The sequence below is a fragment of the Nicotiana tabacum genome, chromosome 3 (assembly GCF_000715075.1).
Source record: "Nicotiana tabacum cultivar K326 chromosome 3, ASM71507v2, whole genome shotgun sequence".
NCBI lineage: Eukaryota > Viridiplantae > Streptophyta > Magnoliopsida > Solanales > Solanaceae > Nicotiana > Nicotiana tabacum.
In genome coordinates this window covers 67,478,441-67,550,529 of record NC_134082.1, presented here as the reverse complement: position 1 = coordinate 67,550,529, position 72,089 = coordinate 67,478,441, and the positions used below count along the sequence as shown (strand labels likewise).

At 37.3% G+C, this 72,089-nt stretch overlaps 3 protein-coding genes across 5 annotated transcripts in view; 2 read left to right on the top strand and 1 right to left on the bottom strand.

Moving 5' to 3' along the window:
- The first annotated feature begins 18,682 nt into the window (after nt 1-18,682).
- LOC107822868 (homeobox-leucine zipper protein ATHB-40-like) lies at nt 18,683-21,479 on the top strand. Its single transcript, XM_016649444.2, has 3 exons — nt 18,683-18,959; nt 19,367-19,671; nt 21,120-21,479. The coding sequence occupies exons 1-3, from the start codon at nt 18,860-18,862 to the stop codon at nt 21,369-21,371; spliced, it is 657 nt and encodes a 218-aa protein (XP_016504930.1). The 5' UTR covers nt 18,683-18,859; the 3' UTR covers nt 21,372-21,479.
- Nucleotides 21,480-30,962: 9,483 nt separating this feature from the next.
- Nucleotides 30,963-45,185, top strand: LOC107822867 (G-box-binding factor 1). Of its 3 annotated transcripts, none has more exons than XM_016649443.2 (12): nt 30,963-31,118; nt 34,054-34,190; nt 34,321-34,368; nt 34,471-34,557; nt 34,688-34,777; nt 34,917-35,074; nt 35,199-35,253; nt 35,370-35,418; nt 35,499-35,674; nt 36,721-36,798; nt 44,540-44,665; nt 44,801-45,185. In XM_016649443.2, the coding sequence occupies exons 2-12, from the start codon at nt 34,134-34,136 to the stop codon at nt 44,900-44,902; spliced, it is 1,026 nt and encodes a 341-aa protein (XP_016504929.2). In that variant the 5' UTR covers nt 30,963-31,118; nt 34,054-34,133; the 3' UTR covers nt 44,903-45,185. The 3 variants fall into 3 exon arrangements, with proteins under 3 accessions (XP_016504929.2, XP_075105619.1, XP_075105618.1); XM_075249518.1 differs by having other exon boundaries at nt 30,982-31,118; nt 35,529-35,674; XM_075249517.1 differs by lacking the exon at nt 30,963-31,118 and adding an exon at nt 31,136-31,576 and having other exon boundaries at nt 32,835-34,190.
- Nucleotides 45,186-63,023: 17,838 nt separating this feature from the next.
- LOC107774338 (splicing factor U2af large subunit B) overlaps nt 63,024-72,089 on the bottom strand; it is a 10,015-nt gene continuing 949 nt past the window's right edge. Inside the window, exons 2-13 of the mRNA XM_016593833.2 lie at nt 70,822-71,090; nt 70,514-70,621; nt 67,395-67,465; nt 66,620-66,690; nt 66,490-66,534; nt 66,334-66,393; nt 65,234-65,294; nt 65,043-65,155; nt 64,224-64,670; nt 63,985-64,120; nt 63,810-63,877; nt 63,024-63,500 (exon numbers count right to left, since the gene is read on the bottom strand). Of these exons, the coding sequence (XP_016449319.1) occupies nt 63,363-63,500; nt 63,810-63,877; nt 63,985-64,120; nt 64,224-64,670; nt 65,043-65,155; nt 65,234-65,294; nt 66,334-66,393; nt 66,490-66,534; nt 66,620-66,690; nt 67,395-67,465; nt 70,514-70,621; nt 70,822-71,090 (1,587 nt within the window). The 3' untranslated portion in view covers nt 63,024-63,362. The remainder of the gene's footprint in view (nt 63,501-63,809; nt 63,878-63,984; nt 64,121-64,223; nt 64,671-65,042; nt 65,156-65,233; nt 65,295-66,333; nt 66,394-66,489; nt 66,535-66,619; nt 66,691-67,394; nt 67,466-70,513; nt 70,622-70,821; nt 71,091-72,089) is intronic.

Genomic DNA, 72,089 nt, shown 5'->3' with positions numbered 1-72,089 from the left:
ATCACCAAACACCACCCCATCATCCTCCTCAACGCCTAACAAACCCTACTGTAAAACCAACAAAAACGGGACCAAACGAGTTCCCTCCAGCCCCCTTTTCACCGTGAAACCACTCCTCCAACGCCACCCTCATTCCAGGTCAAGCAGCGGCAGCTGCTGCTGCGTTACCCAACCACCCTCTCCGTCTCAAAAACCAGTTCAGACCCTCCGTCTCACCACCGTCCAAAGACCATCGCCCAAACACCATCACCTCGTCCCCAGCTGCTCGTCGAAGCTGCGTCGGCATCCTCACCTTCCCGTCGACCACTCTCCGAACAACCATCCCTCATCCTCCTAGTTTCATCGTAGACCCCATTGCTACGTTGGTCGAGCGGCAGCCATTGTCTTTGTTGTTCGTTTTCAGCATGTCCGTCAAACAGCAGCCCACGATCACCTACTACCCAGCATCGTCCAAAACCACTGGCGTACACCACCAAACAGGTCCGTCAGTAAGGTCGAGTTGAAGTCGAGTTCTAGTCCAAAGTCCAAAAGTTGAGTCGAGGTCCGGTTCGTCGAGTGTGTTCCGGGGTTTTCGTTGTTGTTCCGCGTCCAGTAAGGTCTGGTTTGAATTCCGTCGGGGTCGTGTTTGTCGTCCTGAGTTTGTCGAGGTTCAAAGGTTAGTAAACTTCAAGCATTAGATAAAGAAATGTTACGTTGAATGTTCGAAGATGCAATATATAAATTGATGCGATAATGTTCCGCTTATGTTTTCACCATATGCGTTTTGTTCATTTTTGGTGTTTCGTATTTTTGTTTATTTGATATCATTTAATTAAGTAGGGTTAGTTGTTCCATGACACAGTTTGACGTTAATTTGTTCGCCTTTTCTCTTGCTTAGATCATTCGGACAAAACTAGCATTACTTGTTGTTATTACTTCCAAAACACTCATTTTGTCAGATTCCTTTTATTAAAATTGTAACGAGTTATGAGATTTCAGTTGTAAATAGGCTATAAGGTTTAGTATTGTTAAAGGCACAAAATGGCATCCTTTTAAAATATAAAAAAAAATAATAATAATAATAAAATAAATAAAAAATAAATGATAATAAAAATTAAAATGAGACGAGCCTCGCCGAATAAAAATACAAATTGCGGGGCCCTCATAAAACATACGTATCAAATACTTAGATTCCGGGACGGGCCGTTTAGCAAATTTCACGGCCTTATCCCAAAATAATAATGCGTTGGTTGCTTTAGGCGCGTTTTAATAATGTTATCTCCCTAAACTCGGGTGCACATTTATGTGACCCAAATCCAAATCTCAACGGAGTCGAAATATGTCTTTAGTCACGGGCGCATTGATTGTGGCGTGGCCCGAGATGCATTTCCATGACGTTGCAAATTCCTTTAAAAAATAAGAATGAGATGAGCCTCGCCGAATAAAATACAAATTGCGGGGCCATCAGTAAATACTTGTTTTAAATTACTTAGAATTCAGGAGGGCCGCTTAGTGAATTTCGTGGCCTTCCCAAAATAATAACACGATAGTCTCTTTAGGCGCGTGTTTAATAATCTATTTTCTTAAACTTGGGTGTGCATTTCATGCGACCCAAATCCAAATCTCAAAACATCAAATAAAATGCGTTCCGGATTGTGGGTGCATTTCATGTGACGCAATCCAAAGACGTGTTTTAAGCCATGTTCACATTCTTTTGAAATAACAATAATAAAGCGGCAAAAAGTTAAAATTGGCACATTGGTTCATAATTGTATTTAAAATCAGATAAATAAGCCAAATATAACAGTTGAGCGACCGTGCTAGAACCACGGAACTCGGGAATGCCTAACACCTTCTCCCGGGTTAACAGAATTCCTTATCCGGATTTCTGGTACGCAGACTGTAATATAGAGTCATTATTTTCCTCGATTCGGGATTAAAATTGGTGACTTGGGACACCCTAAATCTCCCAAGTGGCGACTCTGAAATAAACAAACCAATCCCGTTTCGATTGTCCTTTAATTGGAAAAAACTCCCCCTGCGCCCCTCGGGCGCGGAAAAAGGAGGTGTGACAGCTCTGGCGACTCTGCTGGGGAACATTGACCTAGAACCACTGGTTCAGGGTTAAGAATTCGAGCTTAAAATAATTGTTATTATTTGGCTTTATTTATTATCTGATTTTTTACGTGTTTGAGCCTAATGTGCTAAGTGTTGCTTTTACTGCTTTGATATTATTTGAACTGTACATATAAACTGTGCCGAAACCCCTCTCTTCTCTCTCTTGAGGAGCGCACGCTGGTCGTGGCTTCTTTCTGTTAGTGTCATATGCCAAAATAGAACGAGGATTCGGAGGAGTTGCAAAATTGGATGGCCTTTTGGTTACCGGTACACAGCTCCCATCCTTGGCTCGAGTTGTCCGCTCGGGTAAGCCAGGTCTAAACAAATACCCAGGTTATGAACTTAGTATAACAAAGCCACATGTCGGATCCCTAGTAGGAACGTTTATTTGCATCATGTGCATTTGACTTAGGGGACTCAACACAGGGGTTGGGTCCGTCTAGGACAAGCAACCTGAAAATAATAGACCATCTTTGGCATCCTATGTGCTACATGTTATATTTATTCAAGGGTGAATGAGTCATTTGGCGGACCAATGATATTTGCGGACAAATGACACTTCTTATCATGCTGATCACGTTAAATAAGAAAGTTGCACGATTTTTTATTAAGCATGCTATTATATTAATCAAAGCATGGGGAACATTTGTGGAATCCAAGAAGCCTTGGAATTCCCTATGTCCCCCACGCTTGCTTTTTGGGAAAGCACATGGGGAACATTTGTGGAATCCAAGAAGTCTTGGAATTCCCATATGTCCCCCACGCTTCATATGTTGGGAAAAGCGCATGGGGAGCATTTGCGGAATCCAAGAAGTCTTGGAAATCGTTATGTCTCCCATGCCACATTTTTGAAAGAAATAATAAATATAAAAAATAAAATTACAAATAAAAACAAAGCAAGAAAATCCGAAAAAAAAAAATTTATGTTGTCATCATTTTCCACATATAGCAAAATCGTGAAAAAAAGAGAAAATAACAGCATAGAAGTCCTAGTAGAGTCGAAACTCTGACGAAATTTTGAAAATGAAAAAATGTCTTGTTAGTTTGTTATATTGAAAGCAAAGGAAAAATAAATAAAAAAAAGGATCATCATTGTTCTGTCTGGGTTTTTTTTAAAATATTAAAGAAAATAGTTTGTTTTGCCATTAAATGAAAAATAAAAAAGTATCTGTTTTTTTTTAAAAAAATATAATAATAATAAAAAAATGCTTTATTTATTTTACTTTGTTTGTCTATGAAAATGGCGGAAATAAAAATAAAAAGAGTCCGACGTTGAATGTGATTTTATTACTTGTTCCAAAAATAAGTATATATATAATCCAAAAAAAATTCAAAAGAAAGTTCAAAATTCAACAAGATAAAATAGATAAATAAAAATCCAAAAATATTTTGATTCTTCTTTAGAAAATTCAAAATCCAAAAAAAATATTTTGAGAAGCATTTCTTTTATTAAAAGCAAAAATATTTTCTTCTTCTTTAGAATGAAGAAAAAAGAGCAAATGAAATTAAAAAAAATATATCTTAGAAGTGTTTCTTTTAAAAAAAGAAAATCAATAAAAAAAATGCTTCCTTTCTTCTTTTAAACTAGTTCTTGTGACCGAACTACGCGGGTTTGATTCTCACCGGATGTGAGATACGTAGGCAACCCTCATCGGGTCCAACCCCACCTTCTCAAAAAAGAAGGAATGTTTTATGTTTTTCGTTAATTCGTTTGTTTGTTATAAATGAAAATAATAGAATAATAGTCTATTTGATTGTTGTGAAAATAATAATAAAAAAAATATAGAAAATGGAAAAGGGTCCTCTCAAAAAACAGTTTATTTGCCCGAACTACGCGGGTTTGATTCTCACCGGATGTGAGATACGTAGGCAACCCTCATCGGGTCCAACCCCACCTTTTGCTAAAATAGCTAAAAATCAAAAAATTTAATCTTGTCATAAATAAGTCGGGTGATGTCCACCCCACCTTTTGCTAAAAAAGGCCAAAAAACAAATAATAATAATAAAAAAAATACATGTCAAATTTTAGTTTTGTCATAAAGAAGTCGGGTGACGTTGTTTTATCAAGACATAGCTGAATGTTCCCGAAAGGGACGCCGGAAGGCTGACTTTGCATAAACAGCCACCTTTGGGTCATGTTTAGGATTTTGGTCCAGTTGACCCACACAACCTTAAAAAAGCTTCGTCCCCGAGACGCTGAAGGGCCGTGTTTTGCAACACCAAGTTTTATCATAATTTGAAAAAAAAACAAAGAGTCGACGGTCAAGTGAATACCGTTCAAAATTTGTCATAATAAGCCGAGCCAGCTTCGGCCGCATCTTAAACCGTTCTTGCCGAAATAGCCTTAGAGTATCTTTCAGTTGTCGAAAGGTTATTTTCGTAAAAGAATGGACAAGTTTGTAAAGTGTCAAAATAATCCTCCCCGACCTCAAAATTCATGTGAAATTTGGAAGGGGCCACATTTGCAAAAATAATCATTTGGTTGCATTTGTCGAACAGAGAAAGGGAGCTGGAATTTTGTTTTTTTTTGCCAATCTTTTGATTAGAACATGCAATTTGTTCGATTTTCAAGTTTGCGGGTCATCTTTAAATCCTTGAAACCCAGTTTGTTCTAATATGAAAATTGAAAAATGTTTACTGTTGTTTATCTTTTATTGGCACGAACTACGCAAGGTCTGATTCATGCGGGGTCATGATATGTAGGCAATCTCCATAAGATTCGACCAATCTCCATAAGATTCGACCACAACAAAAAAAAAATGAAAAAAAAGAAATGAAAAAAGAAATGAAAAAAGAATGAAAAAGAAAAGCGAAAAAAAGAAAAAAAAAGAAAAACATCGAAAAAGAAAAAGAAAAAAGATGTTATCAATAATGAGGACCGACTGAGTCCATTCTAACCTTTTTTTTCGCAAATAAAGTTAAGGTGGTTGGTTTGTGGTAAGCCAGACAGTGACACCCAGAATCCTTTACTTGCACCTCATGATGCACACTCTGCGAGGATCAGGCCTGATGACGGAAGCATTCGAATCCTATTGGGAACTTGTTGACTAAGGGTAATGATATGGAAGTTGGCAATGGTCATTGCAATACTAAGGCAAAGCTCAGTGGCTACGATGCCAAGTTTGATAAAATGGGAGGACGCTCCGTTCTTGGTTAACAAGAAAGAAGCAGTTGGTGGCTTATTTTGTTGTCATTCCTGTTTGTTCGGATTATTAGGATTGTGATTCGGATTTTGTTTTGTGTCAATATCTTTCCGCTTATCTTTCCGTTTTGTCATAGCGGTTTGTTTAAGTTTTGTCCAGGTTGTTTAGGATTTTATTTCGTTTGTTTGTTATTCAAACCATTTCGCCGGTAGTCTAATACAAAGTCCGGTCTTTTGTTAGTTCCAGTCATCTTTTGTTTATTCCTTTTATCATTTCGTTCAATGCCGATTCTAGGGACATGACATGCGCACCCAGTTTGGGCCTAATCTCTAAAGTTGATCATAAAACCCTGGGAAGGTGATCTAAGCATTTAAAGGAAATAAGGACGGTTTGAGATTATTCAGAGCTCGAGTCATGTGGAACTGGGGCAAGTTAAGCACAAAGAAAACCGTTAAAAGCAAGATTCGCCAAATTGGCATGAGGGTCGGTCATGATAATGAGAGTGTCGCCCAACGGTGCTTAGAAATGACAAAGGAAAATAAAATGTTTAACATAATTGTCAAGTCCAGCACCATCAGAAGAGACTACCAATTTTAATTGTGTTGTTTGCACTTGGCATGTGTTGAAGACTGGAATAACGAAGGCATTTTGTTCTGCTACCCAAACACTTTATCCTTCGTTAGCCCTTTGAGCCTTATTTATTTTCTTTCATACCCCTCGTTCGGAATTAGTAGCAACGAATAAAATACGCAAGCATGGTAGGTAAGAGAAAAGAAAGAAAAGAAAACAACAAAATGGAAAAAGAAGAATAAAAGAAAAAGAGAGAAAGAAAAAAAAAAACGACAAAAGAAAATGAGAAAAGAAAAAGAGAAAAGAAAAAGGATAACAAAAAGCAAAAAAAAAGGGGAAAGTCAAATGAAAAAGAGGAATTGGGAACTACGTTTGACCTGATTCCTCAAAGAGGATACGTAGGCGCTTCACGACTCGGTCATAGTTTTGAAAAATGAAAAAATCAAAAAATATCCCCAAGCAAGAAAACTGGGGAAGAGGTTGCGTTCGTTGTAAATAAATCTGGTTCCGAAAGTTGTAATTAATAACCCAGAATCGATGCACTTTTGAGCCTTTAATACCCTTTCTTTCTAGCCCTATCCAAAACCCACATTACGGTCCAAAGAAAGACCTTCCGATCAGTCTTCAAAAGATGTCAAGTCAGACTAATGAAGAGTCTTGCCGGCGAGCATAACATTCTGTTCCACAGCAAAAGGGACTCTAATCTCCAGCAGAAAGAGTCATACCGGCGACACTCCAAATCCCCAGCTGGAAAGTGATACAAATGAGAGAGTCTTATCGGTGAAAACCTTCACAGGCACCATAAGGCGATGAAAGCTGAGAGAAGAACCCAAAAATGAGAGAGACTTGATAGTGAAAACCCTTCGGGCACTACAAGTCGAATAAGATTGAGAGTCAGAGGGGGAATCGCCAATTGAAGATCTTAAAAGATGATTGACGGTAGAGGATAGGCCACATACGCATGTCATGGCCATTAGAGTCGGTGTCTGCATTTGATAGGGTTTTTATTTATAGTTTCTTTTGTTAAAAAGTCATGTGTTATCTTTCTCCTTTCATAAAAAATTTTTCCCCAATAGAGTCTGTCCGGTCAGAACAAGTATGAAATGACTTCAAAATAGGCCATCAGCTTTCCAAAATGAGATCTGACTAGTACATCCAAGTGGTATAGTCAGCGAGGAACAAGCGCGAGGCCAGTGTCAAAATATATATCCCCAGCAAAAGGCCCATGAACAAAGCAAGGAGAGCAGTGAGCATGATTTGGCGAAATCAATGCTAGACTAAAAGGTCGGGGAAATGCCAGTTTCCAAGCTGTGCCACAAAAGAAGAGGGATATCCCCCAGCAGGAAGGGATTATCCCCAGCACATAATATCATCCCCAACAAGTTGTGGAACACAAAGCAAGGAGGGAGAAAGGGAAAACCATCCCAGCAGGAGTATCACAACCAACCACTATGTTTTAAACTAACAATTTTTGTTTGATTTGAAACAGGTAAAGGAAATGGCATTGATGCAGAAACGCATGCCACAAAGGATATTATCAAACTGGGGCAGAAAATTTTCCTTTCATTTAGAAAATTTTCTGGAAGTCAGGTACCCTCAGCTGATAACATTTTACCCCCAACAGGTAAGTAAATCAAGGGAGGTAGTCTTCGAAGGAAGAAGCTATGCAAAAACAAAAAAAGAAAAAAAATAAAAAATAAAAAAAGAATAATAATAAAAAATGGGGAAGGTAGAAAAGGAAAAGTTCATCCCAATCCCCAGCAAGTATTCGAGGTAAGACATTTTAAGTCTTAAGGATATTTTTGGGTTCATCCGCCCTCAAATAGGATCTGTTGGGTTCATCCGCCCTCAAATAGGATATGTCGGGTTCATCCGCCCTCAAATAGGATCTGTTGGGTTCATCCGCCCTCAAATAGGATCTGTCGGGTTCATCCGCCCTCAAATAGGATATGTTGGGTTCATCCGCCCTCAAATAGGATATGTCGGGTTCATCCGCCCTCAAATAGGATATGTTGGGTTCATCCGCCCTCAAATAGGATATGTTGGGTTCATCCGCCCTCAAATAGGATATGTTGGGTTCATCCGCCCTCAAATAGGATCTGTCGGGTTCATCCGCCCTCAAATAGGATATGTTGGGTTCATCCGCCCTCAAATAGGATCTGTTGGGTTAATCCGCCTTCAAATAGGATCTGTTGGGTTAATCCGCCCTTAAATAGGATCTGTTGGGTTCATCCGCCCTCAAATAGGATCTGTCGGGTTCATCCGCCCTCAAATAGGATCTGTCGGGTTCATCCGCCCTCAAATAGGATATGTTGGTTTCAGTCTTTACATTTCTTGACCAGGCGCCCACCTGAATAACGAGAGGAATACATTTTCTGTCTTTTCATTTCTGTTCAAGGTCACCCACCAGTATAATGCGGGCATATCATTTTTCATGTCTTTACCAGGCGCCCACCTGTATAACGAGAGGAATACTTTTATGTCTTAGTTTAAACAAGCGCCCACCTGAATAACGGGAGGAATACTTTTGTCTGTGCATTTCATATTCTAGGCACCCACCTGTATAACAAGGGAATACATTTTGTGTCTTTACCATTAGGCGCCCACCTGTATAATAAGGGAATACATTCCATGTTTTTACCCATAGGAGATGCATTTCCTCCTGGGTTTGTTTCAGTTTCACCCATAGGAGATGCATTTCCTCCTAAATTCAGTTCTACCAATAGGAGACGTACTTCCTAAGTTTATTGCACCTAATAGGAGACGCACTTCCTAAGTAATGCTTTTACCAGTAGGAGACGCACTTCCTAAGAATAGTTCACCAATAGGAGACGCACTTCCTAAAGTTTAGTTTCACCCAGTAGGAGACGCACTTCCTAAAAAAAAACAGTTATCCCCAATAGGAGACGCACTTCCTAAGTTTATTGTACCCACAGGAAACGCACTTCCTCAAAGTTAAGTTTTACCCATAGGAGATGCATTTCCTCTTAAGTTGTTTTTGAAGAAAAAAAAACAAGACCTAGTCTGATGAACCTTCTTCTAGGATCCAAATCTTAGTCTGACGAATTTTTCTCCTAAGATAGAGACCTAGTCTGACGAACCTTCTCCTAGGATCAAAATCTTAGTCTGATGAATCTTTCTCCTAAGATAACCAAAAAACAAAAAGTGACCTAGTCTGATGAACCTTCTCCTAGGATCCAAATCTTAGTCTGACGAATTTTTCTCCTAAGATAGAGACCTAGTCTGATGAACCTTCTCCTAGGATCAAAATCTTAGTCTGATGAATCTTTCTCCTAAGATGCCAAAAAATGAATGACCTAGTCTGATGAACCTTCTCCTAGGATCAAAATCTTAGTCTGATGAATCTTTCTCCTAAGATCACCAAAAAATGACCTAGTCTGACGAACTTTCTCCTAGGATCAAAATCTTAGTCTGATGAATTTTTCTCCTAAGATAGAGACCTAGTCTGACGAACCTTCTCCTAGGATCCAAATCTTAGTCTGATGAATCTTTCTCCTAAGATAACAAAAAAAAATGACCTAGTCTGATGAACTTTCTCCTAGGATCAAAATCTTAGTCTGACGAATTTTTCTCCTAAGATAGAGACCTAGTCTGACGAACCTTCTCCTAGGATCCAAATCTTAGTCTGATGAATCTTTCTCCTAAGATAACCAAAAAACAAGACCTAGTCTGATGACCTTCTCCTAGGATCAAAATCTTAGTCCGATGAATTTTTCTCCTAAGATAGAGACCTAGTCTGACGAACCTTCTCCTAGGATCAAAATCTTAGTCCGATGAATCTTTCTCCTAAGATGCTAAAAAAAACATTTTTGAAAAAAAAAAAGAAAAAAAAGAAAGAAAAAAAGAGTCATTTTCCTAAACCCAGGCGCCCACCTGTATAACGAGAGGAATACATTCCAGTTTTTATTTCAAGTGTTGAAATTGGGAGCCCGCCCATAATAACAGAGGCATACATTCAGTTTTTACTTTCAAGTGTTGAAATTGGGAGCCCGCCCATAGAACAGAGGAATACATTTCAGTCCTTACATTTCAAGCATTGAAGTTAGGCGCCCACCTGTATAACAAGGGAATACATCCTAATCTAGTATTTAGTTCACTCTCAGCACTGCATCAGTAGTATCAGTGGGCTACGATTTTGCTAACGACTCACAAACCTTCCCAGTGCAAACTGGGTTAGGAAATTTTGTTTGTTTTGTTTGTTTTGATCGTCAGGGGCCTGTCTGTAGAGCAGAAGATTGTTATATGTCAAAGATTGAAGAAGTTAGGGGCCCGCCTGTAGAACAGCGGGATCATTCAAAGTCAAGCCGTAACCCATTGGAAGGCAGAAAGCCACAACAAAAATCCCCTGCACTCAATCCAAGATAGAAGCAACAAGAATCTCGCCCCAAGAATGCGAGTCAACAGTCTGAGAGGGTCAACAAAAGCTAGTCACAAAAACAAAAAGAGAAAAAAAAAAGAAGAAAAGAAAAAAGAGAAAAATGAATGAATCCGAAGCACGAATGTGGAGAACAAATGTGATCTGCTCAAGAACTAGCGCCTACAACTAGCAAGTATCAAGGTTCAAATCCAAAGTCTGTATGAAGCACCATTCAAGACTCAAGACCAAGTTTCAGAAGACTTAAGAGATAGGAATCCTTGTAACTAGTAGCTGATAGGCTTAGTTAGTCTTTTTCAGTTTTCAGTTTTGTTGTAACGACAGGACCGCGGACTGGAACCTCAACGGAACGACACCTCGATCGGCTCTCCACCTCGGTACCCTCTACCATCTCTCTCATTCCCGAACTACACGTGGCCTGATTCCTGTATAACCAAGGATATGTAGGCAGCTCAGATACCAGGGCTCGGTCACATTCCCTCCCTTTCCTTAAGTGTAGTCCGTCCAAGTAATGGTCGGGTCAAAAACACGTCCGGTCGTTCTTTGTCGGAAAACTCTTCGTGTTTCCAGTCAAAGAGGGGCAGCTGTAAGCACGTGATTTTTGACCCTCCCCGAGAATTTTCACATTTTTAGCGTGAATATGTGAAATTGGGTCTAGTATAGTTATTTTAACTATTTTTACTTTATTTCGTTGCAAAAGAAAAATTTCAAAAAATATATATATAAATTTTAGTTTATGTATCTCTCATAAACTTGAAAAATACAAAAAAATTGTACTTTATTTTGGTACTTTATATAAATTCGAAAATTACAAAAAAATATATATAGTTCTATTAATGTTTGCAGACGTTATAATTTTGAAAAATACAAAAAATATTACTTCATATTTTATCTTAATATTTAAAAAACGAAAATTACAAATAGTTTTATTAATATTTTGTAGCTATTTTAAACCTTGAAAAATATTTAAAAAGATATAGTTTTGTTTAAATACTAGTATTATTTTGGTAGTTATTTTGCTTACATAGGACTAGTTAAGCAACGTGTTCCTATTTCTCGGGTCCGGGCAAAAGAATAATATTCGGGTTCAAACTACCCGATTTTAGGCCTAATTTTCGGACCTAGCCCATAATAAACCGTGTCCAGGACACATGGGGAACCCCACCACGCGTGGGGGACATATGCCTCGAACCCCACCACGCGTGGGCTCATTTTTCTGGGCAAAACCCAGTGCAAAACACGGACAAAAGCATAAAAGGACAGGGGGGACCAACGAAAAGAAAAAAAATTTGAAAAGGAGGGGACTTTGGAAATCTTAAAGAAAGAAAAGAACGGGCAGGAGGATTTTTGAATTGAAAAGGAGGACTTTTTGGAATTTTTGAAAAACAGACTACTGTTCATCGTCTTTCTTCTTGAAAGAGAAAAGAAGAAAACCCTACGGTCCCCCCCTCCCAGTCCAAACCCTCTGTCTCACCACCGTCCAAGGACCATCGCCCAAACACCATTAACGACCTCACGACCACCACAAAACCATCACCAAACACCACCCCGTCATCCTCCTCAACGCCTAACAAACCCTACTGTAAAACCAACAAAAACGGGACCAAACGAGTTCCCTCCAGCCCCCTTTTCACCGTGAAACCACTCCTCCAACGCCACCCTCATTCCAGGTCAAGCAGCGGCAGCTGCTGCTGCGTTACCCAACCACCCTCTCCGTCTCAAAAACCAGTCCAGACCCTCCGTCTCACCACCGTCCAAAGACCATCGCCCAAACACCATCACCTCGTCCCCAGCTGCTCGTCGAAGCTGCGTCGGCATCTTCACCTTCCCGTCGACCACTTTCCGAACAACCATCCCTCCTCCTCCTAGTTTCATCGTAGACCCCATTGCTACGTTGGTCGAGCGGCAGCCATTGTCTTTGTTGTTCGTTTTCAGCATGTCCGTCAAACAGCAGCCCACGATCACCTACTACCCAGCATCGTCCAAAACCACTGGCGTACACCACCAAACAGGTCCGTCAGTAAGGTCGAGTTGAAGTCGAGTTCCAGTCCAAAGTCCAAAAGTTGAGTCGAGGTCCGGTTCGTCGAGTGTGTTCCGGGGTTTTCGTTGTTGTTCCGCGTCCAGTAAGGTCTGGTTTGAATTCCGTCAGGGTCGTGTTTGTCGTCCTGAGTTTGTCGAGGTTCAAAGGTTAGTAAACTTCAAGCATTAGATAAAGAAATGTTACGTTGAATGTTGGAAGATGCAATATATAAATTGATGCGATAATGTTCCGCTTATGTTTTCACCATATGCGTTTTGTTCATTTTTGGTGTTTCGTATTTTTGTTTATTTGATATCATTTAATTAAGTAGGGTTAGTTGTTCCATGACACAGTTTGACGTTAATTTGTTCGTCTTTTCTCTTGCTTAGATCATTCGGACAAAACTAGCATTACTTGTTGTTATTACTTCCAAAACACTCATTTTGTTAGATTCCTTTTATTAAAATTGTAACGAGTTATGAGATTTCAGTTGTAAATAGGCTATAAGGTTTAGTATTGTTAAAGGCACAAAATGGCATCCTTTTAAAATATAAAAAAAAATAATAATAATAAAATAAATAAAAAATAAATGATAATAAAAAATAAAATGAGACGAGCCTCGCCGAATAAAAATACAAATTGCGGGGCCCTCATAAAACATACGTATCAAATACTTAGATTCCGGGACGGGCCGTTTAGCAAATTTCACGGCCTTATCCCAAAATAATAATGCGTTGGTTGCTTTAGGCGCGTTTTAATAATGTTATCTCCCTAAACTCGGGTGCACATTTATGTGACCCAAATCCAAATCTCAACGGAGTCGAAATATGTCTTTAGTCACGGGCGCATTGATTGTGGCGTGGCCCGAGATGCATTTCCATGACGTTGCAAATTCCTTTAAAAAATAAGAATGAGATGAGCCTCGCCGAATAAAAATACAAATTGCGGGGCCCTCAGTAAATACTTGTTTTAAATTACTTAGAATTCAGGAGGGCCGCTTAGTGAATTTCGTGGCCTTCCCAAAATAATAACACGATAGTCTCTTTAGGCGCGTGTTTAATAATCTATTTTCTTAAACTTGGGTGTGCATTTCATGCGACCCAAATCCAAATCTCAAAACATCAAATAAAATGCGTTCCGGATTGTGGGTGCATTTCATGTGACGCAATCCAAAGACGTGTTTTAAGCGATGTTCACATTCTTTTGAAATAACAATAATAAAGCGGCAAAAAGTTAAAATTGGCACATTGGTTCATAATTGTATTTAAAATCAGATAAATAAGCCAAATATAACAGTTGAGCGACCGTGCTAGAACCACGGAACTCGGGAATGCCTAACACCTTCTCCCGGGTTAACAGAATTCCTTATCCGGATTTCTGGTACGCAGACTGTAATATAGAGTCATTATTTTCCTCGATTCGGGATTAAAATTGGTGACTAAATCTCCCAAGTGGCGACTCTGAAATAAACAAACCAATCCCGTTTCGATTGTCCTTTAATTGGAAAAAACTCCCCCTGCGCCCCTCGGGCGCGGAAAAAGGAGGTGTGACACCAGAACCAGAGGAATCATTCGTATCAGGTTGGATCGGGAGACCCCTTCTTGCAGTTGACTCCAGCTCACGGGCCCTGGGATCTCGGCATCAAAGTCAATGACACCCTACTTGGCATTTTCCAAGGTTTTCCTCCTCATGTTGTACATAGAATATATTTTTTCAACAATGCAGGAAGCTACTCGGCGCTGACGCTCTTCCTTAAGCTAGTCAACCTCGGTCGAAAGATTATTTCGCTCAGATCTAGCGGCTTGAAGGCTAACATCAAGGTCACGGATAGTGGAGTTATAAACTTTATTATGCTCCATGATCTTCTTATACTTCTCCTCCATTCGGGCATGCTTCTCCTCCACAGAAGCAGCCTCTCCAGCTATGCAGTTCAAGGCTGCCTCCAAATTATTTATTCTTTTAGTGGAGGTATCCACGCGATCGGCAACAGCAAGAACAGTATTTTGGACCTCGACCAAATTTACCTTGGCCTCTTCCAATTGTACCTTTAACATGGTGGCCTCTTGGCTGAGGGTCACCACCTCTTGCTCGCTTCACTGCAACTGAGCCTCCAACTCAACGGCCTCAAAAACTTGTGCTTCCAGTGCAAGGAGGTGGGCAGCAATTTGTTCCCGTTCGGCCAACATTTGATTCTACTCGGATGTGAGTTTTTCTTTATCAAAGATTAACCTCTAAAGTCCTTCGGAAGCAAGGAAGTTAGCCCGCATAGCAAAAGTTCAAATTAAAAATCTTGTCATAGCAAAGATACAAGGAATAACAAAGGGAACAAATATCTTACTATTGTTGAGTTGTGCATAGCATTGTTTACCATACATTCTCCCGAAAGAGAATGTATTTTATTCCTATCTTTTTTCGAAGCCAAAGGCTTCAGATAGTTGGCAAGTTCCACCAGCTGGGACAACATATGGCATTCAATAGAAACCGAGAGAGAGACATTCCTCCACTTTCGAGGATCTGTGGAGGGGGTCGAATAGTTATACCCCGAATTACCATTAACTGGGGACTGGAAGGAGGGGCATCATCCTCTCGGATGTCTGTGGCTGGTGAAGATGATGTAGCAGTTGTTGGTGGCGAAGGAAAGGTTGGCGAAGAAGGAGATAGAATTGATGGCGTTGTAGGTTGAAAAGCAGCTGCGGCAAAAGCAGTGCTAGTTATTGGTTGCTCAATAACCAAAAAAGAAAGAGGCTCGGTACTCATCCTCGCAGTACCAGAAGTAGCGACTGGGGCTCGGACATGATAATTGGCATCTTCCACCATATCAAACTCCCTCCAGAGCAGTTGGGCGTCGTCATCGATTGGTATTATTAACTCAGCAGATTGAGTATTCAATTGAGCTGATGAAGGTCGTCGACTTCTATGTAGAGAATCCCCTTCATCACTACCTTTACCATTATTATCGATCACCACAGTGGTTGTAGCAAATCGGACATGACGCTCTTCGCCTTTTTATGTTTACCCTTGGTCGTAGAGGAACGTCACCTTTTTTGTTTGTTTGTTCTCCGGACGGGGACTCCAAGAGGAAGAACCTACACCGGAAGCAAGTCCGATGACACCTGTTCGAGTGAAGGCCTCCTACAGCAACCTCACTGTATTTGCGGGGTCCACTAAAATATCCTCCTTGGGGACGATAACAGAGCCCTAAAGAAGACCCGAATTCAGTAAAGGAAAAGTTAGTCAGTTCTTGTATATGTGAGATAAAAACAAGATAAGTACGAGAATCAACTTACCACAATTTTTGGCCGTCCACCCGTATTTAAGGGCCAGTTCTTTCCACCAGCGAAACTTAGACGTGGTAATATCCAAAAAAAATTGGACCTATAGGTCCAAGCTTTCAACCTTTGGTGGTGCCTACCGAGTTGCTGAAATAATGGAAAAAGAAGGATCAGCAATAGCATGATTTAACCAAAAGAAAGCATAGACGTTAAACTTATGTGTACGATTCCATGATTAAGGAAAGGATGGAGTTGTGGCTAGGTTGATATCGCTGGTGGCAACTACAACCAACCACTCCATCCCGTCATTGTCGTTGTCGTTATCCATGCTGGTGAGCAAAGCATGATGACCATGCTTTCTAAAGTTTATCATTCCCCCACAGAAAATTTTGGGGGAATAAAGATTCATCAATCGAGCCAGGGAGAGTTTTGCCCCCCATCTCCTCGCATAACCGACGAAGATAAGCTACCGTCCGCCACACAGAAGAGCTCACTGAGCCAAGCAGACTTGATAGCGGAGGCAGAACTTCAAGATTACGGAGTTAAGTTCCTCGCTCAATGAAAATGGGCTCAAAGTAAAGGGGTACATGTAAACGCACGTAAAACCATTCTTGGAGAAGGTTACCCGCTCCGCTAGGTCAGGAGCAATGATTTTAAGTCATGGAAACCACAGTCTTCCTTTACAGCAGGGATGCTAGAAGGACAAATGGAATAAGGGTATACACCAATAGCTGATGTGCGGGACTTAGCAGAAGAAAATTTCTCTTCGAAGTCTTTAGTCGTAATAAGCCTTTTGCTGATGCTCACTGTAGGAGGAGGAGCATCATCAGTGTTTTCTTTATTCTTTGAAGAACTAGAGTTTTTAGAGGAGGAGGCCATAGTTATCATAAGAAAGTAAGGGTTTATGTGAAGAAAGAGGTTAAAAATAAGAGTGAGTTGGGTAAAGGAAGATTGAGAGAGTTTGGGAATTATGAAATGTAAAAGAAGAAGATTGATGCGTATAAGTAAAGGAATAGGTAGCTAAAATCGTGGTCAAGATTACCTCGAGAACCGGCGAAAGTATTGCTGAATCGTGGGATGACGCATGTTCGGGGCATTAAATGCGGAGAGACATGCTTTAAACAAGCGTCCGAATTTTTTTCGAGGGAGTCAATAAAGTTTTCACCAAGAAAGGTATCTTTACCAACTTCCCGATAGCACAAGGATATTCCACCGAAAAGTAGGGGGACTATTTGTATTGAGTAAAATAGGTTTATATTAAATGCTCGTATAATAGAGTGACACGTGGAACTAGAGACTGATGGAAAGCGAAACAGGTGAAAGTCAAGACCGGGGGCAATAGTCTCGGCTAGCACCAGGAAGACCCCCCCCCCCAGGGAATGTTACTCATGAAGACAAATGAATACTTGTCACCCGATAACATTCAATGAAAAATATTCTGCAGTATTAAATATATAGTTCGTTCTAGAGAATATGAAATTCATAGCTAGTCGTTAATTATTCTTCAATGGCTCCCATAATTATCATTTAAAAGAGGTTTGATCCTAGGACCTTGTTTTCTAGGTGCCACTGTAAATAAGGATTCCAATAACCATTGTTTGGAGAAAATTTTCTGAGAATCTTATACCATATATTGTTCAAAGCTTAATAACATTTTATCTTCTAGCTAATATCGTTATTACTTCCTCTGGAAGCTCCGCTTCCGGAACCAAGATCTCTGATGTCTTATTTTGATTTTAACGCTAAGTCTTACATTCTTATTTAATTTACTATAATTTTTAGGATCAAATCGATTCTCTTATCTATAAACCACATATAAATTCAACTATATCGTTATATGGGTAAACACTAATAAAGACGAATTCGTAATTTTAAATTAGCAAGTCCATACTATATTTGTTATTTTTGTAAAACAATATGTGCGAACCTAGTTAATATATTTAGAGTCCAAGACATTCCTTCCGTTTCATCTTAACCCTGTTTGGTTAGACACAAAATTCAAGAAAGAAATTAGAAAATCTTAAAACTTATGATCAACACAAAGTATGATATTTTTGTGACTATAAATCATAACATCAGGAGTAAATGAAAATTTTAGGGATCATTTAGTATGATGGATAAGTAAAAATAGTCTTGGGATAAAAATTTAGTATTGCCTTATCACTAATCCTGAGATAAGTTATTTCGGGATTAAAAGTAGTACCGAAATAATTTATACCTATCAGAGGGTGGAATAATAATCACAAGATAAGTTATCCCAGGATAAAGCAGTAAAATTGAAAATCTCAGGATTAATATAACATATCAAACGGTTAATAAGAAATAATACTAGGATAACTAATCACAATATAACTAATTTCAGTATAACTAATCTCAACATAATTTGTTTTCAAACCAAACGACTCCTTAAAGTTAAATTATTTTTAAATATAAAAAAAATTAATATTCTTTTAAACGGACTAAAAAAGAAAAATGTGTTCGCATAAAATTTAAAAGGAAGTAGTAAATATGTCTATATTAGGTTTGTAGAATACACACGCCCTGATCTGTCATAGCTAACGAAAAAACACTGGTCTAGCGGTTGGAATTGATCCCTAAATCCGACACAATAGGTGGTGTTTGAGAAAGATAAGAAACCCTATATTTATAACTAAGATAAAGCCAAAGCTAGCTAAAGCTTGCTTGCTACCATAATAAACCTAGTCAAGTTTCACCATATCAGTCAAAAAAGCCATTCTATGAAATTTCCAATCAAATTCCCTAATTTAACAAATTTTATCTCATTATTTATCTTTTGGTCCAAATTTTATCTCATGGTAAGGTTCATTTGAAAGTGAAGGTTGCTCTGATGGTAAGCAATCTCCACTTCCAATCAAGAGCTTGTGAGTTTGAGTCTCCCCAAGAGCAAGGTGGGAAGTTCTTGGAGGAAAGGATGTCGAGGGTCTATTGGAAACAGCCTCTCTACCCCAGGGTAGGGGTAAGGTCTGCGTACACATTACTCTCCCCAGATCCCACTAAGTGGGATTATACTGGGTTGTTGTTGTTGGTTATTGCTTGAGTATGTAGGACACTCAAACCATTAGAGATGATGGCAATCTTGATAATTGTCAGTAAAAGTAAGGTTCATTTGAAAGGGCTACCTTTATAAATAAAGTCATATATAGGAGGTACTCTCCAAAGTCTTAAGCTAACAGTACTCCTTAGTCTTCACTGCAGCTTTATAACTAATTTAATTAAAAGTTGTCACTGCTGTCTTTCTCCCTATAGCATTATCAAGTTAATTCATTTCTGCACCAGAAATTAAGCAAAAAGCCAACAAGAACAAGAGAAACAGGCAGGCAGAAAGAAGGAAAGAAACCTAATGATAATGAGTAGCAGCATGAATCTTCAGGTGGATGATCAAATGGTACTCATTTCTCAGTACTATCCTGGTATCTACACTCAAGAGTTACCAGAACAAGGTTAGTACAATGACTTTACTTTTATATATAGTATAAAGTTTAACCTATATGTCAGTGTAAAAGAATTTTTACTGTATCAGTGTAACTTAACATGTTATAGTCGTAGGTTGTCTGCTTCATTTTTCTTTCAAGTAACTATAGTCCCATTTATTATGAGAATTTAGTTACTTATCGTGTAACTCTTGTTGTCATGTAATCAGGAGGTCACGGTTTCGAGCCGTGGAAATAGCCTCTGGCAGAAATGCAGGGTAAGGCTGCGTATGATAGACCCTTGTGGTCCGACCCTTCCCCGGACCTCGCGCATAGCGGGAGCTTAGTGCACCGGGCTGCCTTTTTTTAATCATGAACTCTTGTAATTACGTCCAATGCTTTAATTAAAGAGATGGATGTTTTGGTGTGTTTATTAGGAGAGGCGAAACCACGGAGGAGAAGAAAGAAGAGCAAAGGAGAATCAAGTGGGATTATGAGGAAAAGAAAGCTTAGTGAAGAACAAGTGAATCTGCTTGAACAGAGCTTTGGGAGCGAACACAAACTGGAATCTGAGAGGAAAGACAAGCTTGCCTCTGAGCTGGGGCTTGATCCTAGGCAAGTTGCTGTCTGGTTTCAGAACAGAAGGGCTAGATGGAAGAGCAAGAAGTTGGAGGAGGAATACTCTAAGTTGAAGACTGAACATGACACTAACATTGTTGATAAATGCCGTCTTGAAAATGAGGTTTGATTCGTTTTTTTTCTTGAATTTAAGTTCTATGCGCTAATAGTGTAAAATTTCCTTTTATGAAACTAACTACTTAAAAAATAAATCAAACATTTTATTTCACTATAACAGGTTAAATATACTCCTAATATGAAAAAGAAAATTCGAGTATAATTTATGTAAGTTAAAAACAGCTCCCACTTTGGGGAAAACGAAGATCATGTTTGTTAATGAAAAAAAAAAAGACAATTCATTTTTTATGCATAATAGGTCATATGAACAGTGTTCTTTATCTTGGTTTTGCGGTTTCAAATTAAATATAGTTTTTAAGATGCAGAATAATTACGGATGGGTCCTTTTCTCCTTCTGTTTTGCCTGTTCCTTTATGTATGCGGTCCTAAATATTTTCCAATGATTTCATATTTATTATGGCATTTTACTGAATACAAATTATTTAAGTAATTGATAAAAGTTAGTAGTTTGATAATAAAAAATCAACAAGATTTTTAAAATTAAGTTGAATATTATAATATTTATTAGAAATCTTAAGAGTTGTTAAAGTTGTTAGAAATGAAATGATGTTCAAATAAAGGAATGCAAGAAGCAATATGTACATGAGAAATCCGGACCTATGTGTCCAAAAAAAGAATGTAGTAGTAATAAAATAAAAATAGAGACATGCCATGTATTGACAAGCATGGACTATAAGCTGAAAAAAGGCCAATTAGGTGTGTTGCATGTGGACAGAAAAATTGAAGATTGAGAAATGAGTTAAGTCAGAGGCGGAATCAAGATTTCAAGCTTATGTATTTGAGATTCTAATTGTTGTAAGTTATGGGGTTCTAAATTAATAATTTATATATATTTAATAATTTTTTAAAGATGACAAATACAAGATTCGAACTAAAGTTATTGGGTTCGGCCGAACTTGTTTCCGACACTCTAGCTCCGCCCCTGAGTTAAGTAGACGTGTAAGCTATAACAACAACAACAATGCAGTATAATCTCACCCACCAAGTAAGATTTTTTGAGGATAGAATGAGGGGTAAGGCAGCAAAAGATATTAAATCCTCCAATTAACACTCCTCCGTACACCATTGTTTAAGGTGGCTTAGTACAGGCCCTCACATGCCAATATGTCTTTTCTTCACACTTGGACGTGCCACATTATTTTGTACATAAGTTAGGGGAAATATGAAGCGATTTCATTTCAATATATTATACAATTAGAACACCTAAAATATAATTATAAGTAATTGTCTGTAATAAATTGAACTTTACCAATAAAGCAGACAATATGCAAAAACAGGTAAATTTACATTGATCTTGTTAAAAAGTTTACAGTATCATATATATAAATAAGTTGATATAGTATTGTGAGTTTTATATTAGTGCGAATCATAGTTTTTAGCTTAAATTCTATACTATATGACAGCTAGCTGAGTCATACAGAATTTTTGGTGCAGATTTTGAAGCTGAAGGAACAGTTGTCTGAAGCAGAGAAAGAGATACAAAGGCTGCTGATGGAGAGATGTGATGGGCTAAATTCAAGTAATAGCCCAACTACTTCATCACTCTCAATGGAAGCAGCCAATATGGAACCTCCTTTTCTTGGGGATTTTGGAATGGAAGGATTTGATAATACATTTTATGTCCCAGAAAACACTTACTCTCAGGGATTGGAATGGGTTAATTTATACATGCCATATGATATGTGATTAATTTTCAACTTTAGAATTAAGCCCCAAATTTCTGTATATTATTATATGTAGATAGGACCTAACTAATTAATGTGTGTACATCAATCTTTAGTTTTTGTCCTTGCTTTACTAGTGCATTAGTGCTAATTAGTATTTAACTACCTAGCTGGCAAGTAGCAAGATGGATATATATAAGACTTTGGTTATTGACCAAGTGTTTGCCTATGTTGCTTATCTTTTTCGTTTATATATAATTAATGACATCCTTAATTATATGTCATATTTGCGTAAAAGTTGCAGTTCAAAATAAATTCTCTAAAATAATGAGAGCGGTGAGTATTTCTGTTGCTTGTTAGTAGTACGTAATTATCTTCTACCGTAGCAGAAAGCTTGAGAATTGACAGGAAAAGGGCACGCTAGCAAACCAAAAAGTCTTGCTTATATATATATATATATATATATATATATATATATATATATATATATATATATATATATATATATATATATATATATATATATATATATATATATATATATATATATATATATATATATATATATATATATATATATATATATATATATATATATATATATATATATATATATATATATATATATATATATATATATATATATATATATATATATATATCTATAGATAAGATTACATTGATAGCAAAAAAATATGTTGCATGCCGTTGTATATAACTAGTTAAATCCCTGATAACTAGGCACACATAATTCATCCAATAAACAACAGGCAAATGGTAATTAAGGATGTAGATGATGGATGGATGCGACTTTAGTGCAAAAAAAATAGAAGAATTAACTTAAATAGTTCACACCTAACTACTTAAACAAAAAATTGTTGACAGATATATAATATATGTATCATTCTGTATGATCTATTGTATAACCACAACAAGAAAAAAAAAGTAAATAGTGAATTTGATGAGTTATTTGTGTAAAGAGCCCTAAATTGTTTTTACACAAGTAGATCATTTAATGGTTAATTCCATGTAAATATCTAAACTATACATAGAGTGGTAATTTGGTAAAGAAGATATTTGACACGTTTGAATGGGTCAAAAACTCTGAATGCGTAAAAGAATTTAATACTGTTTGGCAAAGCTTTTCAAAGCCAAATGCACTTTTTTTCAAAAAAAAAATATATTTTTTTTTAAAGTTGAAGTGTTTGGCCAAGCTTTTAGAAGAAAAAAAAGTATTTTTGAGTAGAAGCATAAGCTGTTTTTGAGAAATGAAAAAAAATAGCTTCTCTTCAAAAACACTTTTTTGAAAAGCACTTTTGAGAAAAATACATTTAGAAACAGTTTTTAAAAACTTGGTCAAACACTAATTGTGTTAGTCAAACACAAATTGTGGTAGTCAAACACAAACTGTTTCACACTAAAAGTATTTTTGAAAAGGGTACTTCGCAAAATAAACTGTGATTTTTGGGGAGAAATTCAAAAATAGTCAGATTTACAAGTGGTCATTTAAAAATAGTCACAGTTTCAAAAGTAATCGAAATTTAGTCACTTTTCATGTAAAGATAAATCTGAGCGAAAACACTGTTCAAAACCCGAAAAATACGTCAGTATATTATACTGGAGTTCCAGCATAAGTATGCTAGAACTCCAGCATATTATACTGGAGTTCCAGGATAAGTATGCTGGAACTCCAGCATAATATGATGGAGTTCCAGCATAAGTACACTAGAACTCCAGCATAATATACTGAAGTTCCAGTAAGTATAATTGTCCAATATAATATACTGGGGTTTGGAGCACCGGTGCTCCAGTATATTATACTGGATCAACAAAGTATACCGGTCTAGATCAGCAAAGTATATCGGTCCAGCATAATATGCTGGAGTTCAAACACAGATGCACCGAACTCCAGTATATTATGCTGGACCGGTCTCTGTTGCAGCAAAATAGTGGTTATTTTTCATTGACTTCGTAAATGCTGGTTATTTTTGAATGATCAGTCCGAAAACTGGCTATACCGTACTATTTTTAAGGAAAAGTCGATACAACATCTGCCCATTAATAATCGTAATAGATATTACTCCCTCCGTTTCATATTAAATGAGGTACTTTCTTTTTTAGTCTGTTCCAAAACAAGTGACACATTTCTAAATTTGGAAATAATTTAACTTTAAACTCTTTCATTCTACCCATTTACCCTTAATGAGAAACTTTTATAGTCACATAAATGTCATGGCCCCACAAACTTTTTACCCCTTAAGCTTTTAAGACCACAAGTTTCAAAAGTCTTCTTCTTTTTTCTTAAACTTCGTGCCAAGTCAAACTACTTCATATAATATAAAACGGAGGGAGTAGTACGGATTTCGAAAAACTATGCCGCTCTCAAAAATAGCTAACAAAATTTATATTTTTTATATGATAACATATAATATATAGATTATATTTTTTTAATAAGCAAGCCCTCACCCTTCTCGTTTAGCATAGCGTTTTGGTGCACACATTCTCCTTATTTCAAAGTTTTTATTTATTATTTTAAGAATGTCACATATTACCAACAACGCCAATTCTTGTTTTCTCTCCTTTGATAATCTTTTCCTCGATGAAAGTAGGACTTGCAATTTGCCAACAAAATGCTAACGTTTTTAATCCCGGAGCTTGAAGCAGGGCTCAACGATGAAGTTAAGAGCATTATATATATTTATTTATTTTCAACTAAAAGCATTATATATGAAACTTAAAATTTGAGGTATGTAATAATGGAAAAAAGAAAGGAATTTTTACATTCTTATGCCATATAGTAAACTATATTACTCTAAATGTACATGGTTAGTAAATTACCCTCGTGGCCACCTTAAAAGACTCACAATCCATTATGAGTGTCTTCAATTAAGGAATTTAGTTACACCATTTTTCTTTTCTTTTTTCCTCCTCTTCTCTGTAGTAGATAAAACCTAGACCAACCAGATCCGAGGAAAAAGAGAGTTGACCAGAAGATGAGCTGAAATATTAGCTGGTTCCTTATAAATAAAAATTAGAACTTTTATCTGTAAGGTGAACACCATAAACATTAGTCGTTTTTCTAACATGCCTTCAAAAATTGCAGTCTCGAGGTATCCGAAATTCCTCTAACATAGTGAACCACATGTCCCTGATGGACCAAAATATTCCTCATCGGCATTAATACATTTATCCTAATATTTTAGCCTTACTGCAACATGAATCGTTGAAATCATGGCTTGTTAGGGTAGCATCTTTGACGAATCTACCACTCCACTAATTAACCAACCTTAAAACCCTTTTAGTAAGTCAGCCATTTAAATTTTCCTAAGAATCAGTCCAAATAAAACGAGAACTTGCCTTGGTAACCCAAGTACTTCCAGGGTTCAGCCAATTAACTGTCTTGTTAGAGTGGAAAGTTACGGCAACTAATTACAGGGCTCCACGTTAGCTCCTTGAGAACCAATTCCAGCAAAAGGAAAAATGCACCTGAAAGCAAAAATGCCTAAGGTGGGATTCTTAGGGAGTGGCTTTTCCGGCAACTTCATACAACTAATTATATATTATACAACTTACCTACAATTTTCACACATTATTTCTACTCATTTAAATGCAACTACAATAACATACAACTTAAATACAAATTTTATACAAAAATTATACAATATGTCTTTTGTATATTTTGTATCTGATTTATACATAGTAAAAACAAATTTCATACAACTAATTATATATTATATAACTTATCTACAACTTATCTACAATTTCCGTACATTATTTCTACTCAATTATATACAGCTACAATATAATACCACTTAAATATAATTTTTATACAATATTGTTCAACTTTCATACAATAGTTAAATGAATAAAAGAAAAATAAATAAACAACAAAATACAATTTTTCTACAATTTCTGTAATATAATGTATGTCATGTCTTCTTCTTTTTCTTCTTCTTCAAGTTTCAATCTGAAATTCAGCTTAAACCAAGTCTAATCTTCACCAAAACCCCTCAAAATTGAGATATAAACTCCAAATCATATTCCGAATTATTTGTAACAACACCCAATCCAAACAAATAATGATTTTTGAAAACCCAAATTCGAATTCAAAGCTTCAAAGCTTTTTAATGGTTGTCAATGATGGAATTGCTGATCTCTTTTCCTTTGCTTTATATTACTGAAATTTGGGATTGAGAGATAGAGAGAGACGTAGAGAGAATTCTCAATTCTTTGCAATAACATCCAATCCAAACAAACAATGTCTTTTGAAAACCCAAATTCGAATTCAAAGTTTCAAAGCTTTTTAATGGTTGTCAATAGTGGAGGGGTTACAAAATTTTACTGGTTTTAGAAGAGGAAACAGTGGGTGATTGAAGAGAAAATTGTGGGGTGTGGTTTGATACGTGGGTGAGGGAGTGAGATTTGGAGAGAGAAACTTTGGGGGAGTGGTAATATATGGTAGAGTTAATTAGGAGACTAATTAATACCATTAAAACTCCTAAAATGTACATAAATGATAATTACGTATATAAAAGCTAAGTATATTAAAAGTTAAGCATGAAGGGTAATATAGTTTATTATATGACATATGAATGTAAAAATCCCAAAAAGAAAACTTAAGGACAAAGTCTTACCTAACTCAAAAAAAATGAAGGACCATGAGAGTAATTTAGTCCGTGGACTTGAATGCCGGCCCTCTTTGGGATAAAAAAAAGTTGGGTGGCGGGTGGGGGTAACTAAATTAAGTTATCTACTTTTTTGTTGTTTAAATTGTTGCCTTGTCATTCCTATCCACTTCTTTTCTGCCAGCTGGATCCCTCTTTCAACCTCACGTGTCAACTTCCAAACCCAACACCTGAAATGGGCCGATCCACCCCACCCTCGGGCCCTCTTCCCTTTGACCCTTTCCAGTAGTGAATGATAGTTGATTCACGATTTTAATAGCATGTTTCGCCAAATTGCAAAAATCGTTAAAATAGCTTGGCCTTGACAGTTTTCGGATTAGTCATTCAAAAATAGTCAATATTTGTTAAGTTATTAAAAAATAATCACTATTTTGCTGTAATAGAGACCGGTCCAACATAATATACTGGAGTTTGGTGCACCTGTGCAGCATATTATGCTGGACCGCTATACTTTGCTGGCTCCAGTATATTATGCTGGACCGGTATATTATACTGGAACTCCGGTATATTATGCTGGAGTATTTTTCCGAATTTTGAATAGTGTTTTCGTTCAGATTTATCTTTACATGAAAAGTGACTAAATTTCGATTACTTTTGAAACTGTGGCTATTTTTAAATGATCACTTGTAAATCTGGCTATTTTTGAATTTCTCCCCAAAAATCACAGTTTATTTTGAGAAGTACCTTTTTCAAAAATACTTTTAGTATGAAACAGTTTGTGTTTCACTAACACAATTAGTGTTTGACCAAGTTTTTAAAAACTGTTTCTAAGTGTATTTTTCTCAAAAGTGCTTTTCAAAAAAGTATTTTTGAAGAGAAGCTATTTTTTTCATTTCTCCAAAACAGCTTCTGATTCTACTCAAAAACACTTTTTTTTCTTTTAAAAGCTTGGCCAAACACTTCAACTTCAAAAAAAAGTATTTTTTTTTTAAAAAAAAAAAAAGAAGTGCATTTGGCTTTGAAAAACTTTACCAAACAGGCTATAAGTTTGTGAACTAAGGATATCATTATTATATTCGTGATCAACGTCTACTCGGTATAGCTATAATCCTTTTAATTTGGATATATATTGCCATGACCAAAATTGATGCGTCATGACGAGTGCTCAAGTCCTATCTGTCAAACACCCTTAAGCATGCGTCTAAGATATAAACATGAATAACATCTATCAATAACCTGCTGAATTACAAGAATAACATGCGTGAGGGAAACCTATCGAAAAGGCATATATACATATACATGCGGAATACGGTAGGGCGAGCCTACAAGGCTGCTATAGACAACTATATATCCAAAACTGGAAGCCGACAAGGCCACATACTATCCAACCATACATAACTATCTATAAACCTCTAATAGAGTGTACAATTATACAAAGTACGGGACAAGCCCTGTCATACCCTTATATGTATACAAGCATATCGTACCAAAATCCAAAGAAGCTCCGGATCAAATGGAGCACACCAACTCTCGTTGATCAAGGATCATAAGAAGAGGGATCGTCAGCCTGTCTACCTGCACCTGCGGGCATGAAATGCAGGCCCCGGGAAGTAGGGGCGTCGGTACGAATAATGTACTGAGTATGTAAGGCATGAAAACTAGTACGTAAAGACATAGATGAAACATGGAGTAAAGAATTCCACCTGTAAATCTAAATGACTTTGTAAATTCTGAAACATTTATAATATCATGCACGTGCGTATAAATGTCTTATCATGCATATGTATAAGTGTACATAACATCATCAAGCCTCTAAGGGCATCCCATCAGGCCACTGTGGGCAAAATTATTAACATATACCAGTTGCTCAAGTGGTGGTGCGTATATAGCGTTGTAACCCTTTCTCACATCCCATATACATATAATATATGCGTATATAATGTCATCTGGTCATGGGTCAATGTACATGTATAAATGAATGAAATGCGTAAGAAATATGTTAATAAGATCAATATACCTTTTGGATAAACTTTATCGACTACGTGTTTTTCTGAGACCCATGAACAGAAGATGTAATAATATGTCACATGGAGAATCAAGAACATAGACACCCCTAGTACTTCTATGAATAGAGTCATTTATGAAAGTCGTGCGCTTGCTCGTTTCGTTTGTATCATTTGGATCATGCTAAAAAAAATGGATAGCCTTAACATACCTGAACCGATTCTCTTGACAACCCTTCTAACACATGCCGATCGCAACGAAATATGTAACGGCGAGATCGAAATAGGGAACAATCCGTATAATATTCTTGAGAAAGATTGTATCATACTCCTTTAGAAATGCAAATCTTACGTTGCTATAGTATTATATAATCTTCGTATGAAATGTTTGAAGCAATTACGTTGCTATTGCAAATCATCATCTTTGCTGAAGCTTTCTTTCTTAACTTAAGTAGATGTGAGCAATTTATTTTGGTGAATTAGAGAGGTTATCTTTAACCTTTAGGTATGGGCCCCATTAGGATGACTAATCTTTGGCTAAAGGTCTCTAATTAGGCAACCTATTTTAATGAACCTTAGTAATTACACATTAAAGGGGTTCCTTAGTCTTATCTAAAATCCTTAATTAATTACCCATCAATTTCTTAATTAACTAATTAATCTCCTATTAATCAATAGTTAACCAATTACCTATATAATTAAGAATTATCTCAAATTACTTAAAATATTATTAACTTTTAATATACTTTATGTACCCTACTATCGCGGTCATAGGGTACCTTGTATGACACTAGTCCATAAATATCGAGTATTATGGCTCGGATCGTATGATATCTCAAATTGATAACCTTTAACGAAACTCATTTTCTTTGATTTGTTTACCCTTTAACCTTCACGACACTTACTTATCGCCTGTTATAAATAGCATAAACGTCTATAACCTCAAAATAATTTCATTCTCGAGCCTACGTCGATTAACTTACAACGAAACTTTAACGTACGAAAATGCGAACTGTATCATATATATAGTTACGCATAACTTAAATCTGAACGGAATGCAATAGTCAATACATTACATACATCCTCTTGGCCAATTCCTTCGTCTCTATTCAACATTAGCGTACACATTATATGTGATTTAGTTTGATTTCTTGTAGTTTTTGACATATTATCGCCTTTAATTCCATCGGTTATGAAGTGGTCTACTAATAAATAAATAAATAAATAATAAATTTTTTTAATTATTATTTGTTTAAGAAACCTATTTTCTAAGTTCAAAGTGAAGGTGAGATACTTTTAAATACTTTGGTGTTCCCCTTTCATCCAAGAAAATAACGTACAACAATACATGCCTCTGGTGGAGAGAATGATAGCCAGAATTAGATGTTGGACCACCAAAATTCCTTTCCTATAGTGGCAGAGTGCAGTTAATCAAGAGTGTCCTGTTCGAGATTCAAACCTACTGGTCACAAGTGTTTTTGATACCAAAAAAGGTAATCCAACTAATAACAAGTACCTGTAGAACATTCTTATGTACTGGACAATGTGCAACATCAAGAAGAGCATTCGCGGCATGAGAGAGGCTGTGTATGCCAAAATCAGCAGGAGGTTATAATTGAATTCCAAACATGGAATTAGTTAGTCATAGCCAAACTACTCTGGGCTATCACATCCAAGAAAGATACCCTATGGGTACAATGAATTCACAGCTTCTGCATAAAGAGAAGAGATATCAGTGAGATAGAGACACCTAAGCAAATATGTTGGCTTGTTAGGAAATTTTTTTATGCAAGGAAGTGGTATGTAAACAGTGATCTCTACATAGATATGCAGCAATTCACTCAAGCTGATAAGTTCATAATCAAGAAGGCATATCTGCATTTGATTCCTCAATATCCTAAAGTCGCGTGGAAAAGCCTCACCATGGGACCATGTCATGTGCCAAATTACCAGTTTATATTGTGACTTGCATTATAGAAAAGTCTCATCACAGTTGACAGATTGGCCAAATGGTGAATACAAGTTCCTAGGAACTGTGTGTTATGCGCGTCTGATGCTGAAGAAACACACTCACATCTGTTTTTTTGAATGTGAGTACTCATGACAATTATGGAGATCCTTCTTACGCTGGATAAGAGAAAATAGTCATGTAGGAAGCTGGGAAGAGGAAGTTGAAAGGATAACGACCAAAAAGTGCAGCAACAAAGCTCATGCAGAGGTCCTAGGATGGATGCTAGCTGCGATTGTCTATCATATTTGGAATGAGCGCAATGCCAGAAAATTCCAAGAATAACACCAAGATCACAAACTTAGATCAAGAGAGGTTGTTATCCAACTGTATAGTAAATGACAACATAGAAGCAGATGGAAAAGAATATTAGAAAGTATAAACTCATACCCAAACTTAGTATAGGAATATATTGTAATAGAATCCAAAGGATAGGAGGAAGTGTCAATAGAGAGTTACAAAGATGAGGACTAGTTCTAGAGCCAATAATGAACTAGTGGATGTACATATTCATACTTGCTTAAATAAAATTTTTATTGTTTGACCAGAAAAAAGTCAAGGTGAATATTAATTTTTCGGTCTATGAGACTCATGTTCATGGTTTACACTTTACAATATAGTTAATGAGTCGCGAAAAATCTTGTTTTTCTCTGTGTTACATGACAATAACCATAAAATCGAAATAGAAAACAAAAGAAAAAACTTGAAAAAAGAAGCAACTTAAACATAACCTACGAGTGTTTTTTTATTTTTTCCATAATTGCATCAGCCTCTACAACAATTACGTCTTGCCAAAAGAGTAGTGTGTTCGGACCAGAATGCGTGTTATTATTTATTATGGGGATAAATCTGAAGCAACTGTCAATAATTAATAAACTTTAAATTAGTGTTAAGATTTAGGACAAGTTAATCGTCCAAAGTCTCCTAACCGTTAGATCTTCTGATGAAGATAGGGAAAGTTCCCGTTTTTCGCTCTTTAGTACTTTCACACATTAACACCAACCAAAGAAGGAACTAGAAACGAAACAAAAAAAAGAAAGAAAGAAAGGAAAAAACAACATCGACTGTCTATCCGAGTTGGACTCTCCTTTGTTCCACCTCACACTCACACCCCCTCTCTTTCAGACACCCAGGTCAGTCCTTCCCTCTTCCCTCTTTTCTTTCACTTCGTATTTCTATGTTTTTTTTTGTTTGTTTTTGTCTTAAGAGTTTTCCATAAAACACATAAACACAGACAACTACTGAATTATTATGGTTATTTTATGAATATAGTAGTTTACACTGTATATGTTGTTGTTTTCCACAATTCTCAGACTTGGGGTCTTCCTAATTTTAGCCGTTTCGTTTGAATTTGTCCACGTGTTCTCTGTTATGATTCCAATTTGAGCTTCAAAATTGGTTTGTATATTGTAGAGTAAATTTGACTGGGCCCAAAAGATTCTTTGCATATATTGTTGGAAGTTTAGTAGCTTAATTGACAAAAGAACAGCCAATTCTTCTGTCTGTATTAGCAAAATTATTGCGTATGTTTGAAACCTTTCTTGCCTAAAATTCAGATTATATGTAATTGAACTATTCTATGGGGGGTTAAGTGAACTTTTCCTCTTTTGTCCTTTGTTCTTTCATGTAAGGCCCCTAGAAACTAAACGGTAATTTTACATTGAGAGACTTCATTAGCCATATAGTTAGTTGCACATGAGAGAGAGAGCGAGAGAAATAAACATTCATTCATTATAGTGCTTTTAAGGAAGGAAACATAATTACCTTTGGGATTTATCTTAAGTACACAAACAAAGTTAAAAGAATTTTTACACTATGTATTTTAAGCTGTTGTAGCATAAGCTGTCTTACTTTTATGTTATCTATTGAGGGTTACTCGTTTTTATGACCTAATAGTAATAAAAAACAGTGTATAGAAGTTAAACTCCTTTGTTTGTGCTCTCGGTTTTTCAAGTATAGCTATTTGTTGCTGCTAGATAGATGAAATATGAATCTTCTATTAGCAACAGATAATTCTTTTGCCATGAAAATCCTTTCCCTATCTTGTCTAGGGAGTAGTCAATAAAAGTCTAGACTAGATTGGTTCTATAGGTGAAGAAAGTCTTTAGTTTGCGGGACAAGTTAAGAAGGATCTTTTGACATTTAACACATCATATGATGGATGATGTACAAGTCATGTTTTTCCTTCCCATGATTAGGGCTTTCCATTGAGCAGAAATATGAGTCGTAGTTTTGTTATCAGGCATTAAGATCGGTTCAGTGTACAAAACTGGAAAATTTTGGTGATATATGGAGCTGCAATTGCTTTTATGATTTTATCACTGCATTTAACAATGTATACATTAGGCTGGCAATTCACAACCCATCTTTCTTTTTTTTTCTATTTTTTTTATTTTTTTTATTATTATTATTATTATTATTATTATTATTATTATTATTATTATTATTATTATCAGCATCATCATTATTCTTATTGGAAAACTTATTTCAACCTTGAATTACGTAATATTAGCAGAAAATTCTCTCATTTTTCCTTTATGATATTTAACATTTGTATGGAGACTGATATTGTCCTGCCATTTTACTTTGTCATGTTCAATAATGAACGTTGCTTCTTTACTCTTGTATTTTTCAAACCTGTTTTGAAAATGCTTTTCTTGAGCCGAGGTTCTATCGAAAACAGTCTCTCAACCTCAACAAGGTAGGGGTAAGGTCTGCGTACACTCTACCCTCCTCAAACCCCACTTGTGGGATCACAATGGCTATGTTGTTGTATGTTCAGTAATGAACGTTCTTAAATTAGACTAGAATATATAATGTTGTATGGACAGGGGACATAAAGTGGGTAGTTTTTTTGGAAAACTTGATACTTACCTTTTTTTGAGGAAGAAGTTAAGTATTCTATTGTTTTAAGTCGACAGTGTGTTGCGAATGCTTTAAAAGGAAAGGTGGGCAAGTCATCTTAAATTATCCCTTAGTAGAAAATGTGTTGCTATTGCTTTGCTTTAAATATCACAATTTTTACTTGCAAGAATAAGGGCATCTTAAAAAATTCTTAGAGTTGAGAGCAAGAAAATAATTGATGAACCTTGGTTTGTAAGAAATAAAATACTACGGTTAGACTGGCTTTTTATAATACAACCTGATGGGAGAAAGTTCAAATTCCAATCTGAGATTTGTTTCTGACTGGAGGAGTTGTATGCTTGCACAAATGTTCTTTCTGCTTTTGTTTCTTGATGTAGAGGATACTTGGAAATGCTGCATATAAGTTTAAGAAAAACCCTTCAATTAATAAAAGAAAGTATTCACATCAAGAAATAATATAGAAAAGGTGTTTTCCGGTCAATGTTATGTGCAGGATCAGCTTTTTGTTATTCATGCAGTCATTCTTTGACAAAGGAACAAAAGAGAGTATAATAAGTCGCTAATTCTTCCAAAGCACCGAATACATAAGAAAGATCTCTTGGTTAAGGAAAGGCTTTAGCTTTTCGATCTTGATAATCTAAACAAATCTTTTGGTGTAATTTATCTTCAAATTCTTTTGGCTTGACAATCTTACATTTTTTCTTGTGGGGAGAATCCTACCTTGTAAGACAGTTAAGTATTACTTATAGTATCTTGATGTTAGTTACTTTTCTGAATATGGTATGTGTTCTATGCTCAATGAGATTCCTCATAGGTTGCAATGTAAATAATAGATTGCTTTCAAAGCCAAAATAACTGTTGCAGGACTACAATTGTCTCCTCGATACATATACATCATGTTTCGTCCTTTTGCAGTCTCCTTCTTGATACTATTTTACATTTTTGTAGTTCATCTTCTTTGGTATAAGCAACAGAGATGAAAACTTGACAGCTTCTTTTGTTGGTGGCAAGAAAATGACCTCGCCACAGCTTTATATATTGAAATATAATTTTTGAAACATAAAATTCCATTCATGCCATAAGGATGGTTGTTCGGTCTTGAAACCTTTGTAGTTATTCCATATGACAATGACTGGAGTAATATGTAGAGATAAAAACAAAAGATTCCTAGCTTCTTTTTCCATTATTTTCTCCTACTTTCAGGTACATCTAGCTTTTAATTGAGTACATATCTTCTGGATCATCAAATAAACGTGGGTAATTGACTATTGAATCGACACCTAATGGGGGCTGGGGAAGAAAGCACTCCTGCAAAGCCTTCAAAAGCTACTTCAACTCAGGTCATTTTCCTTTACTCTTAGTCCATAGATTTACACGCAATACGTGCTTATATAAATTTTAGTGTCACTCTCCTTAACTCTCTGTTTTGTGGCTCGCTATTCAGAAGTTTTCCATTTGTTTGATTTTCAGGAGACACAAGCTACACCTTCATATCCCGATTGGTCAAGTTCTATGCAGGTTGATAATGAATTTCTTTCGTGATTAATCATTGTCAAGTGCACCACATCAACATTAAGATGACGAATTTTTAATTCTTAAGCTCTATTTTTTCCGGTTTAGGCTTATTATGGTGCTGGAGCTGCACCTCCCTTCTTTTCCCCAACTGTTGCTAGTCCTACTCCCCATCCATACATGTGGGGAGGCCAGGTGATTGACTTTTCATTCACTAATTTATATAGTTCTTTTTTTACGGCACGTTGTAACTTTTTTTTACTATATAAAGTATAAAACTCGGAACTTTTTTAATGTACTTACACTTTATTGCATGATATTTCAGCATCCGCTTATGCCTCCTTATGGTGCTCCAGTCCCATATCCAGCTTTATATCCTCCTGCTGGAGTTTATGCTCATCCTAATATGCCCATGGTAACCAGTCCTTTTGTTATTCGGTTACTATCAATTTGAAAGCTGATGAAAGAGAGTCACTCATGTATAACTTTTCTGTGAATAATTTTTCCCCTCAAATGCCTCTATCTTATTAATATCGTTCATGTCCTTTTGGTAGACTCCAAACCCACTGCAGGCAAATCCAGAATCAGATAGTAAGGCACCTGATCCCAAGGACCAGAGTACAAGCAAAAAATTAAAGGGATATACAGGTGGCAAGGCAGGAGAAAGTGGGAAAGCGACTTCAGGTTCTGGAAATGACGGTGCCACAAGAAGGTCTTTTCATGTGGATTTATTGTTAAATTTTGTCTTTTGACTCATTTTAATCTCACTTCCCTTTAAATTGTTCTTCTTTTGGATGTGTCCTTGTACATCTGACTTAATATATTCTCTTGAATAGTGCTGAAAGCGGAAGTGAAGGTTCATCAGATGCAAATGATGAAAATGATAACCATGTATGCACTCCGATTTAACTTAAAGAGTTTCATAGTTTACTTAAAATATATTGGTGTCATGTATGTTCCCTATCAACTGCTAGTTAAGACTGTTTTTTCTTGTTTTATTATCTCAGGAATTTTCTGCAAACAAGAGTAGAAACTTTGATCTAATGCTTGCAAATGGTAACTTGTGTGGCTTGTCTGCTCCTTAATTATGCCTTATTCGTTTTATTAAATAGGTTTATGTGATTGTCAATTATCAGGAGCCAGTTCTCAGAACAATCCTGCAACAGGGAATCCGGTTGCTATGCCTGCAACTAATCTGAATATCGGAATGGATTTGTGGAATGCATCATCTGCCGGTCCTGGAATGATTAAAATGCGATCAAATCAATCTGGTGTCGCACCAGCTCCTGGGATAGGACGTGAATGGATTCAGGTAGATTTTTTTTTTGTCCTTCATTCAATTTTCTGAAACAAACAAATGCACAGTTGATCGTGTTACTTTTGTGCTCTGTACATAGTGCCAATATCTTATCAAATTAATTCCTCTAGCCGCTTGTGTGATTAAAAGCACAAAATGTACTCCCTTTTCTTTGTTGCATACGGTCATTAGGGGTATTTGAAGATATTGTTCAATAAGACTCATTGTTTCTGGTGTAACTTGACATTCAGAATTCATGTTTACTCAACAAAATATTGAATCGTGAGGAAATGAGAGGTGTGTTGATGAGTTGATAATAAGGTAATACAAGACAAACCTATTTATAGGCATCTTACATTTAACCAATGAGTGACACTACTACATATAATACTTATATCCATATATTTAATAAGGTCAAGTAACTATCTAACAAAAACGATGGTTCGGGGAAACTATGATATTCAAAGGGGATAGAGAAAGATCTAAACCTAGATAGTGATCTGGAGAGCGTTCGAGCTTAAGTCCGGGTTTTTACAGGTCTTCTGATGTTTTGGTTGGTCCTAAAATAACTGATGGCTAGTTACTGACCAGAAGTGCAGAAGTTCTTTCAGCAATTATAATCTTGAAACATACAGTATTGTTCTGCCGGAGAACTTTTAAAGAAACAACCGGTTCATTCTTTTGTAATAAACTTGCCTGTTTGTAGGACCATATTTGCCCAAATATCTCTTAAATTAAATTTATAAAATTTAAACCTGAGTAAGGGTTGAAATTTGGTCGCAAGAAACTGAACTTGGTTTCAACTTCCTTATCATTAACTTTTTAGTTATGGTTCCATATTTTGGCAGCTCTATATCTTTGTGTCTTTATCTTGCTAGTTTGCTGTATCTCAGTAACTTTGTGGGAATCTGAAGGAATGTTTACACATTTCAAAAAGTGATCGTTGCTTTTGTTGTTATTTTTATTTGTATCTCAATATGTGTGCTGTCAATAATGGGATTGTACCCTTGTTATTATCTTCACCTTTTTGTTGATAAGTGCTTTATAACCCTTCTTCATAGGATGAACGTGAACTTAAAAGGCAAAAGAGAAAGCAATCAAATCGAGAATCAGCTAGGAGGTCAAGATTACGCAAACAGGTTTGAGTTATTTGTCACAAATATTGTTTCTCGTCCATCTCTTCGAGGGACTGGGTTTTTTGGGTCCAGCACTGGGCTTTAGTTCTTCTTTTTGGGTAATAAATTGGTGTATTTTATCTATGGTGGAGGGGGGGGGGGGGGGGAAACGAGGAGCAATACACTCCTCAACCTGCTAATCCCCTTTTCTCCTCGGTCCATAGATATAATATAGGTACGATGCCAACCGTTCGTCACGGAAGGAAGGGCTCACTAAGTTGGGGTCACTAACTAATACTAGTCTAATATAAAAAGTCTTCCAAGCACGTTAAAAATTCGTGCTGAGTCCCTCCACTGATCGGAACACTTATAGGAGCTCCTGCGTCAATCATTTTCATTCCTCCTCTCGCTAATCCGTCTGTAGCACTCAGTCTGATTAACATCTAATGACAGTTTCATTGTCATTAGATGTGTGGCAACCTGAACCAACGTCAATGGAAGTTCTGAAAATAATTTCATTTTTCCTAGATGGATATTAAACTGTGTTAGAATTCTTGGAACGGATCAAATAGAGAAAAGAAGGCCATCTTTTACTGTTGAATAGAACAAATCAAAGTAGAGGCACCAATATCCAATGTTTTCACAAGCCAAAAGGGCAATTCTTAAACAAAATTGATGGATCTGTAAAATTGTAGCATTATTATTTTTTGACTTACCTTAACCTAGCACATGAATTGCTCCCCAGCTAGTGCCAATTGTCACAACCCAAAATCTCACCTTAAGGATTGTGATGGCACCTAGTCTCTACAACTAGGTAAGCCGATCAATTACAACAGTTAAACAAATTAACATGATATTTCTAAAGCAAAATTTAATATAAATACCGAAATAAAGGTGATACAAGCCTACACGACAATAATCACAACAATCTAGATCCTCAAGACTAGGTAGTACAGGGTCACGAACTCTACTGAGTACATAAAATAACTCAAAACAAAATACAATATTGTTCGGATAGTGAATTAACAGTACAAACAAAAGGAAAAGGACTCCAAGGGACTGCGGCGATCGAGCGGCTCTACCTTTAATCCTCACGATCAGGGAAGCTAACATTGCTTGGGTCCACAGTTTCCAACACCTGGATCTGCACAAAAATGTGCATAAGTGTAGCTTCAGTACACACTAATTGGTACCTAGTAAGTATCAAGACTAACCTCGGTAGAGTAGTGATGAAGTACAAGTCAGGACACCTACTAGACATAATAACCCATGCAGTATATCAGCATAAAGCTAATAATGGGAGCAAGAAATAGTAAATGGCAACAAGGAATAAACATGTGGTAAAACAGTAAAGTAATTAGAACACCGTTAAAGTACCAGTGAGACCAAACAAGAAAAACAAATAACAATCAAATAATCAAGCCGACCTAACACAATGATTACCACAGAAACACCCCGAGGTACCACACCTCATAACCACAAGCCACGAGTCCCAAATCACGAATCATATAGACATGGCCCCTCGTGCCCACATTATCGATCACAGCCGCACGAACAACTCACGTGCCAATATCTCAATCCGCCAAGCATGGTCACAGGCTCACTATCACAATCCGCCCGGCATGGTCACAGGCCCAATATCACAATGAAAGCAGATATACAAGAATACATATGCATGATCAATGAATTTTCAAGTTTCATACTCCTGAATTGGTATAAATGACATGTTACAGTGTATGCATGTGCGAGTGTACTATTGCGATCCTAGTCAACAAGTAATATCAAAGATATCGAGTAGTTAATAAGAAGCAACACAATAAGTCACATACTGTGCATAACCCACACAAGGTAAACCATACCATCACACGCATGTCATCATTAATATGCCCCCAAGCCATCACGTATCAACCCTGACATAGCCACCCTTATCTCACGGCACCGACAATATCGTATTAGCCACCCGTATCGCTCCGCCCAAACAATAAACACAATAGCCACCCGTATTTCTCCGCCCAGACAGTATATTAATAGCCACCCGTATTAATCCGACCAGACAATAGATTAATAGCCACCCGTATCACTCCGCTCAATCAACAACAGTGAAATGCCATCCTTATGCTCTGCATAGCACCAATCAACCATCACAACAAATCCACATGTGCCAACATCACAACATGACATACCAACTCGTACTACACGTACCCATAGGTCACAATGTTGCCAAAATCAACAATACCAATGTTACCACAACACATAGCCCACGGCTTAACCACAATGTCTATAAGAATCTCAAGAAACAACAAAATGAAACGGGAATTAACTCAACAAGGATACTCCATAAAACAACTTCAACTAAAACAGGTTGATAGCTCTCAATAACTTCAACTTTAATTTCTTGCTTAAGCATGAACTTAACAATGAAAGGCATGACGTATACTAACAACCTCAATTAAATAAATATAAGAGTAACTCGACAATGAAAGATAGAACATGTACTAACAACTTCGGTTAAAGCATATAAGAATGAACTTGACAATGAAAGATATAGCATGTAATAGTGACTTCAATTAAGACATATAAGAGTAAACTCGACAATGAAAGATAGAGCATGAATAACGACTACAATCTAAGCATATAATAATGAATTCAACAATGAAAGATGTAACAAGTAATAACAATTCTAACTAGATACATAAAGTAACCTAAGAGTCCAAATCGGTCAATTTCCACATATAAGCCCGGGTACACACTCGTCACCTCATGTACCATAATTCAAATAGTGTAATTAGACCAAATCCTACGGGATAGTTTAATCATACAAAGTTAGGCAAGATACTTACCTCAAAGAAGTTAAATCAATACTCGAAAAAGTCCTCCCCATGTGAAACAACCTCCGGACGGCTCGAATCTAGCCAAAATAACTTAGTATCATAAATAAAAGCCATAAGAAACAATTCTAGATAATAAAGCTTCGATCTTGAACAAGAATCAAAAAGTCAACCCAAAAAGTCAACCTTGGGACTGCACCTCGGAACCCGACAAAATCCGAATACACATTCCGATACGAGTCCAACCATACCAAAATCATCTAATTCTGAGCTCAAATCGGCCTTTAAATCATTTTGTGTTCTAGAAAGTTTTTACTAAAATCTCCAATTTCTCTAATTCAAATCATCAATTAAATGATAAAAACAAGGATAAAATCATGAAATAACCAAATCCAAGTCAAGAATGCTAATATAACCAAATCCAAGTCAAGAATGCTTACCCCAATCCAAAACGTGAAAATCCCCTCGCAAATAGCCCAAATCCGAGCTCTAACTCAAAAAGTGATAAAATAACAAAAGCCCTTGAAATAGAGTATTATATAGTCTGCCCAGGGGTTCCTTTTCGCCATCGTGGAAAAAGTTTCGTAATCGTGAAACACAACTTCACTGCCCAGAGAAAATAAGCTACGTGTTCGCGGCACATACCCTGCGAGCGCGATGAACAATAAGGCCAACCTTCGCTAACATGTCCAACATATCGCGAACGCGATGAGTAGTTTCCTCTAGCCCCCAACTTCCTTGCGCGAACACAGAACCAATGATGCGAACGCGGACAACAACCTGCTGAAACCTTCGTGAACGCGTATCCACTATCGCGTCCGCGATGAACAAAATCACCTAGCTCCAAGAATCACTACGCGATCACGACTTCATCTTTGCGATCGCGAAGAACAACTGAAACACCGGAAAATCAACAACTCCAAACATGGGTGAAATGGCCCGAAACTCATCTGAAACACATCCAGGTCCCACGGGGCCCCGTCCGATCACACCAACCAATCCCAAAACATAACGCGGACCTACTCGGGGCCTCAAATCACGCCAAACAACATCAAAAATACGAATCGCACCTCAATTCAAGCCCAATCAACTAATGAACTTTCAACTTCTACAACTCACGCCGAACTATATCAAATCAACTCGGAATGACCTCAAATTTTACATGCAAATCCCAAATGACATAATGAAACTATACCAACTCCAGAACCACAATCCGAACCTGATATCAACAAAGTCAACTTCCGGTTAAACCTTTCAACCATCCAAACCTTCAACTTTCTAACTTTCGCTAAAAGGCATCAAATTGACCTACGGACTTACAAATCCAAATCCGTACATACGCCTAAGTACAAAATCATCATACGAGGCTATTGGAATCACAAAATACCATTCCAGAGTCAACAACAACAACAACATACCCAGTATAATCCTACGGGCGGGGTCTGGGGAGAGTAGTGAGCACGCAGACCTTGCCCCTACATGGAGAGGTAGAAAGGTTGTTTCCGATAGACCCTCGGCTCAAGAGAAGGTGGAAAGGAAGAATAGGGGAGAAGAAAAGGAGGAAAGAGGGGGGAGAAAGGCGATAAGAAAAGAGGAGAAAAGTAGCATCAAATTGTAACCATTAGGGAGAAACAATATCCAATAAAAAGGGCGAAAAAGTAGCATCAAATAGTAACAATCAGAGAGCAACAATCTCAGTAGCAATTTACAAAAACAAAGGACGTGGTTGCAAAGTACCAGATACAATAACAAACTAGAAGGAAGTAACTTTCAACCCACAACACGAATATTACTAGTACTACTGGTGAACCTATGAAAAACTCGCAACTACCTGTCAACCCACCACCTTAATCCTCGACCTCCACGCCTTCCTGTCGCTAGTCATGTCCTCGGTTAGGTGAAACACCGACATGTCGTGCCTAATCACCTCTCCCCAATTCTTCTTAGGCATACCCCTGCCCTTCGTCAAGCCCGCCATGGTCCACCTCTCACACCTCCTGACTGGGGCATCTATATCTCTCCTCTTCACATGCCCAAACCATCGCAACCTCGATACCCGTAACTTGGCTTCCACGGATGTCACTCCCACTTTGTCCCTAATAACTTCATTCGTAATCTTGTCTTTCCTGGTATGACCACACATCCATCTCAACATTCTCATTTCTGCTACGCTCATCTTTTGGACATGAGACTTCTTAACAGGCCAACACTCAGTTCCATACAACATAGCTGGTTTAACCACCCCTGTAAAATTTTCCCTTAAGTCTAGGCGGTACATTCTTGTCACATAAAACCCCTGAAGCTAGCTTCTACCTCATCCAACCCGCTCCAATGCGGTGAGTAACATCCTCGTTAATTTCCCCATTCCCTTGGATTATATACCCAAGATACTTGAACTATCTCTTGTGGGAATGACTTAAGTATCAATCTTTACTTCTACTTCTTCTTCATGCCTCTCTTCACTGAGCTTGCACTCCAAGTATTCAGTTTTTGACCTACTCAACTTGAAGCCTTTGGATTCCGGCGCCTGTCTCCAAACTTCCAACCTAACGTTAACACCCCCTCGCGTCTCATCAATCAGTACTATGTTATCAGCAAATAAAATGCACCATGGCAACCCCTCCACCCCTTGTATGTGACGTGTCAGGACATCCAACGCTAGGGCAAACAAAAACGGGCTAAGGGTTGATCCTTGATGCAACCCCATCTCCACTCGGAAATGTTCCGAGTCTCCTCCCGCAGTCCTCATCCGAGTCTTAGCGCCTTTGTACATGTCCTTAATCACCCTAATGTACGCTACCGGGACTCCGCTAACCTCCAAACACCTCCATAGCACCTCCCTCGGGACTTTGTCATAAGCCTTCTCAAGGTTAATGAACACCATGTGCAAGTCCTTTTTCCTCTCCCTATACTGCTCCACCAATCGTCTCACAAGGTGAATGACTTCTGTGGTTGACCGTCCCGACATAAATCCAAACTGGTTCTCAGATATAGATACGCTTGTCTTCACTCTCTTCTCCACCACCCTCTCCCAGACTTTCATAGTGTAACTCAGCAACTTGATACCCCTATAGTTGTTGCAGTTCTGGATATCACCTTTGTTTTTGTACAACGGAATCATCAAACTCCACCTCTAATCTTCGGGCATCTTCTTCGTCTTGAAAATAACGTTAAACAAGCTAGTATGCCACTCCAAGCCTACCCTACCCGCTTCTTTCCAAAATTCCACTGGATCTCGTTGGCCCCAGTCGCCTTACCCCTGCACATCTTCCATATAGCCACATCAACCTCCTCACACCTAATACGCCTACAAAACCCAAAATCTCTCTGACTCTCTGAGTTCTCCAACTCACCCAGCACGATGTTCCTATCCCCTTCCTCGTTCAAGAGTCTATGGAAGTACTCATGCCATCTACGCCTGATACACGCCTCTTCCACCAATACCTTACCGTCTTCGTCTTTGATGCACCTCACTCGATTCAGGTCCCGAGCCTTCCTCTCCCTAAAATACCATTCAAGAGTCGTCTATCCGAAAGTCAAACTCCGGTCAATTCTTACTACTTAAGCTTCTAAAACAAGGATCATTCTTCCAAATCAATTCCGAATCGCCCGAATGAAGCTTCTCTCCAAATGAAGCTTCTCAAGACCTTAAACCACCGAACGGAACGCTAAAGCTCAAAACGACCGGTCAGGTCGTTACACCAATTGTAGTTGGAGAGTTGATGTATATCATATGTAGCCTTCCCTTTGCATTTCTGCAAAGTGGTTATTTCTCCTTTGAACTCGTGACTTAGAGGTTACCGGAGGAGAGACTGTACCACTTCCGACAGATGCCCAAAGTAATAATACCAACGAGGTTACACATAAAATAATGTTCAATTAATTTGAGATTACATAAGAGTCTTAATATATATCTTTATGTAAAGTATGAGGCAACTACTTTTTCTTCACTTTCCGAAGTTGGTTGGATGGTGGTCTAAAATTTTCTATTGAGTTTGAGATTTTTTATTTTCTAACTTTTAGTACTCCCTTCTCCAAGAAACAAATGGTGTTGGTTGTTCAACTCGTTTATTTTTAGCTCTGAAATAGAATATTGTTTTCTTTTACTTTTTTAACTAAAACTTACATATTTGAAAACTGTATATAAAGTATAATTCTGGTAGTTAAAATTATTTAATGGTTGAAAGTGCCCTAATCACGGGAAAATTTGTTTGACTACCCAAATATTAATGACTTAACAAATTAGGACTAAGAGAGTATTATTAAAATTCCCATCTGTACTTGTCGTGCACACAAAAACACACGCACATGCTCTCTCTCTCTCTCTAAACACTCTATACCCAACTTCTAAACCAAAAAAATATTGCCAAGAGAATCCAGAATCATTAGTTTTATTGGTGGGCTTAATTGTATAGGATATTTGACTGAGATGGAGTAACTGGTGTAGCTAGCCATCCACCTAAAAAGAGGAAAACAACAAGAGAGAAAATGAGAAATTCACATTGTTCTTGCAGTTAATATGATCCCCTATTGCAGTCAATTCTCCCAAGTGCAAAAGTAGCATGCTATGTGTTCCTGCCAAACTGATCAGGACTCAATTATATAGGGATGGAAAGTGTACTTAAAATTATTACTGAGAAACAAGGAGCAACTTGTTTTTGTTTTTGTGGAAATTTAGGAAAAAACAGCCGATCACTGTTCTTCTTTGTGGACTGTAGTTTGTCCAACAGATTTTGTGCTATAAACTCAGAAGCAAGGCTTTTCATGGAACTGACCCAGGGGAAAGACTCACCTTACTGTGAGCATACAAACATTGAGCTTAAACTGTGACTATGACCGACCACTTTCACTATTTGATTGGTCCAACGCTTGGACTAGCTAGAATGTAAAGTTAAGTTTTATTAGTCGTATTGTCTTATGCCTCTCATGCTTCACAGGCTGAGTGTGAAGAGCTACAACAGAGGGTAGAGACATTGAGCAATGAGAATCATGCACTCAAAGAGGAGATGCGAAAGCTCTCTGAGGAATGTGAGAAGCTTACCTCGGAGAATAATTCGATAAAGGTAAGCACTACTTCAATATCTTTTTCCTCACCCCTCTATATTCTTGTATGCTCATCTCATTTTCCCTCACATTCTCGAGTATCCTCTTCATTCTGTCCTAAATACTGTTGGTTATCCTTTTAATCCGACTAACAGGAAGAGTTGACGAGGTTGTGTGGACCAGAGGCGGTGTCCAAGCTAGAGAGTAATGCCAATGCCACGCATCTTCAGTCCAATGTTGAGGAAGCTAACAGTTAAGGACAAGCCATGACAGAGTAGGTGATTTTGGTTAAAATGCTCACAAATCTCTTACGGCTCTCAAGAAATTTATAGCTTGTATGTGCAATAGAATGAGAAATTTCTGTTTTTCTACTAATTTATGCCCTTTTAACTGTTTTGAGTTAATTTGTAATATTAATTCATGAATTTGTAACCCGGGTTGAATTTGAATATATGACAACATTGTAAAAGTAACTGAATAACCGAAACATAAATTTTCAGGTCCTCCTAGTCTATTCCATCTTGCTTATTTGTTGTATCTTATCTTACTGTTGTCAATCCCCAGTTATCATCAAGTTTCCATACTCTTGGAATGACTATTAGTTGCAGACTACTTGCAGCTACGGTGTATGACATTTTCGGTCTGAAAGTTTAGTGGTAGTTTTGCTGCACTTGCAATTAGGATATACTTGTATAAATCTTGGTGGACAGAGTTACCTGTGCTTGTACAAGATATTGATGGCTTTGAAAGATGATAATCAGATAATAATATGTAGATTATCAGTTGGATTGGTCTTAGACAGTTGTTATGAATAGTGCAACTAACACATTTCGCAGAGAAGGGAAAAAAAAGAGCTGAAAATGAATAAAGTACTCAAAAGTACGAAAAGAATCCGGAGGGAAAAGTGATTAAACTTTTGGGTAAATTATGCTAAACACCCCTGTATTACTGAGGTATCCAATAATAGGTTCAAGGGTATTGGTGATCCGAAGATAATTTTAAGACTAAAATAATCAATTCTATCACAAGATGAGACTAGTAGCTTCCATAGGTAACACAAGTCATTTTTCCTACAAGGAAAATTACAATATTAGATTTTCAATTACTTTTACTCCAATTCTAAATAATCTTGTAAAATTCAAATTATACGACATACTTTTGATTAACAAACTTGTAAGTTTTTGGTATCTACTAAACAAAATTTTCACAAATCTAATGAGTGTAATGAAAATACCAAAAGTAGTTTTCTCTTTAAATCAATTATTCAAATGGATTAACAATTGTAAATTCGTTACGAAAATTTACTAGTGGAGAGATAAAAAAAACCGTATAACTTTACAAAATTAAAAGTAGAATATGCTTAGCTCAATACTACAAGGAATAAAATTAGATTTTGCGAAGAAGAGAATAAAAGACAGCTGTGTTAAATTAACCTCCTACTACGGAGTCTGAAAAAATAGATACTCCCTCCGTCTCATAATATGTGTCGTGATTCTCTTGTGTGTGCCCCTTAAGAAAGAATAGTTTTGACTACTTTACTCTTATTAAATATTTTCTCAATTTATGTGTCATCTCCATAAGTAATGTGTTTGTAGTCTTCTAAGATAATTAATTATTAAGGCTAAAAAAAGAAAAATATAATTAATTTTGTCTTGAACTTCTAAAATGACAAATAATTTGAGACAACTATTTTTAGTAATCACGACACATTATGAAACGAAGGAAGTACATAAGATTGGGTGCGCTAAGGTAAAAATACAAATATAGACTACCTATTGCATGATTTCTCTCAACGACCTATTATTGGAATTGCATTGCATCCACTTTATAACTAGTTTCGAATTCTTTATTATGCTTTTTTTTTCTGCTAGAAAGTTGTATGGTCGGTCCCTCTATAAACATCCACACTGTGTTTACTGCTAGGACATGTGTTTTCTACTCGCCCTTTAACCACTAAATCATGATTAACTAACACACATTTTTACCTGTAAATCAATATAACTTTGTTTAAAATTTAAACACTGGGTATGACCGTATGAGTTTCTTTTAATATGTCGGAGCATGAAAGGGTATGCTTAAAATTATAATTATGCTCAACATTTTGAGATGTGATTTTTCAGGTTTTTGCAGAAACTAACTTCGGGTGGCTTTTGCCCAGACGTGATGAACTCAGTTTGCTTTTCCTATAATACCGTCTTCCCACACGCGGTGTCAATTTACAGAAGAAGAATCACGTATGAAGAAATATACTTAAACATGGAACCTATTCGTTACTTTATTGCCAAATCCACACAACTCCGTGATAAGGACAGGTAAGATTTTCATCAAAGGGATTCAAAAAAGGGTAGTTGGGGGGGGGGGGGGCTGCTCTATGTTATCTACAACCCATTTTTTTGTAAATAAAACAGGGAAGCATGCCTGTTGAACTTGAACTCAAAGCATTACATGACTGGCTATAACAATCTGTTCAATTCAAGTTAATCTTGAAGATGGCAAAAAAAAAATGAATCAATATGTTCTCTTTCATCTATTACATTCTGGAATTAAGGAGGCCACTCACCCAAATCCCAAATAGATCTGCCAATTCCAAAGTAAACGCCTAAAACTACCAATGTATAGGGCAAATGATGAAAAAAGAGGAACAAAAACAAGCGTAGGACATATTAGAGAGAGCTACTAAATTTAATGCACATCTCATTTTAAAATAACACTAGGAGGTTGTAACTCAGGTAGAGTACATGCCTGGGTATGAATCTGCTCAAATTCATATTACTCTTGAAGATTAAAAGAAATGAAGCAACATGCTTTCTTCAAATTGATAAGCTAATCTGAAAGTATTCCTCACAACAGTGAAAATTTCAAACTTAAACTATCACTGCTTGGTCATTCGAACTATTACATTAAATGCCTCTATCGTTAAAGAATCAGAAAATAACAGCAATACATTTTTCAACCAAGCCAACTATATCCATGGAAGAGCAAACAATTTCAACAAGCTTACAAGTTAAATGCCAAAAGAGGCATACATACATATCTCTCTTAGTTAAGGTCAAGAACAAAGCTTAGCCCAGCTGATGACCTTTCACCACATTTGCCTGAGACAAAGAAACTACGATCAGATGACTAGGAACTCGCTTACAATTACTGTGAAAAAGATTTGAAATATTGTTCAGAACTAATTATGGTACACAAAACCATAAATATGGACTTTCAGAGTTGCCCATTAGCATTCCCAATGAATCAAACATTATAGACAGGAAAAAGAAAAAGAGGATCTTAATGTTGAATTAAGAAAGAGATACATCAAAATGTGAAATATAGGTATTTCTCAACTGATTTGAGCTATCAGCAAAAGCAATCGCTTGCAACTGACTCACAGTAATGAACACAAGTGGCTTTAATTCAGGTCAACCTAGAGAAATATCAGAAACAGATCATATGAAATGGTATCAGTATGACTTCCAAATACTTCTGTTAGTTTGATAGTTAAATAGTAGTAAATAACCCTAATCCCATATGTATTAGGAGTAGGACATGTATTATATAAATAGGGCTCATTGTATCATTGTTAATATTAATCAATTATACTTTCTCCCGTGCATTCTCACATGGTATCAGAGCGTCAGTGAGAAAATTATCGTTGTGCATCATTCCAGCGGCCTCCGGGAAGAAAGACCTTGTTGCCGTGCAATTTTCCGGCGACTTAAGAGGCTGTCCGTAACTTCGTCAGTGTTGTGCAAAAACCAACACCACCACGAAGTAGATCGGCCTCCGACGACCAACCCATAAAAAATTCTCCGTCAGACAACTCCCAACGCGCCGCTGGAAGAAATTTTCCGGGGAAGCTCCGACGCCTACGCGCCGGCGCGTGACAGTGTTTCCGGCCACTTTTTCGCGAAATTCCTTCAGGACAGCTTACTCTCCTCACAATTCCGAGCCTACCCATCTAGTTCAAATCAAATTCCGACCACTTTGAGTTTTTCCCAGTGAGCTACAGTGATTTTCCCGGCGTGAACAGTGATCCCCAGCAAATTTCTGCTTTTTCCGACACAATATTATAATGGAATTTGTATCGGAAGCCTTTAACTCACAATATGTTGGATCCAATGCATTAAATCCCATCAAGATGGTTTCTTTACCGGATTATATTGAGTTCCTTCAGTACAAAGCACGTAAACAGACATCTTCAGGATTAACCTCCGTTGTTCCAACAAATAGTAGCATGACTTGTGTCTCCCAATCTTCACCTTCTGAGTCTTGGGTCATTGATTCAGGTGCATCTGATCATATTTCTGGTAACAAATCTCTTTTCACTAGTATTTCATATTCTCAATCTCTTCCAACAGTCACAATGGCCAATGGGTCTCAAGCCATGACAACTGCAATAGGTCAAGCAAGTCCACTTCCTTCTTTACCTTTAAACTTCGTTCTTTATGTTCCTGGTAGTCCTTTTAATCTCATAGCCGTTAGTCGCTTAGCCAAATCCCTTAAATCTGCTGTTTTATTTCTTGATGACCTTGTTTTTATACAGGAACGCAGTACAGGGCGAATCATACGTGAATCAGATGGACTTTATTACCTTATCCTTGCAAAATCACATGGACTCGCATCTTGTCTTCCTCCAATAACTTGTCCCGTTACTGATTCACCAGATTTATTACATAAACGGTTAGGACATCCCAGTTTGTCAAAACTTCAGAAAATGGTACTTGGCTTATCTCACTTGTCCACTCTAGAGTGTGAGTCATGTCAGCTCGGTAAGCATACCTGCTCCCATTTCCCGCGGCGTCTTGATAATCGAGGAGAGTCACCTTGTTCTTTAGTCCATTCAAATGTTTGGGGTCCTAGTCGGGTCAGTTCTACCTTGGGATTCCGCTACTTTGTCAGTTTCATTGATGATTATTCCAGGTGCACTTGGATATTTTTTATGAAAAATCGATCTGAGTTGTTTTCTATTTTCCAGACCTTCCACGCTGAAATTCAAAATCAATTTGGGGTTTCTATCTGCACATTTCGTAGTGATAATGCCCTAGAGTATTTGTCTTCCCCATTTCAACAGTTTATGAACTCCCATAGGATTATTCATCAAACATTTTGTCCGTACACATCCCAACAAAATGGGGTAGCTGAAAGAAAAAATAGACATCTTATTGAAACTGCTCGTACCCTACTCATACAATCTCATGTTCCGCTGCATTTTTGGGGGATGCAGTTCCTACATCTTGTTATCTTATTAATCGTATGCCATCTTCAGCTATCCAAAATCAAGTTTCATTCTCTGTCCTGTTTTCCCATTTACCTTTGTTCTCTCTTCCACCCCGTGTCTTTGGGAGTACATGCTTTGTTCATGACCTTGCTCCAGGAAAAGATAAGTTAGCTCCTCGTGCTCTTAAGTGCATATTTCTGGGTTACTCAAGAACGCAAAAGGGATATCGATGTTATTACCTTCAGCGATTTCTTATGTATGTTGATGTTACCTTCTTTGAAACCCAATCATACTTCACAGGTCCAGTTAATCACTTAGATATTTCTGAGGTGCTACCCGTTTCTTCTTTTGGAGATTCAGTCTCTATCTCCCATTCATCTTCCTCCATAGCTCCACCGCCTACAGTTCCAGTTGCAGCTCCACCACATATAGCTTCAGTGCTACCACCTAGTCTAGTTCCACCAACTATAGCCCCAGTGCAACCACCTAGTCCAGTTTCACCAACTATAGCTCCAATGACACCACCTAGTCCAGCTCCACCAACTATAGCTCCAGTGCCACCACCTAGTCCAGTTCAACCTTCTACAGCTCCACTCCTGACTTATCATCGTCGTCCGCCCCAGCATCAGGCCCAGCTGATTCACGTCTTGCACCTGACCCTACTAATATTGCGGACTTGTCTCCTCTTAATCAACCGATTGCACTACGAAAAGGTATACGGCCCACACTTAATCCTAATTCTCATTATATCGGTTTAAGTTACCATCGTCTCTCATCATCCCATTGTGCATTTGTGTCATATTTGTCCTCTGTTTCCATCCCTAAGTCTATAGGTGAAACACTGTCTCATCCCGGATGGCGACAGGCTATGATTAACGAGATGCCTGCTTTACATACGAGTGGTACTTGGGAGCTTGTTCCTGTTCCTTCGGGTAAATCGACTGTTGGCTATCGTTGGGTGTATGCAGTCAAAGTTGGTCCAGATGGCCAGGTTGATCGACTTAAGGCTCGTCTTGTTGCCAAAGGATATACTCAGATATTTGGACTCGATAACAGTGATACTTTCTCTCTCGTGGCTAAAATTGCATCAGTCCGCCTTTTTCTATCCATGGCTGCTGTTGGCCTCTCTATCAGTTGGACATTAAGAATGCTTTTCTTCACGGTGACCTTGAGGATGAGGTTTATATGGAGCAACCACCCGGTTTTGTTGCTCGGGGGGAGTCTAGTGGCCTTGTATGTCGGTTCCACCGGTCCCTCTATGGTCTAAAGCAGTCTCCTCGAGCCTGGTTTGGTAAGTTCAGCACAGTTATACAGGAGTTCGGCATGACTCGTAGTGAAGCTGATCACTGTGTATTTTATCGACATTTTGCTTCAAATCTCTGTATTTATCTGGTCGTTTATGTTGACGATACTGTTATTACCGACAATGATCAGGATGGTATTAGTAAGTTGAAGCAACATCTCTTTCAACACTTTCAGACTAAGGATCTGGGCAGATTAAAGTATTTTCTGGGTATTGAGGTCGCTCACTCTAGCTTAGGTATTGTGATCTCACAACGGAAATATGCCTTGGATATTCTTGAGGAGACAAGAATGACAGGTTGTAGACCTGTTGACACTCCGATGGATACGAATTCTAAACTTCTGCCAGGACAGGGGGAGCCTCTTAGCGATCCTGCAAGATATAGCCGGTTGGTTGGTAAATTAAATTACCTCACAGTGACTAGACCTGATATTTCCTTTCCTGTGAGTGTTGTGAGTCAGTTTATGGATTTTCCCTGTGATAGTCACTGGGATGCAGTTGTCCGCATTCTTCAGTATATAAAATCAGCTCCAGGCAAAGGCTTATTGTTTGAGGATCGAGGCCATGAGCAGATCGTTGGATGCTCAGATGCTGATTGGACAGGATCACCTTCTGATAGACGTTTTACGTCTGGATATTGTGTCTTAGTAGGAGGAAATTTGGTATCTTGGAAGAGCAAGAAACAGAATGCGGTTGCTCGGTCTAGTGCAGAAGCAGAATATTGAGCAATGGCTATGGCGACATGTGAGCTAATTTGGATCAAACAGTTGCTCAAGGAGTTGAAATTTGGTGAGATTAATCAGATGGGACTTGTGTGTGATAATCAAGTTGCTCTTCATATTGCGTCAAATCCAGTTTTCCATGAGAGAACTAAACACATCGAGATTGACTGTCACTTTGTTAGAGAAAAGATACTCTCGGGAGATATTGCTACAAAATTTGTGAAGTCGAATGATCAGCTTGCTAATATTTTCATCAAGTCCCTCACTGGTCCTCGTATTAGTTATATATGTAACAAGCTCGGTACATATGATTTATATGCACCAGCTTGAGGGGGAGTGTTAGTTTGATAGTTAAATAGTAGTAAATAACCCTAATCCCATATGTATTAGGAGTAGGACATGTATTATATAAATAGGGCTCATTGTATCATTGTTAATATTAATCAATAATATTTTCTCCCGTGCATTCTCACAACTTCTTTATGGACTGACAATTCAAAGCAAATTAAGACTCAGCTCAATAACAGGGGTTGCAACAGCCCAGACAGAACAAGTCTGAAAACTTACGTTGTTCTTCAAACCAGTTGTCACTGCCTGTAACTTTGCAAGCTACGGAAGAAGCTAATCAATCAGAATTGAAATAGATTTTCGAGCTTGCAAGCAGCAAACAACAACGGCTTTTCAGCCGTTGTGCGCTAGCTTGTAATTTAGGGGTATAGTAGGGGTGCCCCTTTCTTAAACTTTTCTATTATATAAGGTAAGCTTTTTGGAACCTTAGTTTTGGAGTTTTCCTCAACCAACCTATACTGTATTAATAAAAAGGGGCTTCCCTTTTTTCTGTTCACTAGACTACCAAGGATGCAGCTGCTTCAGTTATTTTTCTTCTTCAACCCCGTTTCCAGGCTCACCTGTTAGCTTTAAATCCCCAATTTCCTCCTCATTTCTTTCTTTAATGACTTAGTTCAAACAATCAAAAGGTATTTACTTTGCAATCGGAGTTCCAAAAACAACCCTTATCCCTTGGGGAATCTATGTTGCACAGCAATTTAGGTGCTGCACCACTAGTATGAGTGTGGGTATGGCTGGTCAAACAATTTTGGGTACTTTCACCACAACTAACGGAAAAAATCAAGACGAGATACAATTTGATTCCCAAAACCAGAACCAAAAGCAATGTAAATGTCATAATTTAGAGATATTTTATATTTTTATTTTTGTGAATTATTTTTAGCCGTATCCGCGCACCCGTATACATACTAGGATCCATATCCTCGAATCTTAGAATTTAAATCTCGAAGGATCCGACCTCTAGATCCGCACACGTGTCAGACAACCGCACTCGTGTCCGAGCAAAGGGAATATGTTTAAGGAAGTTAGGCCCCTTATGACAGGTTATACAAAAAATAACATGTATCTATTAACGCAAAGTACTACAGAATAACTTGTATCAATCTTAAATATCAACAATTAAATCAAGTGAAAAGAAAAATATGAGCACTTGGTGTAGCTTATACAGGACAATGGTGGCAAACTGAGAAATGGCATAAATTTGAAGAAAATAAGAAACTGGTTGCCAAAATGGAGTGTTCTTGGCCTGAAACTGGTGCATTTGGATGTCATGATTTTGTTACTCTGGCTTAAACATTTTTCCAGTCAAATTAAATTTGACTAATTCATATATATTCCAGTTATATTAACCTTCCAAGGATGTTACTTTCTCTTTTCTGCTGCCAGAGATGGTAAGCTATCAGGAGTCAGAACTTTCGAGAGAACTATTTTTCATCTGATCAATGCCAAAATAGTTGTTACACTAAAACTTGGCCTTACGCCGCCTGATTCACAGTTATGTGATCAAAACAGGAAAACTACATTTTTGCAATAATGTTAAAGAGTACCCATTTGTGTTGATACTTGGTCTCCTTATATGGTCTTGGTCAATCCTCACCCCACCTTATGCTAAGAGGTGTCAATTGACATCCTTTCGCCGGAAAATTACATTGTTTAACTAGGTCAAAAAATTATTATTATGGTATATATATTATATGTTGACTTCCTTTATTTTCTTCGTGTATTTACTTTTTTGTATTTTGACACCCCTTAATAAAATTTCTAGTTCTGCCACTACTCATAAGCTAGCTTTTAGGGTTAAGTTACCGCCAGGGTCCATTTCTTATCTAATTCTCCAAAGGTACGAAATAACAAGTCGAATGACTTGATGGGTATACCATGTTAAGAAAATATGGCTTGTTAGGTTGACTGATGACATGGTTTATTTGTCCAGATCTCCAGTTAATCTCGATATGAAACAAATTTGTCAAATACCCTTTCTTATCCTAGGGGACCATCAAAATCCGCTAATAGTTAATAGTTGAAACTCATATTCATACAATTATAGCCAAATTCTTCCACTAAATTCATTGAAATGCAACTGTATTGAATATGCTAGGCTCATCTAAATATCACTATGCAAGTTCAGTGCACCATGGCATAAATGAATATCATTACGCAAGTTCATTATTATCTAGTTTTGCTAACTGCAAACCCTGGGAGTCAGTTTGCTCTAATGATGTTAGTGTATTTACATACCAATCCCATTGCCACTCATTTCCACATCCGTTTTCCATCAACACACTTTTGGATCAAAACACGACGGTCCTAAATATTGGTGGGTGGAGTTACCTCGTACCATGAGAGGTAAGCAGATACCCATGGTGACGAAGTCAGGAAATTCAATATTTCGAACATTCTTTGCTAGTGGGCTATGCAAGAGTGTTCAAAATCTATTTTTTAATCAATAACAAGTAATATTTTACCCTATACATAGTATAATTTTTCGGTGAAGGGTGTTTAGTTGACCACCCTTAGCTATACATAGCTTCGTCCCTGGGTACCGGATGCAATAGTTTGGGTGCGTGCAAGCTACACGGACACCACCATTATTTAAGAAAATAAACATTTAGGTCCTAGATTTCATTCTTGTATTTCTTGAGACCTTTGATATTTTATCATTTCTTATAGTAGCTGAAAAACTAAACCAACTTCAAAAATTTAGGATAAAACTTTACTTTTTTTGAGATTGTAACATAGAATGAAACACATACCTGTTGAAAAGCTCGGAAGCATAACGAAACCCGTTGTAACACATAAACCACAACAACACAAGCACCAAAATATCTAACCGCGTTAAGAACTCCAGATCCAACCAAAATCTGATCTCTCTCTATATATCATTTAACAATTAGCAGATTACAGATCAGCAAAATAAATTGGAATTCATATAGATTAAAGCAACATCAGATCTATTACGCAAGTGACTAAAAAAATTAAAAAGGATACTGAAGAGGCAACGTTCCCACCAGTCGAGCATGTAAAGACCAAAAGTGACATTGTAGAGATAGATTTTGCGTTGAATCCAATTCATTTTCTCCCTTAGAATCCTTACAGAAAAACCGAATAGTGAAAGTGGAAATTTGATTGTAATATGAATTTGTGCTTTGATTGTGCTGCCTTTTAAACAACGCTTAGCCTCCGAATTAGAATTTTCCTATTCTTGCAGCTGCTGTCAACTTTTCTTTGTCATTTTCTTGTGATCAAATTGCATATCAACTTCGGAAAAAATGAAATTACATATGATCCCTTTGGAAAAGAAAATTATACATGACCTCTCAATCTTCTATTTATAACGGACCGTTGTGATTTACTAGGATAAAATGACAAAAACGGTCCCTTAAGTGTGGGTTAGGTTTAAAGTAGTCCCTTAAATATCTTCTAAGCAATTTTGGTCCTTCATGTTTGCTCCGCCAAATATTTAATAAACTTTGTCTATTAACTTTAACAGGAATTGTTAAAAATAAAAGTTCACCGGAAACATCATGATACAATGTAACAGAATGCAGGGGAAAATAGTCAATCTAGGAGCTTAAAGCTCGAAGAAGGTGATGGCTATGTCAGGTAGATGAGAGAATATAGCTCAAGGAAGAAAATTTAGGGAGAATAGATTGTATTAACTTCCAAAAGTATCAATCAATTACAATTGATTCAACTATATATGCTCAGCTGAAGATTCTAGAAGTACAACTTGTAAACTAACTTCTAACTAACTATAACTGTCGTAACTAACTTTGCCACATCAGCTGCCAGCTCAGATTTCTGTTACAACTTTAACTGCTTAGCTTCTTCTTCTACTGCTCGATTCCTTTAACTTGTATCAATATCCTCCCCTAAAGAGAATCCTTGGCCTCAAGGATTAAAAGAAGGGAACTTTGTCTGAAGCTCCTGCAGATACTCCCAAGTAGCAGAGTCAGCATCAAGTCCTGTCCACTTGATTCTAACTTGACATACAACCTTATTACCATGTTTGACCAACCTCCTTTCTAGTATAGATTCTGGTTGAGGACAAAAAGGGCTAGACAAGTGAAGTATATGAGGATAATTGATGATAGTAGGTACTTCATGACACTTTTTTAACTGAGATACATGGAAAGTTAGATGAATAAGGACATCAGCAGGCATGAGTAATTTGTAGGCTACTAAACCAATCTTTGCTGCAATAAGATAAGGCCCATAATACTTAGCAGCTAGTTTATTGAATGGTCTGCTAGCTACTAAAATTTGTCTATAAGGCTGTAGCTTAAGATACACCCAATCTCCTACTTCAAACGATCTTTCAGACCTATGTTGGTTGGCAGTATCTTTCATCCTTTGTTGAGCTCTAGCTAAATGGAATTTCAACAACTGAATTATGGCTTCCTTTGCTTCCAAAGACCTATCAACCATTTCCACATCTGTATCACCACGCAGATAGGGAAGGTGTATGGGAGATTTTTGGCCATACAAGGCTTCATAAGGAGTACATTTGATAGTGGAATAATAGGTGGTGTTATACCACCACTCTGTTAAGGGCAGATACTTGGACCAATCCTTAGGACTATCTGAGCAGAAACATCTCAGATAAGCTTCTAAGGTTTTGTTCAACACTTCTGATTGACCATCTGTCTGTGGATGGTATGTTGTGGACCTCTATAATTGTACTCCTTGAAGAGAAAAAAGTTCTTGCCAAAAGGAACTCAAGAAAACTGGATCTCTATCACTGGTCATAGTAAGAGGCATACCATGTAGCTTGAAGATCTGATCTAGGAAGCTTTGGGCCACAGTTTGAGTAGTGTAAGGGTGTTGCAAACTCAAAAAGTGCCTAGATTTAGTCAATCTGTCTATTACTACCAGAATAACCTCTTTGCCATGTGACTTTGGAAGACCTTCAATAAAATCTAAACAAATATCGGTCCAAACACCTATAGGGATTGGTAAGGGCTGTAATAAGCTAGGTGAAGCAACAACATCATATTTATGTCTTTGACAGACATCATACTTGTTGATAAAGTCTCTAACATCTGCTATAAGAGATTTCTAGTGAAATAAAGATTGTAACCTCTTAATAGTAGCATCCATACCAGAATGACCTCCCTGAGTAGTAATATGCCACACTGTAATGATATTTTCCCTCAACTGATGATCATTGCCCACAACTAATTTGCTCTTCCACCTAAGTTGGTTGTTAAACCAAGTGTAGGCTTTGTAAGGTTGAACTTGTAGTTTAGCTATTAACTCCTGCATAATTGGATCATTTTTTCATGATGACTTAATCTGTGCATATAGGGAATCATTAGGAATGAGTAAAGAAATAGCTAAAAGTTCAGCATCTGGTTTTCTTGATAATGCATCTGCAGCCTTGTTCTCAAACCCCTTCTTATACTCAATAATGAAGTCAAATGTCATTAACTTGGAAATGCCAGCAACTTGAAAATTAGTATGCACCTGTTGCTCCAATAAATGCTTCAATGCTTTTTTATCTGTCTTAACAACAAAATGATTGCCCAATAAGTAATGCGACCACTTAGTAACAGCAAAGATAAGAGCAAGTAACTCTCTATCATAGACTGATAGAATCTGATGCATGGGAGCTAGGGATTTGCTTATGTAAGCAATATGATGCCCTTATTGCATCAATACAGCTCCAATTCCCTTGACACTAGCATTTGTCTCCACTGTAAAAGGTTTAGAGTACCTGGCATAGCTAACACATGAGCAGAAATTAGGGCCTGCTTCAAGCTGTTGAAAGTAGTGGTAGCTTCATCAGTCGCCCAAAGCTATCCTTATTCAATAGATCATGAAGTGGTCTGTATATAGTCCCAAAGCCTTGAATGAATCTTCTATAATAGCCCGCAAGACCTAAGAATCCCCTCAGCTGTTTGATATTTACAGGTATAGTCCATTCCTGTGCAGCAACAATTTTCTTTGGGTTTGTAGACACTCCTTCAGCACTGATAAAATGACCAAGGTATTTGACCTTAGCCACTCCAAATGCACACTTTGACATCTTGGCATATAGTTGATGATGCTTCATTAGTTCAAACACAGCCTTCACATGATCCACATTAGCAGTCACACTCTTACTATAAATCAAAATATCATCAAAGAATACCAATACTGACTTCCTTAATAATGGTTTAAAAACAACATTCATTAAACTTTGAAATGAAGAAAGTGCATTGGTTAGCCCACAGGGCATTACCAAAAAATCATAATGTCCCTCTTGAGTTTTGAATGCAGTTTTGTTGATGTCTCCTTCAGCCATTCTTAGCTGATGGTAACCAGCTCTAAGATCTATTTTGGAAAAGATCTCTGCTCCACTTAATTCATCAAGTACTCCACTTAATTCATCAAGTAAATCTTCAATCATGGGAATAGGGAACTTATCTTTGATAGTCATTTGATTCAGGCTTCTGTAATCCACACAAAGCCTCTAATTACCATCTTTCTTTCCAACCAACACTACAGGAGATGCGTATGGACTGGTATTATGCTGTATTAGCCCTTGATCTAGCATTTCATGTACCAACTTTTCAACTATATCCTTCTTGATTCCAAGATATCTGTAAGGTCTCTTATTAACAGGATTAGAGGCTTCCTTAAGAGGTATTCTGTGATCATAAGACCCCCTGTGAGGTGGTAAATTAGTAGGTAATTCAAAGATACATGCATATTGTTTAATAAGAGTTGTTAAGTCTGGCAAAGGGCCAGCTCTTGGTGTAGCTTGTATACTGTGGTAATAAGTGTCTTCATCCCTAATGGCTACTAAGGACATCATGAAGAATTGTGCATCTGCTCCTTCTTTCCTTAACAAACTTTTAGCTTTAGCAGCCTTAAGTTGATCGCTTGCACCCATAAGAACATGCTTCTTTCCTTGATACATGAATTCAATGGTTCTCTTTTTGAAATCAAACAGTATCCTTCCCAAGGTATTCAACCATTGCACACCCAACACAATATCTATATTTCCCAATGGTAAGAGTAAGAAGTCAGAGGAGAAAGTGGTACCTCGTAATAACCACTGCAAGTCCTTACAAACCATCAGCTACACTGATAGATTATTTTTGAATAGAACAAGCTTTGCAGCTTAATCTTGAAGCTACTTCCTCATCAATAAAATTGTAATTACTCCCAATATCTATCAATACTTGTAAAGGCCTCTTCTCATAGTATTTTACTCTAATAGTCTGATAACCTGTTGCACCTATAAATGCTTGTAAAGATATGGCCATGAACTTATTTGAATCCACCAATAACTCTTGTGTCATATCTTTTTGTTCCTCTACTTCCACCTCTTCATCTTCTGTCATCTCCACTAAATATAATTGTTTGTTACCCCTACATTTGTGGGCTGGTGCATACTTATCATCACAGAAAAAACATAATCCCTTCGACCTCCTCTCATCCATTTCAGCTGCACTCAACCTCCTACTAGGAATTCTAGTATTCTTAGTAAGGTTAGATTCAAAAGGCTTTTGTTAGTGGAGTTTGGTAATGGGTTCTTTTGGTTATACTGGAGTTTATTATGATTAGGGTTAGGTTATGTGACAGTGTTGGTTCTCATGATAGGCTTGAGACCCCAAGACTGAGCTTGAGCCTCAAGCACTTCCCCCTGCAATCTTGCAATTCTGTAGGCCTGTAGCAATGTTCTAGGTGATTGAATTCTCACAACTTTGTTCAATTCTGGTTTAAGGCCACCTAAAAAATAACTAATTGAATTTTCGTTAGACAAATTAACCCCAGTCAACAACCTATCAAATTCTGCTTGATAGTCCTTAACACTACCAAACTGTTGCAAATTTTTTAAGGCCTCCATATGATCTTCAAACCCTTCCCCAAACCGTTCATTTAAAGCCAGTACATATTCAGTCCAAGTGGGTTCTAACACTGAATCCCTAGACTTCACATATGACCTATGCCAAGCAATAACTTCTCCATCAAAATGAATAGAAGCTACCTTAACCCTCTGATCAAATGCTACCTCATCCATGGAGAAGAATTGATTGACTTTATACAACCAATTCTTCAAATCATGACCAGAAATCGAGGAAATTCAAGTTTAGAGTATCGAGTAAAAAAGTTATCATTAGACGTTGCACCTTGATGAACATCTCTGATCCTTACTTCTTGTTGAATATCCATTGAACCAGCTCGGCCATTACCAGATTTTGCTCTAACTTGTTCCTTTTCCTTCCCTTTTTGATTCATAGCTCCCATAGACTCCTTCAATTCCAGTAATTCCTTGTTAGTTTGTACATTATGCTCGTTTATAATCATCATTCCATCCATCAAATTTTGCAATTGATCGTGAATGGCCGTCAGTTTGTCTTCCAATTCTTCAACAGATTTCTCTGAATTTTTGCTGTGCGTCATGACTGGAGCTGCCAAGGACGTGAAGCTCTGATACCAAATGATACAATGTAGCAGAATGCAGGGGGAAATAGTCAATCTAGGAGCTTAAAGCTCGAAGAAGGTGATGGCTATGTCATGCAGATGTGAGAATATAGCTCAAGGAAGAAGAATTTAGGGAGAATAGATTGTATTAACTTCCAAAAGTATCAATCAATTACAATTGATTCAACTATATATGCTCAGTTGAAAATTCTAGAAGTACAACTTGTAAACTAACTTCTAACTAAGTATAATTGCCGTAACTAATTTTGCCACATCAGCTGCCAGCTCGAATTTCTGTTACAGCATTAACTGCTCAACTTCTTGTTCTACTGCTCGATTCCTTTAACTTGTATCACATCAAGAAAGTCTCATCAAACTACTAAAATTTTAGCACCAAAAATTACACTTGACACTGAATATAAAGCAAAAACAACATAAATTACACTTAAAAGAGTAGCACCATACACCAAAAATAAATAAAAACAAAAATAGCAAAAATTGCAATATCTACCCTTAGAATTGGAGTTTACATTCGATCTTTTTTGTCAAAATTCTCTTTAACTCTAATAGATAGAATTTATTAAACATGATAAAAATCATCTAAGTAATATTAGTTGGTAACATGATAAAAATGATAATTGACCTACTATCACATGTTAAAATTCACGTAGTGTAAGAAATATTTTGCATGTATATCACTTACAACCTTATTGTTATTATTTTTGGGTGTGGCGGTAAGCTTGATTAGTTTATAAACCTATTTCCTTTGGTAATAGTGAATTTTTATTTAAGTACGTCAATGTATTTTTCTTGACAATATTAAAAGTCATTTAAGTACTTGAATTTATATTTTGGTAGGGGGAGCAGGAGGTGCAGGTCTAGAAAATTTGAAATCAGTTTGTTGGTAATAATGAATGTCATTTAAGTCCACACCTAAGTTTGGAAATTTTAACTAATGAACACACGTCAACGTGCGTCATTGGCATGTTTAACCATCTTTTATCTAGAGTGAGATGCGACACAATCTTCCCGAGTGCGAAAAGAGAAATAGATTGAGTAAACGAGGGTTGATGATAACCTTTTTGTAGGAAAAAGAGCTAAAAATGCGTTGATATTAGTCTTTCCTTTTGTAAGAAACAAATGTAGATGCCCTATGTGAATATTTGTCTGTTTACAAAACAGCAATTGATCAAGTTCGTGAACACTTTTATGAGAAATATGTCACGTCCTTAGTTGTTAACTAAGTATACGTGCGGCACTTGACAACTTGCTCACGATCTTGCACAGCTTGCTCACGTTCTTGCTATACCAAGTCAACCTTACTACACTCAAAATCAATAAGAGAATGGTAGAAAGAACACAAGAGAATTGTTAAAGGAAGCTTTGTATTAGAGAGAACTTGAACTGTTTGTTTGGTGAATTACAAATGAGTGGCCCCCTTTATATACTAGTCTCTTAGGGGCTAGTGTGTAAATATTAATTGTTACACAAGTCATTAGTATTTACAAAATAAGGGCTTTCTCTAGAACTCTCTCCAAACCTAGAAGATTCCAAGGACTTTCCTAGCAAATCTATAGGGATCTAGGATCTTCTTAAGGAAATGTCCATACTTCTCTAGAATCTTTCCACAAATGCTAACCTTCCTCCTATGTAATCTTCCACATAGCATTAATATATGCCAAATGATGCCTATGTGGCATGATGACAAGGCGGGTCATCACAAATATCCATCAATATACTAGAACTTGAATATGAACTAAACTAATAGATGGCTTTTTACTCAAAAAGTAGAGGCGGCAAAAGAAGCAGCACTATGAACAATATTGTCTGGAAACATGAAGCACTAAATCACTCTCCATCTTAAGACTTCTATCAGCAGATCCTGGGCATTTATGAGTAGTTGTCACTTTGACAGGCGTCATTTAATTATGAAAAAAGATGCACACATGTTAGCCTTCTCTTTTGTAAGCATCATTTCTCTCCATCTACATTGTGTTTAAAACATAAATATCATGTGTTAAACCTTCTTGTTCTTCTCTTCCTGACTATGTCAACCATAGTAAGCTCAAGTTCTATAAATCTATAACTAAAACCGAGAGAGAATCCAGCAGCATCGACTTGCAACTTTCATTTGTCAAAGAAATCCCAGTAAATATCACGTATAGATAAACATCAGTCAAATATTGAAAGATCCTTGATTATGGCATAACCAATCTCTACTGTAATAGTTGGGCGACCTGCGGGTAATAGGAGCACCTTATAATCCATTGAAACATTCTTTCCAAGACTGATTCTAGACGCTGTAAGCATAAAAAACTAGAAGATTACACTACTATTTCCGTGAAGCGGAATTTTAAAAAAATAAAAAAGGGAAAATAAACAAGTGAAGCAAGAGCATTCAGATTTTCCACTGGAGAAAAATGAAACAGTACGAAGACCTGAGACTTGCATCAATTTTAACACTGTTTGGTCAAGCACAAACGTCCTCACGTTTAAAAACTATAGAACTTAAATTATCTACCATCGGCAACACATAAGTCCAACCTAAATGGATATATAATTCAGAATTAAATGAACACCGTCAAAAGAAAACCAAAAACCAAAAAGAAAACGGAAATGGGCTATACTTCTAGCACTAGTCCAAGAGATTAATTCCTTTAAGCCATCCAAGAGTCCCCATTAGGTAAGACTCGACGAGCACTTATCATAGTGGGCGGGTACAACTAACCATCATAGTCCCCCTCGTAGAACTTGTTTTCTGGATAGAAGACAGCAACAACTTGGTTGCCACCAAATTTTCTTCCATTCAGACTCTGCCTAGCTTTGCTGGCACTGTCGATATCCGCATACTCCAAAAATACCTAAAAGGTACATAAACGATTTAGAAGTTCCACATCCAGAAGTGAAAAACAACATTACCATTGACAAAGAACCAATCCACTTGGACCCTTCTTTCAATTGGCTGAAATCAGTCGTCATATGAGGAAGTAATAACTAGTCACAGCGAAAAGCCACTTGACAGAAATTACAAGCCATTTTTGTCATAGCAAAGATGATTAGATCTAGGTTGTATCACACTATCACTTCTCTTGTAACAAATACAGGATCACTACTAACAACTTATAAACTTTAAATGATCCACGCTAAGAAATCTGCATGTAAATTTTTACCTTTCCAACCCCTGGTGTGGGCTTGCCATTAGGACTTGGACGTGGAATAACAACATTCACCAGAGATCCTGCAGAATATATGTCAAAGTGGAAGTTGTTAACAGTATTGCTGCCAAACATTAAGCCATATGCTTAGCACAACAAGGAGAAAAGATCATCTTATCTAAATACCCACCAAATTTCCCACATTCAGTTCTCATGTCTTCCAAAATATCTTGATAGTCCTCATCGTCGTTGAGCTCATCTGCACTAACGACTTCTGTTAAGCTCAGGACCTTTGTGGCTAATGTAGCAGGTTGTAACATGAGTCTCTGCGAAAGAACACATATTAAGGGGTGAGCAGCCAAGTCCTTGTGTAAGAAATCAAATCCTAAGGGATGGAGAATTGAACTAGAAAGCACAGAAATGGCTCACCTGCAAAGCTATCTGCTGTTGTGCATGTAACAATACACTCTCTTGCTCCGGTTTAGGTTGTGTTGTACCCTGGTTAGCACGCCTAACAGTAAGGGTTTTATCACCCATCTTAATACCATTAAGAGCTGCACAAGCAATATCAGTAACCGAGACATCCTGATAGACACAGAAGGCATATCCTTTTGAGTTCCCAGTTTCTCTATCTTTGACCAAATCAAATCCTCTAAGTGGACCAAAAGACTCTAACAGCTCTCTAATCTGAGCTTCTGTGAAATAGTAGGGCAAACCACCAACAAAAATACGATCAGGACCTTCCAGCCCTCCAGCAGAACCTGGGCTCAATCCAACAGCTGCCAGGTTGAGGTTTGGGTTTGGTTGGCTAGGACCAAGAGTAGCAGCCAGAGAAGGATTGTAATCACTCGGTCTTCTGACCTTACAGGGTGCGCCCTGGACAAAAAATGTGTGCACAGAGCAGTCAGTTGAAGGTAACAACATATACTTGATGTTGGATAAAGAATTATTCAGTAACATCTGATAAGCTCCAATAACGATAAATAAATGACTAACCAACAAACAAAAGAGAAAGAAACAGGTTTGAGGATATCAGCTCTTATAACAGGAAGGGGATGAAAGATGTTGCTTCCAAAATTTTCTTCGACTAAACAAGACTCAAGGGATAGAGAATAGTTGCATGTCCCTAAAACTATAAGTTTCTACACCCTTGCTTTCTCCCAAATGGATAAACCACCTACACCAGAGGTCAAAGGTCTATCTTCTTTAAATCATAACTAGTTGATCAGCTATTACACATTCAGGTACCTCAAATATGATGCCGTCCAATGCCATGGCATTACTAGCTTCCTCTACTGATCTCATTTCAACAAAAGCAAACTTCTTTTCATAGTTTATATAGACATTGACAACAGCATCCCCTGAAAATTTTCATTAATACTCTGAGCATCTGAAAGGTAAATTTAGTTGTACCAAAGGAGAACAAATTTTAAACTAACCTGGACCAGCTGTGTTTCCTCCAATTGCAGACATAACATGACTAAAGAAGGTCGCAACAGACTGTATGAGAATCAGTGTGTCAAGACAAACAAGAGGTATGTCAGAGAGCAATGTTAGAGATGGGTCATAGAAAATCAGCTTTAACCATGCGGTAAAAAAGGGAAAACTACATGCAGATTTTCTCTTAACAGATAGTGACTTCAAGGGATATCTTCAAAAAAAATATCAGCTATTTGACATTAGAAATAATAACAACGGCACATGGAATGAGGTTGGTTCTGTGAGATTTTACTATAAATTATTAATTCTTTAAACATAGACTTGAATAGTACTTTGAGCACCATTCAGAAAATCATCACTACCATATTTGCAGAGAGAGTAATAGTAAAATAAGTGAAATGACTAAGAAAGATTTTCACGGCGGTGACATTAAGAAAGGTGAGCCGAGGGTCTATTAGAAACAACCTATCTATCCTCACAAGGTAGGGGTAAGGTCTGCGTTCACACTACCCTCCCCAGACCCCATTAGTGAGATACGGCAGTGACAGTAAGAAAGGTACTACTACTGATGTCATACTATGTTGACAGTAAATCAGATGTAACTAAGTTATACTGATCGAAAAAACGGCATAACAAAGTTTACCTCCACAAAATGTAAGAAGTACTAAACCACATTAAAAAGTAACTAAGTAACTTCCCTAATTTGAGTAGCCAAATTTTAAACAACCCAAGTCAAGTCACAAGAAATTCCAAATTTGGACCAAAGTGACTCCAACCCCATAATATCTCTCATATTTGAAGGCGAAAAAAGGTGAATAACTCAAACACAACTAAAACCAAAAGGGCAGCCTGGTGCACAAAGCATTTCGTGCTCGTGCAGGGTCTGGGGAAGGGCCGCACCCTAATTGGTGTGATGTAGGCAACCTAACCTGATATACAAGCATCAATGGCTAATTCCACATGTCGAGCTTACAAGTTAACTACTATGCAATAAATACAGGAGAGAGTGTTCATCTAGTTTGTTTCAACAAATAAACATTATATGGAAAATGTCAAAAAGACCTAGTTCTTCATGAGATTGGTGAGGGTGGTCTAATACCTGTTCATTTGCATGAGCGGGTAGTCCACCAACATAAACTCGCCGAGCATGCCTGGTAGCCTGATAACAGAACAAGTTAGGAAATACTTAAGGTTAAAAAAGAGGAACTCATAAGCACCGTGAGCTTGAAAAGGAAATTACTAACACATTACAAACCTGCTGTGTCATTGCCTGGATTGGCATAACAGGAAGAGCTCCAAACTACCACAACCAACAGGGAACAAACAAATGAGAATCTTGATAAAAACATTGAATCCACACAACTGAAAGGGAGTGCTGACAGTACCTGGCCCGATGCTAAAGGAAACATGTTAGGAAACATTCCAGGAATTGGTGGGTTGGTCCCAGGAACTTGACCTGCAGAGGTAACCAAGCTACAGTTGAAAATGACATCATGACATATACTTTAAACGATACGAGAGTGAGTATTTACATTTCCCTTTTAAAATGATTTTGAAAGAATAAATGAATTCTGTACTAAGAAATCTAAGACAGTGTATTCAGAAAATATTTGTAACTACCAAACAGGCAATTCCTGGATGAAGATGAACAAGACCTGTATTGGTTCTTCCTTGTACATAAAAGCTACAGAAGTCGGCTCACACCCATTGTCAGCACAGTGGGGCAAGTAGCCCAACATTGCCTTCTTAGAACATAAGACAAGACATACAAAACAAACAAACAAACACCAAACACAACAAGAAACCAAAAACCCTCAGTTTCGGAATTACTTCACCAAGTAAACAATAAATAAAAAACAAAACAGCCAATCTACTCCATGACTCAATACCAATATAGGTGGAAGTTAAAGAACCAAAAAGCTTACCAAAACGTAACCATGTATTTTGATATGAACTTCCACACTATTGCAAAGAAAAATGTGGCAGTTATCAATATAATATCAGCTGCTATGTTGCTCGGACTCTCCAAAAGTGTTGCCACACCCGTGTCGGATCCTCCAAAAATGCACTAAATTTGGAGGATCCGACATGCACCCAACAACATTTTTGAAGAGTCTGAGCAATATAGATCAGCTGTAACCTTAATGATGAAACAAGTACCTGCAGCAGCAGTAATGCCAGGTAACATTGCAGAGGTAGGAGGTGCCATATCAAAACCACTGATCCTTTTGCTGAAAAAATACAACATTAATAATAGCAATGAAGTGACAAAAACCTGACTGCTAATAAACATTTAATGATCCACATAACATTGGCCACCCAATTAGCTCTTGGGACATGTACAAGAAAAAAATTAAAAAAAAAAAAAAAAAGAGTATAGCACAAGGCAAAACTTGCTCATTAACAGAGTCAATAGAGGAACAAGGAAAAAGTACGATTATGATTTTCTTGTGTTTCAGTAGATAAACACCACAAGATCCCACCATTATAATGTGGACATGACAGGACAAGAACAAGAGGGAGTACAGGGCTCCAAGCACGGAAAGGAGAAAGAACTACTGCAACTTCGCAAGTATCATCCCAATATCTCAAGTTATAACCCTTCAACCCCAGATTAATAGAATAAATTTGAAATGTTTCAGAAATAGCAGCGTGTATTACAACTTACAAGACACTTAGCAGTTCCAAATACATTCTAAAGGTAGTTTTGTGTACAATATATCGAAAGCATGTCATTTGACCTAAAATAAAGGTCAAGAGATCAATCGATGCAGGCTGTGAGAGTAAGATTTAACTTTTTTACAAAGCTACCGAACAGGTGGTTTCTCTGTTGAACACGTCCGGTTGATATATGCTATGACCATCAAATACTGTAATATGAATATGCTAGTCCTTCAAAGAATTACAAGTCCTCAGTGTGATTTATGACACTACTATCCAACTCTCCAAGAAACAAAAATATTCTTGAGAGGGAGGCAAATCATGGATGCAGCTTTAATAGCTAATGTTGTCTAGATACTAGGCTAAGAGAGAGATACCAGGTATAATGTGCAACCTTGATATTCAGAAGGCATACAATCATGTGAACTGCAAATTATTGCTGAAGGTCCTTAAAGATTTAGGTTTTGGCAGGAAGTGGCTGAATTGGATTTGGCATTGTATCAGCACGGTCAGGTTCTCTGTACTTATAAATGGATCACCACAGGGTTTCTTCGCTTCCCGATGAGGCCTTAGATAAGGATATCCAATTTCTCCTTTCTTATTCTTGTTGGTAATGGAAGGACTTAGTAATATGATCAATGAAATGCATACAGGATCAGGGCCTCTCTATATTTCACTTCTTCTCTATGCTGATAATTCCCTTATTTTTTGTGAGCCAGAGGTGAATCAATTGGGATATTTGAGACTGATTCTATGTGTGTTTGAAGGGGTTTCAGGACTTCATGACAACTGGAACAAGAGCAGAATAATTCCAGCGAACACAGTTCAAGATTTGCGCAGTGTCGTTGCAGTTTTAAGGTGCCGAACAGAGTTTCTTCCTTCAAGTTACCTGGGATTGCCTCTGCCAGCAAAAGCAAATCTGAATTTATCTGGCAAGGAGTGGTGGATAGATGTGAAAAAAAAATTGGCTAACTTGAAGAGACAATACCTTTCTTTGGGGGTATATTAATACTATTAATTAACAACATATTGGATTCAATTCCAACATATACTATGTCCTTACTCATGTCATCCAAAGTGGAGAAGAAAACAGACAAGCTAAGAAGGGAATTTTATGCCAAGGCAATAAAGAAAACAAAGGGATTAATCTTGTCAAATGGAGCACTGTCCCTGCAACAAAGGAACAAGGAGTTTTGGGCATAAAGAACTTAAGGATACAAAACAGAAACCTTTTAATGAAGTGGCTTTGGAGATTTAGTGCAGAAGCCGACACCTTGTGGAGGAGAGCAATAGCAGAGAAACTTGGTTTTCTGAATGTATGTTGCACCAAGAGAGGTCCCTCTTCACAAGGAATTAGTATCTGGGTGAACATAGGGTCCTCATGGCATGTTTTCTCACAGCATATTGATTTCAAGATAGGTAATGGAAGGAAGATTTCCTTTTGGCAAGAAAATGGTTGGGGCATCTACCTCTCAGAGAACTTTTCCCTGTAATATACTGGTTGATACTAGACAAAGAATTCACAGTAGCACAATGTTGGGAAGACAATAGCTGGAATATAAAATTCAGAAGATACATAAACGATTGGGAGCTAAATGAGGTTGCCAAATTCTTCAGTATACTACCTACTTCTGTAAGCTTAATCAGTAATGAAGACTGTTTGATACGGAGAGGCCACAACAAAGGGGTTTATTCTGTCAAGATATGTTACAACATATTCGTGAAAGAAGTAAATCAGTTTCTTATTGGTCCCTGGAAACAAATCAGGAAATCAAAAGCTCCCACGAAAGTTAGTTGTTTTGAATGGTTGGTGGCTAAGAAGGCTTGTTTAACTCAGGACAATTTATAAAGAAGGGGATTCCAAATATTTAACAGATGCTATATGTGTAAAGAGGAGGCAGAAACTATCAATCATCTATTCTTACACTGCAGAGCTGCCACACAGTTGTGGCAATTATTTTTAAACATTTGGGGAATTAAATGGGTGATGCCAAGCACTACTGCTGAGTTACTGTCATGCTGGAGTAGAAAGGGACTGTCAAAGCAAATGAAGAAGGATTGGAATACAATACCAGCAGCTATATGGTGGTGCACATGGAAAGAGAGTAATAGGAGATGCTTTGAAGGACAGGAAAAGTCATTCTTGAAGATCAAATCAGACTGCATTTTGTTGATATCTTTTTGGCGTAAGTAGGATTGGATAGATGGTAGTGAAACCCTGCTAGAATTCATAGATCTTTTGTATTGAGACACATGGTTTTCTTTTTCCTTTTTATTTTTTTATTTTCTGGGATGTAACCACAGTACTCTCTTAGTGCTGATTTTTTTTATATCTATAATACCTTATCATTTCTCAACAAAAATAGCAAAATCCCCCTATGGCATTTTAGTGCACTTCTATTTAAAAATTGGATAATTGTCATTTCGTTCCAGCCTATCAAAGAGTCCGATTTAATTTTGACAAAATTTCCAGTAAATTAGTATTTATATAAGGTAGAGCCAACTACAAACAGAAGATCAAATAGCAAAAACCAGTCTTAAATGAATACCAGGATTTACAAAGAGAGAATATAACATGGAAATGCTCCAGTTAGAAGGCATATGAGCAAACAGCTAACCTCTTGGATCGAGAACGCGATCGAGACCTTGATCTGTGCTCAGATCTACCCCTTGAGCGAGACCTGTGTTTATGCCGACTCTCTCTATCTTTGTCATGTTCTCTTTGCCTTAAAGCACAATCATATGAATATATTACAAACTCAAAATGAAGCATGTTTCCACTACCACTCAACAACGATTTGAAAATTTCAAGATCATAAAACATGATCCTCAAGTCTAAATCCAACTCATAACAGTAACATAAAGCCAAATTAAAATCACATAAACAATATAAATACGTAACATTGGAAAGTGCTATAGCTCTTACTGGTCATAATCTCGAGTTCGGTGACGATCATCATCATCTCTATCTCTGGTCCTTTCCTTCTCCCTTCTGTCGCTCCGATCCCTATGGCGGTCTCTGTGATGACGATCACGGTCCTTCTCCCTCTCTCTATCCCTGTCCCTGTCCCTACCCCTGTCCCGGTCTCTGCCTCTATCCCTATCCTTGTCCCGGTCCTTATCACGCCCTCTCTCCCTATCCTTTTCCCTGCTTCTTGATGAATCCCTATCTTTTTCGTTCTCACGAGAACTATGCTGGAAGAGGGACACAAATAAATAAATAAATAAATAAATAAAATAAGCAAGGGAACTAGAAAACTAGACATACACATACAAAACTAAGGATGGCAAAGGAATTATATTGTTGGTCAAATCATAATAGTTAAGATTGAAACTAAACAGATGAAAGAAGGCAAACGACTAGAGCACCCAAAACTAATACTCCCTCCGGTCCACAATAAGTGACCAGTTTCCTTTTAGCACGCCCATTAAGAAAATGCTACATCCTATACAAAAATACCTAGTATGACTAAACTACCCTTATTAAATATTGGTCACATAGTTATAGTGAGGAGTGAGAAAACTTTTTAGGGATATGCACATAAGGGTAAAAGAGTAAAAACAAATTGTATTTTTTCTTGATTACCTAAATGGACACTTATTTTGAACCAAAATGAAAAAGTAAACTGGTCACTTATTGTGAACCGGAGGGAGTACTAAGAAAAGTATACTGATTAAGCCCCGGTCAATTCATTGGAAAATGTTCAAAAACCCAAAGACATTCCTTTTGGGTGCTTAGTTTTCACATATCGGAACTGCATATGCATAGAGTCCACCAATCTGCTTGTACAATAATGGTTTTCACACAGAAATCATTTCTGCTTAATACATGAATCATACTCGGGGTCAACCCAAGAACTCTATCCCTGCAGGGATGGAGCGACAAGTTGTTCTGAGAATTCAAGAGATCCGTGACACGAGCTGTTCATCACTATGACAGGTATCAAGAGGAAGTGCAAGTATGCAGCTGCTGCGTTCTCTCTCTGTTCTTCTTTTTTTATCAGAGGGGCTTACCCAGAATATTCATGAATCACATCCCATCAAGCAGATAGCAGCTTCAATATACCAGCCTAGAATACTTAAATCCTTACTATTAGAACGATCCACACAGTAAAAGAAGCAATACTCATAAATGACCTCATAAAAAAAATCATTATGAACACATAAACAAAATCAATGCACCAAAGCCGCAAA

Excerpts from the sequence above, each read along its gene's own strand:
- LOC107822867 (XM_016649443.2), top strand. The coding sequence starts at position 34,134 with ATGGGGGCTGGGGAAGAAAGCACTCCTGCAAAGCCTTCAAAAGCTACT. Across the intron at positions 35,075-35,198 it reads AATGACGGTGCCACAAGAAG|TGCTGAAAGCGGAAGTGAAG; the intron begins GTCTTTTCATGT and ends TCTCTTGAATAG. Across the intron at positions 35,254-35,369 it reads ATGATGAAAATGATAACCAT|GAATTTTCTGCAAACAAGAG; the intron begins GTATGCACTCCG and ends TTATTATCTCAG.
- LOC107822868 (XM_016649444.2), top strand. The coding sequence starts at position 18,860 with ATGATAATGAGTAGCAGCATGAATCTTCAGGTGGATGATCAAATGGTA. Across the intron at positions 18,960-19,366 it reads TCAAGAGTTACCAGAACAAG|GAGAGGCGAAACCACGGAGG; the intron begins GTTAGTACAATG and ends TGTGTTTATTAG. Across the intron at positions 19,672-21,119 it reads AATGCCGTCTTGAAAATGAG|ATTTTGAAGCTGAAGGAACA; the intron begins GTTTGATTCGTT and ends TTTTTGGTGCAG.